General features: G+C 39.3%; 3 protein-coding genes across 4 annotated transcripts; 1 reads left to right on the top strand and 2 right to left on the bottom strand.

Moving 5' to 3' along the window:
- The first annotated feature begins 17,313 nt into the window (after window positions 1-17,313).
- Smp_010100 (lipoic acid synthetase) lies at window positions 17,314-38,536 on the top strand. The gene is made up of 8 exons (XM_018799246.1): window positions 17,314-17,446; window positions 22,311-22,659; window positions 26,938-27,031; window positions 27,832-27,912; window positions 30,903-31,098; window positions 32,892-33,039; window positions 33,527-33,773; window positions 38,113-38,536. The coding sequence occupies exons 2-8, from the start codon at window positions 22,358-22,360 to the stop codon at window positions 38,275-38,277; spliced, it is 1,233 nt and encodes a 410-aa protein (XP_018651054.1). The 5' UTR covers window positions 17,314-17,446; window positions 22,311-22,357; the 3' UTR covers window positions 38,278-38,536.
- A 2,978-nt stretch (window positions 38,537-41,514) lies between these two features.
- Window positions 41,515-46,101, bottom strand: Smp_010110.1 (hypothetical protein; the record flags this gene model as incomplete). Of its 2 annotated transcripts, XM_018799244.1 has the most annotated exons (4): window positions 41,515-41,620; window positions 42,116-42,279; window positions 43,062-43,379; window positions 45,844-46,101. In XM_018799244.1, the coding sequence occupies 4 exons, from the start codon at window positions 46,099-46,101 to the stop codon at window positions 41,515-41,517; spliced, it is 846 nt and encodes a 281-aa protein (XP_018651053.1). The 2 variants fall into 2 exon arrangements, with proteins under 2 accessions (XP_018651053.1, XP_018651052.1); XM_018799245.1 differs by lacking the exons at window positions 41,515-41,620; window positions 42,116-42,279 and having other exon boundaries at window positions 42,981-43,379.
- Window positions 46,102-69,915: 23,814 nt separating this feature from the next.
- Smp_189480 (hypothetical protein) lies at window positions 69,916-70,761 on the bottom strand (the record flags this gene model as incomplete). Its single annotated transcript, XM_018799243.1, has 1 exon — window positions 69,916-70,761. One exon carries the CDS (start codon window positions 70,759-70,761, stop codon window positions 69,916-69,918), a length of 846 nt encoding a protein of 281 aa, XP_018651051.1.
- Between the last annotated feature and the right edge of the window lie 1,328 nt (window positions 70,762-72,089).

The following is a 72,089-nucleotide window of genomic DNA, read 5'->3' as shown; positions in this document are numbered from 1 at the left end:
CCTAACTTGTCTGGACTTCTTCAGGGTACTAATCGAAATCAAAGTCATCAAAAAATGCTGCGTATTTCTTTGATGACTTTAATTTCCATTATTACCCTGAAGAGGTTCAGACAAGTTAACTGGACGAAACGTTGGAATTACTTAAGCTTCAATTGCTGAGATTATTTCAAATATAATTATCATGTATAATGACTTCTTTATATTCGGCGCTCAATTTTAGTCAATCTGTCTGCTCTAATCTTTACAAAACTTCGTATAGCCTATATATATACACAATGTCGTCATTTAATGCAGTAACAACGAAATTTTTTATATGTCATCGTTTCGTATACGAAATTATCTGTACTGTCGGTTGTTACAACACTCGTTTTTGATGCTATGGAGTTGTACTGTTCATTTATCACCAACATGGAGGTTTACAGTCTTTTTAGTCCGTTTCCTGCAACTTTTGAGTAGCTTCTAATGAGAACATTTAAAATGATAGGAACGGCCAGCTGGTTAATAACAACAGTCAGTTAACACAGTAAACTTAAAAGACATCATCAAAGTTCCCTCTAATAATTTCAAAATCTGACATTATGACTTGTACAGTTGTCCTCAGATAGCTGAAGAACAATCGAGAAATATACTTCGCACTTCCACGAACAACAAATTTTCAATCGCTTATAAACAGGCTTTGACTGACAAAGACCAGATTAGTAATTAACTGGAGTTCACTGTGCCCAATGTATTCGTAATGAAGTGAAATTTAGTTTAAACAGGAATCAATAATGTATAGAAATAATAAATATGACGAATCGCTTGGAGTGTCTTGATTTAACGAAATCATCCAGTTTTAAATAGATACTGAGTAACCAACAATGCTGTACTAACCAATTATTCTGATAAAAATTAAAATCATACATGTAATAAAAGTGTCTATGAACCTGTAAAATAACACAAGTCCCGGAAACTTTGTATGAAAGAATTTATTTGAAATCAACTTCCTAGCACAACATTATTAAGTTTTTATGAGTTTAGCTGAAAAGTTTAGACCAACAGCAAGTTGTTAGCTGTATACAAACCTGTGAAAAGAATGCAATACAATATGCAAACAATTCGCCGTTTCGATAAATTCATGATATAGACAATTTCACACTTTGACCCTTATCTGTGCATTTTGTTTCTAGAGTCATAATGAAAACGGTAATAAGCATAAATAACCGCCACATTCATGTCCCTTTTAGACATAAAAGAACTTTAAAAATGTAACATTAGTTTCCGTACCATAACATAAGCGAGGGTTGGCATAGATGGCTTATAATGATCCTGTCCCATTGATCTATGATGGCTTAATCAAGTGAGCCGTAATAAGGAGTAATCTTAGCTTACACGATGACTATAGAATTTTCATTAAATCCAGCCTGATTTCATATGACACCTATTTTTCCAAATACTAGCAACCATGACTGTATATACAGCACCAAGTGGCCAAATGCATCCTCCAAAGATTTCGTCAGTAGACACATATCTGCAGACAAACAACATTCCAACGGTTCTCAGCGTTAGCAACAGCTCTGAAGTGGTATCAATGTTATGGCCAAAATTCTAATTAAATATTAAGACTACGCAGAAAAATAAGCGTCTCTAAAACTTACATCTTTGTCAAGTGAGCGACTGTGATATGGATGGTTACGCTGGGTATATAAAAGTAGTTTTCTGAGAATTAAATAAATACTGTAAGAAATGGATACGTACCTGGTAATAAACGAGAAGTTATCAACAGGAATAAAGTAATATTGATAACAATTCACTCACAGATAATGATAAGTTACATGACGTATGCCAGGTTACAGACAAAATCAGATTGTTGTAAGTACATCAAGATAGTCGAAAGGGATAAAATCAGCCATAAAAGCGATAGAATTCAACTTCTAAAAGGTGTACATATAGTCAGAGAGCTATAATTTAAATTCTCTGACAAATATTTTCACTGCATTTGGAAACTCATCACTCCGCTTAGCCTCCTTGAATGACACCGTAGCTTCTCATCTTGACCAACATTGATGACGCAGTATTTGAGGACAGTTCGATTTATTAGGTTTAAAAATTGCTACCTCGAAGAACTTATAACTTATTTTAACACATTTCGGCACAATAATACAGCATTTTGCATTTTCACACAGACTGTGGTGCTATTCGTTCATAACCACATAATCTTTGTAACTAAACAGACAATAAAAAAGAATCATATCTGCCGTGGAAGATTTGGTGAAGGTCAGAAAAAATAAAAGCAGTGATATTTTCAGTTTTCATAAGACTTGTTCTATTTTTTACCCTGATTTATTCGCAGCAACGATAGTATTCTTAATCATTCAATTAAACTAACAAGGTTCTAAGTCGTTTATCAATTGATCAACCTACAGAAAGATTTGCTGAAATCATCTATGGTAGATAAAAGTAGCCAAAACAGAATGATTCAATGATAATGATCAGTTAGTTTACCAGCTTAGTTTATGCTAATGCCTTCATAGATCTATCCAATCATATTACGTGATTGTCAAGCCGTGACAACGACTTACGATAACACCTGCGAACCATTACGAATAACATAACTAATTCTGCTACCTTGACATGGTGATAGGGCTTGCCTATCGTGATCGGGCTATACTGACTGGAATAATCGTTCTCCAAGGTCCTAACATGCCAGGTAGATCGGTTGAAGAGTGGTAAGACTGTGAACAACAAACCTAAATTCTGAGGGCAGAGTCGTACTGATGATTGTACAGAGGTGTGACAGCAGTAAGGTGTTTCCCTCAGAAAACCAATATAACAGAGATGCTGCCTTCCTAATCACATGGTACTCAAAGCTGAATACCAGATAACTTAGAAAATTTACATTCAACATGTAAGGCGCTGGGTCTCAAGTATTTAAAACAAGGAACCACATTGGATTCATGATGACTAATTTCAGTAACATCGAATGTAGATTATTATTATATAAAAATGTGCCATACATATCCTTGAATATTACATTTTGGCTAGCAGTGGTTTCAGGAATGGTGATTAATTGAAAACTGAGGGTACTCAAAGAGACTGATCAAATTTGTTTTAGGGCATTCAGACAGTTAAGGTTACCGTGAAAATTATCAACAACTCAAGTCAGAACCTCTCTGGATCAGGTTCAATAACTCAAACTATATCTTCATCCACCGGATTATAAACGGCATTTTCCGGTCCTTGCATCCACGCTTTCGTACTACACCGTATCATCCCACAACCATATGAAACAGACTTTTGACAAGCCTCCGTCGCAGCAAAACCATAACACAGTTGAAAAGTTTGGTTACTTAATTTTTTCTGTAAGTGTTCTATATCACCCATCAAATATCGATGTGATTACTAATGATTTTTACAAGGAAATCCGGCATCTATTTATTTGGTCATAAAACAAAGCAGAACGTCTGAGGTCCTCGTATGTTCATATCTATTGTTAATATTATCGTGATTGACCCTCTGATTTATCAGATATTCCTTTCATTTCTTCCCACTCTCTTTTTCTTCCACATGTAGTTTATACTTAACCATCCAAAGTTTGTAATTAAAGACACATCTTATGCTATACTCAATTGCATTGACTTTTCATACTCACTACATCTTTATTATGTATATGTGACCCATAAAAGTGATATTTGACAATTATACCATGCAGTTAATTGAGGCTGTCATCGCATCAATATGAACTATTACTACATAGACCTTATTCTACCACCATTTCCCACATTATTTCCTATTCTCGAGACATATCGCCTAAAAATAAAGACGTTATGAAAAATATGTACGGCGATTTTAAGCTATGCAATTTCTTCATTTTTAAGCTCTTTTCAAATCATTCATTCTTTTAGTGCCACGTATTTATCAGGACTCTTGTGGTTATTTGAACTGCATCAATCAAATGGCAAGGTCAGCAGCAACACGCACGTTCAAAAATTGGTTGCGATACACCGTATTTCACCTGATAATTTTTGAATTTCATTCATTTGTTGTAATTGGCCTTTTATACGTCAAATCTACCAGCTTATCTTAATTCTTAAAATAATGTGTGATAGTTTCGTTATTTCGTTGGGTGTTTACGATGTTTACGATACTTCATAACATGTACTTATTTTCACTGAGATTAGTCATGTATATTGTTTTACATAAACATGACTCCCAAACCTGTTTTGGACATAGTCTATATTTGTTAATAAAAATAATAATATATTCTCAAACAGCTTGTGAAGAAAGATGGTAATGGCTATTCGTGGGTGTTTTTCAGAATTCTCGATGTCATAGATGTCTATTTAATGGGTCTGTGGTTAGCAGTTTCACTGCGCTATCCCGTTTTGAATCTAGGGGAGATGAGCGATGATAATCATGCAGATGAGTAGGCTATTCAGTCAGTAGAAATCCTCTACTACCGTACTTGATGAATGATGCAGGAACGCCGTCAGGTTAGACTTCATAGGACTCTTTGTAGGTAGTTGTAGCCCGGTTGATGTAGGTGGATGTCAAACCAATTGTGGATAGATGTTTGAATGTCAAGATCAAAAGCGTGTTGAAAGGGGTTCTGGATTTCGAGTCATAGCACTGCAAGAAATGATGGCTTATTTGCTCATAAACAGTGTCAGTGTGGTTCACAATGCTACCGTTAATTATGAAGTACTCAGTTGTATTCAGAGCATTCGATTTCCCGAGGCATTTCCAAAGCCAAAGTGTGGTTGAATCTGAGTTACTACCACCTGAAGCTTTATTCTCTATAGTCCGAGGACATTTGTGACGAGATAACTCATTTCTGTCAATCAGTTTAGGTATGTTCAGAAGCGCATACAAGTTATGGTGCTCATGGTAGCACTGCTTTAATTTTGGAAGTATTTCGTCCCCTATAAGTGTTATAAGTGACACAATCGGTATCTGGAGCAGTACGATTGAGCCACACATCAAATTGCGATCTACGCCAAAGAGCGCGAGTGTATTTCAGCAGATTAAAGAAAACGAGCCAAAGTACGGCGTCGAATGAACAAAAAATTGTATAAATGGAGTTGGTTTAAAAGAGATGAAAGTTCAGCATTACGTTTATTTTTAAAATTTATTAGGGAAAACGCTGTGTTTGGATACACAAATAGCTTTCTTCATCGAAAGTGTTTTAACCCATTTTTGTTGTTATAACTTTTGAGTGGTCGGTGGACTTCTATTAAGCGTAATTGTTCAGTTTTGCTCGTAACAGGATTTCTCTGTAGTGTCCGCATGGGATGCTCTCTGTATGTATTATGCCAGTGTATAGTCTTATGATCTGCATTTTACAGTACCAAAAGTGTATCCATCTATAGCATTAAGGAATTTATCCACAAGTTTATGTTCTTGAATGTCCGAAAGGCAGATAATGTTACTGCTATCCATTCCATGCCGTTTATCGGATCGAAATGCGACATCATTACCTGCATTTGAGGAGTAATAACAATAATATATTTCTGCTGGGGCAGGTACACGCCATTTTTACGAGCATGATCTACAAGTTAAAACATATACTGGTTCGCAGTATGCATCCCAGGCATGGTTGTTTAGTAAACATAATCTATAAAAGTTGATAGGGGTTCATTCGTTTATATACAGTGTGTTTCCATCAAAACATTTACGAAAGGGGTATCGCATCCACGTTACACGGCAGATCCAATCTCAGCAAAATTGTGTCGGGATTTTGGTCGTGCTAAGTGTTTATTTTATTTTTATTTATTTATTCACATATATATTGGTACAAAGGGCACCGGATACATATGCGCCACACAAAATAATGAGAATGGGAGAAGGAAGAAGATGCGTTTATATAAAAGAAGGAAAAAAAGAAGAGGAGAAGAGTAGTGATGGGGGGAACTGGAATGTACAACCAGAAGACCTCTCTCAGTTAGGATAGTTATAGCCACTCTTTATGAAGAAAGTAGAAGAAGGTTACAGCAAGTTCGCCACTGGCTTCTATTCTGAGCCATATCTGATAACGTCTCTAGCCACTGTGTTGCACCATCTCTCGGACCCCAGCCAGGGAGTCGTGAAGGACCAACAGAAGCTAGCCCTTTGCAGCTTTCTTTCATGCCACGACACCATGTCATACACTGACCTCCTCTCCGCTTTTTCCAACCAGTCCCAGAGTCGGCAAATAATGCACGACGTGGAAGTCTCTGGGACGACATTCGTAAAACATGTCCAAGCCATCGAAGTCGGTGTTTCAAGATGGTGACACCAATTGAATTATCGTCTCTGAGCCCGAACACACGATGCCGAACCTCTGCATTACTAACATGGTGTTGCCACTGTATGTCAGCAATCCTTCGGAGACAACGATGATCGAACACAGAGAGTCATCTAACATCCTCAACTCGGAGAGGCCAGGTTTCACAAGCATAGAGCAAAACTGCTCTCACCGACGCGTTGTAGATCCGACCTTTCACAGCCAGACTAACATCACGAAGGCGCCAAAGATGGCCCAGATTGGCATAAGCCGCTCTGGCTTTCCTGACAATATGCCGTCTAAATCACTGAAGTCAGACATTGAAGTAATTGCAAACATGCTTCACCTTATATTCAAGAAGATTTGGGAAGAGGAACAAGTGTCAACGGACTGGAAAGATAGCTCATCAAGATACCAAAGAAAGATCTGAGCAAATGTGAGAACTACAGGGGCATCACACTGTTATCAGTACCAATAAAAGTTTTCAATAGTGTTGCTGAACCAGATGAAAGACGAAGTAGACGCCCAACTTCGAGATCAACAGGCTGGATCCCGCAAAGATCAGTCGTGCACAGACCAGATTGCGACACTACGGGTCATCGTTGAACAATCAGTTGAGTGGGATTCGTCACTATACATCAACTTCACTGACTTTGTGAAGGCGTCGACAGTGTGGACCGGAGAACATTATGGAAACTTTTTCGATACCACGGAGTTTCTCAGAAGATTGCCAACGCTGTGCAGAACTCATACGACGGACTATAGTGCAAAGTGGTGCATGGAGGACAGCTGACAGATGCATTTCCAGTCAGGACCGGAGTCAGACAATGCTGCCCACACTCCCTCTCCTCTTTCATCTGGTGATTGAATGGATTATGGAGACTCCGACATCTGAGGGGAAACACAGAATACAATGGATATCTCAGAACCGATTTATTTATTTATTTAAACATATATATTGGTACAAAAGGGCACCAGATACATATGCGCCACACAAAATAATGAAAGTAGGAAGAGAAGGGATGAAAAGATAAGGCGGACTGAAATGTACAACCAGAAGACTCTTTCAGTTAAGAAAGTTAGAACCACTCTTTATGTAGAAAGTAAAAGAAGGTTACAGCAAGTTCGCCACTGGCTTCTATTCTGAGCCATATCTGATAACGTCTCTAGCCACTGTGTTGCACCATCTCTCGGACCCCAGCCAGGGAGTCGTGAAGGACCAACAGAAGCTAGCCCTTTGCAGCTTTCTTTCATGCCACGACACCATGTCATACACTGACCTCCTCTCCGCTTTTTCCAACCAGTCCCAGAGTCGGCAAATAATGCACGACGTGGAAGTCTCTGGGACGACATTCGTAAAACATGTCCAAGCCATCGAAGTCGGTGTTTCAAGATGGTGACACCAATTGAATTATCGTCTCTGCGCCCGAACACACGATGCCGAACCTCTGCATTACTAACATGGTGTTGCCACTGTATGTCAGCAATCCTTCGGAGACAACGATGATCGAACACAGAGAGTCATCTAACATCCTCAACTCGGAGAGGCCAGGTTTCACAAGCATAGAGCAAAACTGCTCTCACCGACGCGTTGTAGATCCGACCTTTCACAGCCAGACTAACATCACGAAGGCGCCAAAGATGGCCCAGATTGGCATAAGCCGCTCTGGCTTTCCTTATACGTGCATCGATCTCATCACTCACGCCACCACCAGCACTTATATAGCTACCTAGATACACTAACTTCTCAACTACTTCAATCTGCTCACCATCTAGGGTGAGTACAGGATGAGAATCCTGCCAGTCTTGTAGGGGTACTTTGCACTTGGAGGGTGCAAAGCACATGCCGTACCTGCGGACACTGATTGACAACTGATTAAGTGTGGATTGCATGGTTTGGGCATTATCGCACAGTAAGACAATATCATCCGCATACTCGAGGTCGAGAAGTCGTTCTCCAGGCAACATATCCACGCCGCCATTACTTACATCCATCAGAGCTGTTTCCAGGATGTCATCGATGGCAAAGTTGAAGAGGAATGGTGAGATCGGGCAACCCTGCCTAACCCCACTGCTCGAATGGAACAAGGGAGAAAGGTGGTTGTATGCCCTCACTCTGCCTGAGGTGTTCGTATACAGGGCCTTTAAGATGTTAATGAACTTCTCAGGCACACCCTTCTTCAATAGACAATCCCAGAGAACAGTCCTGTCCAACGAATCGAAGGCAACCCTGATATCAAGAAACACTACGATTGTTGGCCTGCGATAAGTATGACGGTGTTCTAACATTTGGCGGAGGGTGAAGATGTGATCAATGCATCCTCGACCAGAACGAAAACCAGCCTGCTCCTCGCGAGTCAATCGTTCTCGGCTTTTAAACAACCTACGAAGAATGACAGAAGCCAATAGTTTGGACGCAATCGGAAGTAGACTTATCCCCCGATAGTTATTACAGGAACAACGTGAACCCTTTCTAAAGATAGGGACGACTATCGACTCATTCCATGATGTTGGAACACTTTCTTGCTCCCAAACCTTTGCAAACAACACCGTCAGTTCCTTAGTCAGAAAGTCACCACCATCTTTAAAAAGAGCCGGAGATAAGTCATCTGGGCCAGGTGATTTGTAGCGCTTCAAGAGTTGGAGTTCCTTGCGGACTTCCGCCTCGTTTGGTGGATCAGTCGTCACCGGCCATGGGGGGCAGGACAAACTGGTTGATGTTGCCGGAGCAGCAGGCCAGTTGAACTGCCCTTCGAAAAATTCTGCCCATCGTCCAAGACGTCGAGAGATGTTAGTGATTGGCATCCCATCATCCTCGTAGATCGTCTCACTCACACCAGAATTCTTGCTGCCAGTGGCTCGGATGAGTTGGAAGAGCTTCCGGCAGTTACCAGATGCAGCTGCTGCTTCCATCTCATTAGCACGCTCCGACCACCAGGCTTCTCGGTCCTTACGCAAGCTTTGCCCAATTTCATTACGTAAGAGCCTTCGTTTGTGGTCAAACTCACAGTCACCCGGAGTAGACCGACCGGCTTCCATCAGTTGTAAGGAGCCAGAAGAAACCCAGTGCTTGTAAGCGGGACGTTTCGCGAAGCCGCAAACGGCTTTACTCGCCATTTTCATGACGTCGTGAAGATGCAACCAATGCTCACCTATACTTTTCGGTGGGGTGGTAGCTAGCCTAGAGGCTAGCTCCGCTCGATACTTACTTGCAACAGAAGTTGCAGCCAATTTACTAATATCAATCCGTTGGTGGTGGTCAGTCCTTCGGCCACTGAAAAGTAAGGTGAGATTGGCGCAGACCAGGGCATGATCAGACTCCAGATAGGTGCCTAGACGCCCGACCTGTGCATTCAAGTCTCCGGCTAGTACTACAATATCTGTCGAACGCGCTTTCTGGAGAAGAACTGTTAACTGATGGTAAAACTCATCCTTGATGGCACACCGGCGATGACTGTGCCGGAAGTTAGTGCTGGCCAGAAACAGGTTGTGGTCTGTGCACAGTTGCAGCAAACGGTCCCCGTTATCTGTCCTGCGACCAACAAGTCCCCATCGGCCACCTAGACGACTCTCTTCTGTGCCTAGACGCCCGACCTGTGCATTCAAGTCTCCGGTTAGTACTACAATGTCTGTCGAACGCACTTCCTGGAGAAAAATCAGTTAACTGGCGATAGAACTCATCCTTGATTGCATCCGGGCTGCTATCTGTCGTGGCAGAGGCGGAGATGACGAAAAGACACCGTTTCTCACGCCGGTTTCTTCTCAATTTGATGGAACTTTCTAATCTAACAGCACATAACCGACTGTTAATGGGGAACCAATCGATTAGTGCTGCCTCAGCCCTAGCGCTTAGTGCGACACCAACGCCAGCAAGACCAGACGAAGATGCCACAGGGTCCCCGGATAAGCGCACGTGGAACAAGCTTTTCGAGACAGATGGAGAGCGGATTTGTAGTACTTCACTAGAGTCTTGAATACGGGTCTCGGATAGACAGCAAACATCAACATTAAGACCTTCCAAAGACATAGCCAGCCCTATCTGTTGTCTGATCTGCATTAGTGTTCGAACGTTGAAGGAAGCCAGCTTGAACGGCGTACGCGGTTTCAGAAAGACTGCCTCAGTATTCATTATCGGTGGAAGCATTCACTTTCAACCAGACAGTGACTGGAGATCGTTTAGATAGGACAGATTTTCCACCATGGGCGAGCTACTGCATAAGTTGGGAAGGAAGGATACACAATTTGGGAATAAAGGGAGTGAAGTAATAATAATAATAATAATAATAATAGTAATGATAATAATAATGATAATAATAACGTAAATTGTCTTGCTTATAATATGAGCAGGAATAGTGTAGTTAGTGTAGTGCGTCATTTCATTTATTTGTGTGTGGGCTGTGATACTGCCCGGGTGCCCAAACTGAAGCAGGTGGTTTTCTTAGGGGGCCACACCCGGAGCCTTTGACCTAAAGGTCTGATCCACAAGGCAGTGGAGCATCGTGAGGAGATGCAGTCCCATGGTAGCCGGTGACCAACAGCAGGTTCATTCGCCATTCGTTCCATCAGGATCCTGGAACCCATGTGCACCATTGGTTTGGAATCAGGGTTTTCCAACTCCCCTAGGTGAACCCTCCGTGTCTACCGGCCCGGTTAAAGCGCCGGACATTCGCTTTTCGTCCTCTCAATTTCTTGAACAACACCCCCGCCACGAGAAGGCAGTGAGTAGGACTTCCCTGGCAGAGGCTATATACGCGTGGCCATGTGAGAGCATTTGGAAAGGGAGAGCGTACTCTCCTCACTCTCGGCCGTACCAGGGCATTTGCGGGCCGATTGGACGATTTGGACTTTGCAGATGACCTAGCTCTCCTATCTCATACAGACGAAGACAGCAAATGTAGTAGTAGCCTCTGCATCAGTAAGCCTCAATATGCACAAAGGTAAAAGCAAAATCCTTAAATACAGCACGATGAACACCGGCCCAATCATACTGGATGGAGAAACTCTGGAGGAGATGGAAGCATCCACGCACTTGGGAAGCGTCATTGATGAACAAGTACGATATGATGCAGATGTAAAGGCGAAGACTGGCAAAGCAAAGACCATATTTCTACAATTGAAGAATATATGGAACTCAAAGCAACTCTCGAACAACTTCAAAGTGAGAATCTTCAATATGAACGTCATGACAATCCTACTGTACGGAGCTAAAACGTGGAGAACTACTACATCCATCGTCAAGATGGTACAAGTATTTATAAACAGTTGTTTACTCAAAATACTCCGCATTCATTGGCTGGATACTATCAGCAACAGCCTTCTGTGGGAGAGGACAAACCAGCTTCCTTCTGAAGAGGAAATTAGGAAAAGGCGTTGGAAGTGGATAGGACATACAGTAAGGAAATCACCAAACTGCATTACAAGGCGATCCTTAACTTGGAATCCGGAATGAAAGCGGAAAAGAGGAAGGCCAAATAACACATTACGCCGGCAAGTAGAAGTAGATATGAAAAAATGACTAACAACTGGAAATAACTGAAGAGGACTGCCCAGGACAGGGTCGGATAAGAGAATGCTGGTGGGCGGCCTATGCTCCTCCACGAGGAGTAACAGGCGTAATTAATTAATTAAGTATAGGAGACCACGGTATGCGACAAATTGGTGAAAATAATTAGATGATCCATTTCAGATGAAATGCTCGCCTCTGATGAGGATGATTTGTCATTTTACTTGATTAGATTCGACACATAATCAGGGACGCATGTATCGCTTAATAGTATTCTCCCATTCTAAACTCTAACTGTTTCTCTTAATCGCAAGTGTCTTGGGTTTGTAAACGAAAGAGTGATGAAACATGATTGTATTTCGTTTGACGTTAGCTCGGGGTGAATATTTCAAACCCAATTTGTAATCCTGAAACATGACTCCCGTTTAACTCCCAATACCCGACCCCAACATTTTGGCATCATAACTGATGGTGGTCGTTTATGAGACCACACAGTGTCGTAATCATAACGCACAACAATAGCTCGATTCTTAATGCATGGGCCCAACCTCTTCCCCTTACTGTAATGAACGAATGAGCGTGTAAAGGATAATTTGTCATACTGACACCATTATTCCACCGTAAACTGATTGCTTTTTGTCATTTATTGTTCCGTGACTAGACAGTGTTTCCTAAGTGGTTAGCTTGCCACCCAAGGTCGTTGGTATTTCATCTATCTATCTAAACAAATAAATGTTAGTAAAAAGCAACACTACTATGTACATGATCCACATAATAAACTTAGGATGTGAAGAGATAAAGAAAAGAAGGTAAGCGTGATATAAAAAAGGAAGAAAAATCAACAGAAATTATCGTATGGAAGTAAAACACACGATTGCTTGTGTAATTGACCAGGCTTAGTACATGTCTCTCTTAACAGCGAGCCCAAATTGACTTTCGAGCAATCCGGTGATTTCTTATGTCTTCATGGGCCCGTGGAAAACGGGTTCTGAGGAACTCGTACTTCTTAGTAAATCTGAATATAATGCATTATGAAAAGCGAGGCTTACATGTCAGGTCCCCTGTTTTTTACGGGATGTTTCAAGCAGTTGCAAACATCGGCATTTCTGACTCACGACGAATAGTTTGCACAGTGAGCAATTACCTTCCTGGAAAATGCCCTCAAGACATAGGACGAACATAATATTATGTCTGCAGGACTGTGCGTAGACAGTACCGCGGAAATTTCAGTCGCTGTCGAATCTGTGACGAAGTTGCATTTATTATAAGCACCACATAGCATATCAGTTTCAGTTTCAGTTTGGAAAGGACAGGAGGCTTGGTGGCCTGTGTTAGTCCTGGCAATGATGGTCTCTCAGCCGATCCAACTTTCTTTTGAAGGAGTCGACGGATGGAGCCTCAACCACGTGCTGAGGTAATGAATTCCACTCGTTGATTATTCGATGGGAAAGTCGGTAGTCAGCTGACAAGTAATTCGTTCTGGGCTTGTGAACTTTTTTGGAGTGTCCTCGTAGATTTTCTGTTTTGGAAGACAAGAAAAATGAGGGCATATCAGGTGCAAATTTGTCATTTAGCAATTTGAAAACTATAATCAAGTCACCTCTGATTCTTCTATATGACAGCGGGAATAGGTTTAGCTTGGTCAGTCTAGTACCATACGGGAGCTTCGCTATTCCGGGAATCAGCCTAGTTGCTGTTCTCTGAACTCTTTCCAAGAGTTCACTGTCTTTTTTTAGGCAGGGGTTAGCTGCTTGTATACAGTACTCAAGTTTAGGGCGTACGAACACTGTATACAAAGTCAGAAACGTTTTAGCGTCAAGATGCCTAAAAGCCCTGCGTATGGACCATAAAGTCCTAAAACCTTTGGCGGCTATTGCACGGCAGTGTGCAGTAGTCTTTAAGTCTTGACTAACGATGACGCCTAAGTCATTGTGTGCCTGAACAATAGGTAACTCAGTGTTATTCATCGTGTATGTATCTGTACCCTGATGGCCAATATGCATCACAATACACTTGGAAGTGTTTATCGGCAATTGCCAGGTTTGGGACCATTCAGATAATCTCTCCAGGTCATTTTGAAGTTCTAAGCTATCGCTCTTGCTTTGTATCGCTCTCCATATCTTGACATCATCAGCATAGAGTAAGACCGATGACGATAGTAGACGAGGGAGATCATTTACGTACAGGAGGAATAACACTGGCCCCAAAACTGTACCCTGGGGGACTCCACTAAGCACAGTTTCCCAGCTAGACAACTTGGAGTTCACCCTTACTCTTTGTTGACGCCCAACTAGGAAGTCTTTTATCCACATCAATAGATTGCCTCCAATCCCGACATTCCTTAGCTTATATAACAGCCGGTTATGCGGAACTTTGTCGAAGGCTTTGCTGAAATCGATGTAAGCTACGTCTATAGGTAATTTTTGGTCCTTAAGAGCGCACCAGCTTTCACGAGCGACTAATAAGTTTGTGAGACAAGAGTAACCTGTTCTAAAACCATGCTGCTTTTCGGAGAGGATCCGGTTTTCATCGAGATACTTTAACAGTTCCTTCCGAATAATCTTTTCTAAGATTTTAACAACCACACTAGTTAGGCTAATTGGTCGGTAATTCTCAGGCTTATGTTTTGTACCTGTTTTGAAGACTGGACTTACTATGGCGTTCTTCCAGTCTTTTGGTAGACGACCCTGGGTTACGGATAGATTAAAACATATACTTAAAGGGTTCGCAACAAAGTTAGCTAATTCCTTTAGTAACCTAGGATGCAGTTCATCGGGTCCAGTGGATTTACCTATGTCAAGCTTAACTAGCAGACCAAAAACATCGAGTTCTTCAATGGTTACGCTGTCCAGTGCTTGTGTGGGTGGATTTTCATGGACTGGTGAGAAGGGTGTTTCTATGGTGTATACATCGCTAAAGTATTTAGAGAATACTTGAGCTTTGCCAAAGTCATCCTCCACTAGTGATGTGGCAGTACTGTCTCCCCATAATGAAGGAACATTTCTTCTTCTTTTTGTCCTTTGGTTTATATACGAATACAAGCGTTTAGGGCATTCTATGGATTCCCTTACGATTTTCTCTTCGTACAGCTTTCTGGCCTTACGGAGGGTCGAGGCACAGGTATTTCGAGCCTTTTGATACTGAGATTTCGCCTCGTCAGTCCCCAGTAACCTAAATCTGTCCCACATTTTCCTTCTTTTACGGAGAAGGATGCGAACCTCCCTACTGAACCACGGTGGGGAGTTTCTCGGTCTCTTAGGTGTAGTCCAAGGGATGTGGGGGGCGGTAACTTTTAAGTATAAATTCCGAAATACGTCCCAAGCCGTTTCGATTGATGACTCTGGATCTAATTTCCAATCTACTAATGATGCTGATTTCATGATGTCTGCTATGTTTGCTTTCCAGACGTTAGGTCTGGATTGAGCTGAAGCGTACTCGTGATCGACAGTTATATGGAAGTCAAAGCTTAAAACTGCATGATCACTTTTGCCTAGGGGTGGCATGTAATCCAGGTTTGCAACATCATCCTCATAATGAGTCAATATAAGATCTAGTAAGGATGATGCAGAACCCGGGTCGTACCTAGTTGCTTCCTTCACGTGTTGCACTAGAGCACAAGTGATTATCGCATCAACTAGTTCCTGTTCGAAGGAGTTTGCTGACGATTCAGTCCGAAGATTTCCCCAGTCCACCATGGGTGCATTGAAGTCCCCTAAGATTAGACATCGATCGCTTCGTGATAAAGTGTTGAGACTGCTTAGCAGGACCTCGTTTGCCTCACAGCTTGGACTGCGATAGATCAAACTAAGTAGTAACTCTTGTCCCCTGCATTTCAGGCGGCAGCAAACTAATTCATACGTCCCACTCTCATGGGATACACTGTCGATAATGGTGAATGGAATAGCATTCCTAATGAATAGAGCTACTCCCCCTCCTTTACGCGTTTGTATTCTATCGGCCCTTACCAATGTAAAACCCTCGAAATCAAGTTCACTACTATCTATAGACGGCGTCAGCCATGTTTCTGTGACTGCGATTATGTCTGGCCTAGTTGAGTCAATCTGTACACCTAGTTCCGGTAGCTTATTTAGTAAGCTCCGGGCGTTGGTATAACAGATCCGAAGCCTATTTAGGTGGCCTCGTGCTTCACCCAGAGTGGCTTCAGCATCATCCTCTGTCGAAGCCTCACAACCCGAAAATTTACAATTTTCAGGTCTTTTTCGCCAGCGTCTAATCTGAGCTGTAGTTCCTTTTCGGCTTCCCGTCTTTTAACACGGTCCGCCAACGGTAAGTCCTTACGGAGAAAAACTCCTGAACCCTTTAATTTGTGTCCATTTTCTAAGATTAAGTCGCGTTCGTTTGAGGATTTGAAAACGACTTTGAGTAGTCTAGACTGATTTGGTTTCAGATGCGCTAGATTTCCTAATCTATACACCTTTAGCAAGGTGACTCCGGGGATGTTTTTGGGCATAACTTGGTTGAGTAGTTGTTTTATCAACACAATGTCATGCTCAAAACGAGCTTTCGGTTCTAAGTTGTCACTCTCCTTGACTCTATGGAGAATGACTGATCTGTCGCTGTGATCAGACCTCGGCTTGTCGACCCTTTTGGTGGGGGTATGACTTCCTTTTACGTCATTTTGGCGTTTTTTTCTTACGACCCGTACCCAATCGCCAACGTTCTTTGGAGTGGTAACCACATTCGCGTCAGGCGTACTGTGGGATTCCGGAAGAGTCAGGACGACTTGGGAGATCGGGTTATCTTTCGCGCTGGAAACCGATCGAGCCTTGCGGTTTCGGCTTCCTGAAGTTCCCTTCTGGGTACCATTTTTGATACGAGGGACAGAAGAGACTTTTTTGCGCGAGTTTCTGGTTGTAACAGTCCTCTTTGGAGGATGTTCTTCCTCCTTAGTAGGGTGTGGGTCGGCAGTTTTTGGACTCACTTGGGCCTGCCTTGTGTCAATCTGCGTGTCGACAGATTGAGTTCTGACTGATGTATCCCGACCGCGCTTGCCGAGACACTTTTTTGCGGCATTTACTATTGAAATGGCCTCGGTTAGCAGGCTATTTGCATCCAAACAGCACTGTTGACATAGCCATACACATCCATTTTTACTAAACCGCTTGAAAGCTGCAGGTGTTAGATTCGTGCAAACATCGTGGTACCAACCTTTGCACTCATCGCACTGCATGCCGCTATCAACAGGATATCGACATCCTGGGCGGTGGCAAATGCTATTGTTGCATCTTCCAGTCATTTTAAGATGCGAAAGTGAGTGTTGACTATAAGTAGAAAAAAAAACTATAAACAGTTAGGACCAAAGTACTAACAGACACAATGGAAAAAAAAGGTACTCTGGAGTACCGACGATAAAACTATTTAGGATACCAAAGATGATACTCTAATAGAATACTTTAACTGAAAGAAATTCAATCAAAGTATAAAAACAGTAGTCTTGATACGTTAATAACGATCAAAACAATAGAATTTACTCAACGAGGAAAAATACCACTGTCCTTTTTAAATAGCGCGCAGATTTGAGTTGAGTATTTGAGTTGTCTCACGTTTTCGTATCGTTCTTACCTGCGAAGAACACATAACGGTGTGCCTTGACCCGAAAATATCAGTAACATCTAGCCGGAACAATGGGAAACTTCAAGACAAATTTGTTGTCCGTTGCTTAACGACTGTATATACGAAGGTATCTAAGGGAAAATAATTTGGAGTTGGGTAATCTTTGTAGTTTTTATATACTGATAAGACATAGTTAGCGAGCGTATACTCTACAAAGAATCATCAATCACAGAAGTCCTGTTACTTTATGTGCTTTTGTCAGGCAGGTCTTAGAATTATCACTTTCGTTACTTAGAGGGTGGACATTATCAGACATGGTGTGGCTGAACTCAGATTTAGAACCGCTTCCGTAAAACCTTGCGAATTTTGCGAATGACGCGTCAATCGTTTTACATTAATTTGACCTTCGAGTGCACATTAGCCACCATCAATCGACGATAATAGTGGATCGTTGGCCATTTGGCGTTATAGCTTATGCCATTCCCTGAAAAAATTTAAATCTAACCTCTCACCCTAGCATACATCTGTAAATCCTAATAACTATTCTGTACACTAATTTGTAACCAAGTAAGTAAGCGGGGATTCTCAAAGTAGCGTCGTTTAAAGGTCGTCCGTAAGTCAAGGGGCAACTTTTTTTTCTGGAGCACCGAAGGACTATAAAGACTTTTTAATTGTCAAAGTTTGGCAGTGGTCTCACGTAGTCCTTGTTTTCCCCATCAAAACGTAAACACTGAAAGAGAAATACACAATTCTTTGCATAATATATTATATAAAACCACTGATATCTAGGAATATATTCCTAGATTTTCAGTTGGAACGAACTTCACAAGACTAAACATCGTTTGGGAGTAGGATAAAATTGACAAAGTAAACATAAAGAACGTCCATATACAGTAAGATTAATGAGATATTCAAGCTTTGTAAAGCTTTCATCGATAAACAGTCGTCGGATATTTAGGGTAAAAGTCGGAAATTCGCCCAATATTTAGGGTAAAAATCGGTAATTCGTCGGATATTTAGGGTGAAAGTCGGAAATTCGTCGGATATTTAGGGGAAAAGTCGGATATTTAGGGGAAAAGTTGGAAATTTAGCGACATTTGAAAAACAGAGCGACATAAAGGGGAAATTCCGATTTATTTCCCCCGGACGGGCGAAAAAGCAGACATTTTGGCGCATTTCCCCTTTATTTACGACTTATTTTCCAATGCATTTTTCGCTTTATTTCCCCTTTGTTCGCCTTTATTTCCCCTTTATTGGTTGTTTGGGAGCCAGTGGCTGATGACATCACAACACAGGTTAAAAGTGTCCGCTTGGCTTTTGGCAACTTGGGGCATTTATGGCATATGCCATAAATGCCATCTGCCAACTATTGGAAGAATATACTGCTCAGCAGTTTCCTCTCCTTGTAAATACAGAGAGTGGCTTTTAAATGGTGAGGATACTCGTTTGTTACTAATATTTGGTCATTGAGTTCTTCGAAGTACTGCTCATGTATGTTAAGACTACCAAGTGAGCAGTGTTCATATTACTTGCAAGATAGTAGGAGAATATAGATCGCTTTTATTTTTATTATTACTCATTATTAACGGCCTTATTCATGAACTTTGATCAACTGAAGTGCATGTGGCGTGTTATGTATGCCTTATTTGAACCCAGTCAGTAGTTACAGTCTTCCGAAACTTTTGTATATTTCTGGTCATTGTAGGAACGAATGGGGAAAAACATGGTTAAGGATGATCGCGTCAAAATATGACATAAACTTATATTGCTACTGCTTGGTTGTTTGAATCTCTAAGTAGCTTCGAGTTTTTTTAGTTAACCCTTAATAGACTACCTTAATTTTAGATTATTTGGCTGATAATCAATTACCGAAGTTCTTAAGATCTCTATTTGTACAACGCATCTACTTTTATTGCTTAGTAGTCTTCGGACTATTCACCCGAGTAGCCGCCAAATCAGAACGTGATTGATCAGGAACGAAATTATATTCCAAATAAATAAAGTTGAGTGGGAATAACAATCATATAGCGAAAGCTGTGAGTTTATGATGTATACACAAGAATATTCTAGACTTCCTCATCTACTTGTGCCGACAAGTTAAAATGAGCCTGCCAGTATGTCCCAACATCATCCTGCATGAAACATGCGTTAATCCAATCTGTAACCTGGAAACACCTCCCCTTCGAGGAAATTCGTAGGACCTAGTCTTATGCTCCACTCGCATCTGCGTGACTACCATGTTCCTCCAATCTGTTGACATAGGCGATAAAGAAGTGGTATCACTTTATCTGCACAGAAACTGCCCCATCCGTCTCTGGAGGTTTGATTTCAAAGGTATCTAGTAGGATATCAAGAGGTTTTCTATGTCGACTCTTGTTGCTTTAAACTTGATTAGCATGACGTACCAAAACTTTCGAGCCAATTTACACTTCATAAACCACATTTCCTTTCCTTTGTACCATTAAACCAGCTATCGATGTAGGATATTTGCCACGGTAGTCTATAGCAAATACTTTTTGACCCACAGTAAATACTAGTCTTTATACTCCATGATGTCGATTGAATTACTTCTCCATCGATCTGTTTTGTCGAGGTTTAAGGACTGGCACTAGACAGATGGGATCAAAATGGCTACGTACTTTTCTGCCTAGTAAAGTTCCGCCCGGAGAAACCCCGTTAGTTTTTTGAGGGTTCAGTATAGAGCAGTAGATGAGCACGAACCTTTCTAAAATCTCTTCGGTGATCGCCTCCCCCTTTGATTTCTGTAGAGAGTTTTTAAATGTGTTAATTAAAGCGTCCGACAGAATTCTGGGAAGATAGCAGATGTAAACTGTCCTATTGTCGCTAACTATTAACCCTGAAAGTACTGAATAGTTGACGTAGTTTCCTGACTGTGCAACTTGCAGTTGCACGTTCCATGAGAAAAATTTCTGGCCTCTTCCTGTACGCATCAACTACCAAAAGGTGAGTTTGTTCATGGAGTGGACTAGTGAAGCCCAAGTACATACGCTGCCACGGTGACAGGTGTTAGCCATGATTGCAGCTCCGCCTTCCGTGGTGCTTTCGTTACTGATGTGCATTCGGTGAACGGATTGGATAGTTGCTCCAGTTCTGGTGTCTAAGTGCGGAAATATGCACAACTTCATACTAGCGCTTCCATGCGATATGTTCCTAGATGTCCTGCATGCAACTGTCCGAGCACTGCTGGTTGCAGCTTCTTTGGGGTTATAACACTTTCGGCAAACAGAAGGCAGTCATCATTGTTTGGAAGAGATAGTCTGCGCTGGCAAAACTACTGAAGCTCCGTGGATCTGATCTTCGAGGGCTACCCTTCTAGGTGGAACTTTCTAACTTTTTGTAGAACTGAGTCTCGAAGAGTTTCTACTTCATCTGGTGAATCTGGTAGATGTGTTTTCACAATGGTGCAGTGACCAAGGTTAACCTCAAAAAACTGGAGGAAATTTTCCCCTCCCACTTGCCATTAGTGCAGATATTGGGGTGTCCAATGATAAATACGACATATTACACACACTGTTGAAAGGTTTATCAAATATTCCACGCTTTTTCAACATGTCTAGACCAAGAAGATGAAGGTTCGGTCGTTCTGTTAGATAGCAAATTCCCTTAGAGTTAATTACGTTAAAGGAAAATTTCACTGTAGATCGCTAACAGGTTTTAACGCTGAGGATCCTCACTCACTTTACTCTCCATGCTCCCCTAATACACAGTAACTTCTGGCTAGACACAAACCCCCACACATATATGCTTCTTAAACGGCTAGGATCTTACATAATCTCAATCACTGCATAACCAACAAACAGTCGTTGATTTGTTATGGATTGTTTCTAATGCTCTTGGCTTATGAGGTTTGAACCTAGTCATACTACCATAGGTCAAATTGAGATTTACCTGTTTGATTGATTCGTCATGTCTGATGTTTCTCAGACTTGTACACTCATTTGTCAGTGACTTGAGTGTGACATTTGGATCTTAATTTAGTCGAGTCATGGAACTAGTTCTAATCTCAACATCTTCAGAGCTTTGATGAATAATAAGCACTTAAATTGATCCTCCGTCAATTAGCGTAACTCAAGCTGTTCACACCAATTGCTAATATCTGCTTGAGTATCATAATCAACGGCCTCACGCCTCACCAAATTAAGACACTGATATCGAATACTAAACAGTAAAGAGGACTCATCGAATACCTCTGGAAGTTGGGTTACCCTCTCTTCGGAACTGAGATCTCGAGGTAATCTTGGCAATATGTGGTCAACTTCATATGCATGTTCAGTGCTTTCCAACTTGCACATCAACAATCGTGCCTTTCACGCGCCATCTTGTTTGCAGAACTGTATTTTAAATGTGTCTTCTCAACTCTTGAATTACGTGGAGGAGGTTCTTCAGCTTTCAGGGTTATAACTGAATTTTAAGAATGCCGCTAGCAAAAGCATCATAAAATGTAGTTGATATAGCTTATGAGCCTAAGCACTAAATGTTAAGCTGTTGTATCAGAGTTCCCAAAAGAAGCAGAGTCTAAGATCTTTATCTTCTTAACGCTGAGTAGTGTACTATTTCGTACTTTGTATTTCCAGTTTCTTATGCCTGATTACTATTAGTTATCAGTATCATTTATTTCATCCTATCGTTAATTATTCTAGTGACTTATTACCGATAGTCCAGTGTAAAGTTTTGGAAATTGTATCACAATGCAACTAGTCGGTATCTGTTCATCATGTTTTCCCAGTGTTTTTCTTGTTTTATCTATCCGTGCTTTTATATTGTATAATATGATAAATCCATTTGCATTGTGTGATGTTTCATGTTATTATACCTATCTATCAAAGTTAGAATTTAGAATATTAACGAAGTAACTGATTTCTGTCGTGTTTGGTGAACTAACTGACTCCCTATACTACTAATGTTATTGTGAAACTCTAATTTTGTTTGGGATATATGTTTTAATAAAATATAACTATTTTTATTCATCAGTTATAGGGTTAATGCGCAAAAGCAGTACGTACGTTTCCTACTGATAAATGGGTTTGTTGTTACCAAGAGGTTCGTATGTGTTTCCGGTATTGGCAAGTGTATCGGCAGCTACCAAACGTCGAGCTGAATGGTCATATATCAAAATAAATATTACACATTCATATTCATCAAATGACAAGTCATCTGAATTTGAAGAGGATAATCCAACTCAGAAACTCTCACCTGAATTCCAGAAAGCTATTGCCCATGGCCCAAGTCTTTCTGAATTTATCAAACTAAGCAATAACAATCAGTCAACTAAGGAAGATTTCTTCAGTTCCCCGAGTTCAGTTAATAAATCGGGAAAAAGGTAATTTAATCGTAGTAATTCATAGTGCATTCCCTTGGTGAACCAGTAGGCTTTTTAGTTTGATCATAGCATATATTTTGAATATTTAATTGACAAAGTGACAACTTTTTCCAACAGGTCCTGACCGTTGTTGCTACATTAACGTGGTGGTCAGGCTTGCCTATCGTAATGAATCAATCAGGTTATACTGACTGGAATAATTGTTCTTCAAGGTCCTAACATACCAGGTAGGTCGGTTGAAGAGTGGTAAGACTAAGAGTGGCAAACCCGAAGTTTGAGGGCAAAGTCGTACTGTTGATTGTATAGAGGTGTGACAGCAGTAAGGTGTTTCCCTCAGAAAACCAACATAACAGGGGTTCTGCCTTCCCACAAATGAAGGGTGGGTTTATAAAAAATCGACCCTAAAAATGCACACCCCGCCTTATCCCGCGGATATCCGTCTCCGGCGGTAAGGTCTCAACAAGTACTGAGCTAACACGAAAATTACGTACAAAATGGTCGCGTGTGACCGACCTCAATCAGTTGTCCCTTGATCACTGCGGTCACGCTCTAACGGCACTCAAGACTACTGTATTCGTAATCAATTTCCCTCTTCAATACTCATTAATCCTCCTACCTCGACTGTCAACCCTTTTCTTTCTCCCCAAGTGTCACCATGACCAGTGCGTGAAACACTCCTGGGTCTACTGAAACCTTGCTCCAAACTACACATTGGAGCCTTCAACGTACGTATCCCACGTCAAACCGGCCAGCAGGTCTCCTTGGCTAAGATCCTCGAATTTCGTACGATTGATGTCTTCTGTGTCTCCGGAACACGTATACAGGATCCCAGTATGGTCATTCATTTGACCTCACCTAGCCAAAATGAACAGCCAACGAAATATACCCTCCGTGTATCTGGCGACCCGATGGATAGTTCTCGTGGACTTGCAGGTGTAGGCATAACACTTAGTACGAGAGCAGAACAAGCACTATTAGAATGGATCCTCTCTAACAGTCGCCTGTGTGCTGTCCGGCTAAATGGCTACGTAAGAAGTTGGAAGGGTAGGGACACATGTCGTTGCCTTTTCGTCGTTTCTGCCTACGCTCCCACTGACTGCAGCCCGGATGAAGTGAAAGATGACTTTTACAGAAATCTCTCTGAACTTCTTCAAAAAGCTAAGCGCTCAGACATAGTACTTGTAGTAGGCGACTTTATTCCTCATTTATGTAGCTTAAACTAAACAGAAAGACATTTAAGTGGGTATTTTAGTATTCCGGCTCAGTGAACAGATAGTGGTGACTGTCTGCTGCAATTGTTCTCATACAATCGTTTATTTTTAGGAAGCACTAATTTTAAGCATAAGGAGAGACATCGTCTAACATGGCGATCTCCTGCACCAAACCAACGATGGACTCAAATAGACCATATTGCCATCATTCATCATTGGAGAGGCTTGATAGGAGACTGTCACTCGTTCTGGAATACCTGTTTGGACTTTGATCATACTCTAATACGGGCACGCATTTGTTTGCCCCTCACTGGAAGCAGAAAAGCTGCATCAAGAAGACCCATTAGAGTTGAACTCAATGACAAGAAAGGCAAAAGTAGATTCCCGGAAGAACTGAGATCATTTTTGGGCGATTCTGAAAACGAGGCTGATCCAGATGTTGCTTAGAAAGATATACAAACAGCTGTGAAAACAGCGGTGACGTCGATTAGTGATCTGAACCGAAGAGTTACGAAAAACCAGTGGATTTCTACTAAGTCTGTTGCATTGATGGATTCTCATAAACTCATCCCATCAGGCTCCAAACACGATGAAGAGCGGAAGCAAATCAGATCTAAACTAACCAAAAGTGTACGAAACAGTCGTGAGAAGTGGTGAGCAACGAAAGTAAAAGAAATGGAAAAGGCAGCGGCTGTAAGTAACATAATACAGCTTTTCAGACTAGTGAAAAAAGCCGGAATTATTAATTCAAGTGTGAGACAATCTCGGAAAGTGACGACACTCTTATCTGCTTATGGCAAATTATAATCCAATTTTGCAACCTCAGGTGGTATCCGGCAAGGCTATCCGCTATCTCCATTTCTGTTTAATTTCATCATGGACCTACTGCTGGAAATAACATTCTCTTCGACTGAATTTTCAGGAATTCATCTCCTACTAGGAGGTGGTGCTCTTCTCGACTCAGAATACGCAGATGACTTAGTTCTATCTGGTGAAGACGCTGATAAAATGCAGAGTTTTGGTAGGATTGAGCAACAATGCCAGGATGTTTGAGGTACGTTTCGATTTAGAATGTGCAGATGATAAAATGTAGAGTCTTCTATTAGCACTGAGTACCAATACAAGGATATTTGGAATGGGTTTCTCCCCCTCTAAATGTAAATTATTACTTTACGACTGGCCTGCGTCAACACCTAAACTAAGGACAGGAAGTGAAGTAGTCGAACACGTCGACAACTTCACTTATCTTGAAAGTCTGATCAGCCCTAATGGGTTGGTGTCTGACGAAATCTCAGCACGGATTCAGAAAGCTCGTTTGGCTTTTGCCAACTTACGTAACCTATGGCGAAGACGAGATATCCGTTTATTAATTATGGGATGAGTATACTGTGCAGCAGTTCGTTCTGTTTTACTTTATGGCTGCAAAACGTAGCCATGAAGGGTAGAAATATTTGTTCTCACTACCATTAAAGTAACTGCTCCTGTGAATTTGGTGTTGATCTTGTTGTGCTAAGTATTTATGGCAACTCGCACTGATGTATGTATATGCCTGATCGTACGTCGTAGCCAACTGAATTTTCTAAAAGGTGAGCTATTCACACTCAATGCTTATTGAGTACACAGCTTAAAATGGCAGTTAGTGTACCTGTAATTGTTTGAAACTCGTTAGTCGTGTTCAAAAACAGTCAGAATGGATCAAACCGAGAAACTTCAAATCTAATAATGAGAAAATACAGTTCATCTATTGAGTTTCGGATATGTAGTGCACATTTTTCAGCTTCAGGTATTTCACTAAATTAATATTCTAACACGATAGCTCGGTGGTTTTATGTCCATCACTTTAGTTGAATTTCTCTTTCCCTGCCCAGTAGAGTTGGTGGTGGATGTGTGAGGAATCCTAAACTATTATGAAACAGTGGTCTAGTGTTCCTAAGTTTTCAATATTCATTCATTGGATTTTACATTATTGTCAAATCGACCACCAAATTATATGAAACGTTCATAAAACCGCTGTATAAATGATACCTAGTGTACTGACTTGTAGTTTAAATTCTTAGCCTAAAACCATCACATGATCTCCTGCTTTTTATTTCTTCTAGTGACATCCAACCACTTTTTGACACAAAAATCATAAACCTGCTATCTTTGTGATGACTGCAATCTATTCTAAAAATTAATTTCTAATGTAGAAAATTCACTTCAAGAGTTACTTATCCAAAAATAGCGTTCGTGGTGTTTTAAATGAATTCTGTGATTTGAATTTTTTCATAATTGACTGGATACGTGAAAAGTCCTTTGTATTACTTTTTATTTTCCACTTGAATATCATGAAGGACTAAATACTCATCATGAAAGGTGTGTACGAGTATTTATTTATTTATTTATTTAAACACATAAATATTGGTACAAGGAAGCACCAGATACATATGCGCCGCACAAATCTCATTCGATTTGTGTGAGGGCTGTAATACTGCCCAGGTGCCCAAACTGAAGCAGGTGGTTTTCTTAGGGGGCCACACCCGGAGCCTTTGACCGAAAGATCTGATCCACAAGGCAGTGGAGCATCGTGAGGAGATGCAGTCCCATGGTAGCCGGTGACCAACAGCAGGTTCATTCGCCATTCGTTCCATCAGGATCCTGGAGCCCATGTGCACCATTGGTTTGGAATCAGGGTTTTCCAACTCCCCTAGGTGGACTTTCCATGTTCACCAACCCGGTTAAAGCGCCGGACATTCGCTTTTCGTCCTCTCAATTTCGTAAACAACACCCCCGCCACGAGAAGGCAGTGAGTAGGACTTCCCTGGCAGAGGCTATATACGCGTGGCCATGTGGGAGCATTTGGAAAGGGAGAGCGTACTCTCCTCACTCTCGGCCGTACCAGGGCATTTGGAGGCTCGTGTACGAGTATATTATAACGGTATTTGTCTTTCTTGTAAACCTCCATTGATCATATTCTTATGTGCATCCCAAAGTAATGTGTATCCTTAAGTATTACATAACTAATTATATGTTTCTTTGGTTGATATGACGCTGGATATATCATTTCTATTTACTTTATAAACTTTAGCCTCCGTCTTCCAGAATGGTTAAAGACTGAGATACCGTGTGGCGGTAGTGTGGCGCGTTTGCAAAAACAGTTACGTTCCCTCAATTTGCATACCGTAAGTTATACACTTTTTTGTTTTTTCCCTTTGTTTTCCTCGTACTTCCTGTTTTAATCGATTTTTATATGGTTCACTTCACAAATTTTCAAGTCTCCAGTCTATCGTCTATTTTGAGCCAAACATAAATAATTCGTTAACACTATGAGTAAACCGCATTTTCGAAGGAAATGGTGGTTGGAAAATTCTAATGATATCTTTTTTTATGAACAATACTTAGTCTCGGTTTCTATATTTAATCAACTTGAGGTTTTAACTGCATTTTTGTTTTGCTGGGAAATTGGTCTAGTCAAAGTATGTATGTTCACATTTTAGGAATAGATAATGAATTCATTCATCTATGTAGGTCAACTAACTGTTGCTGATATTTTGTTGCCTCTTTCGCTGTGCTTATTAGCCTAAATTCCGAACCATAAATTTCTCAAAATATTGGGCACTCCCAGTATTCATGCCATTCCCTGTAATGAGTCATATGGAACACTAAATATGATTCATCTCCTTCATTTTCTCCTCACATAAGCTGATATCGAAATTGGTAATAGTTTGTTTACTGGTAATCAACAAAGGAATGTAATATTAAATGCTATTTTTAGACCATCCATATGTACGGACTATAATGAGTGATTTTGCGTTTACCATATATGCAACATATAAACAAATCAAAATAATGAATTTCGCTACGTTTATTTTGGAAAATGTTTAAGCATGGCTCTCTAAAGGTTTCATAAATTGATGTTCGTCTCCGACATTGTAAGAATCAAAGGAAATTAAAGTCTTCATAGTTTCTTTGTTTATTATAGGTTTGTGAAGAAGCTCGATGTCCTAATATTAGTGAATGTTGGACTGCGGGAAAGTCTACAGCCGCTACGGCTACAATTATGGTAAGTGTGTCTATGAAAGCGAAAAGGCATACGAAATAATGAAGTTTGATGTATTTATATGACGAACAATAAATAACATGATACATTTTCTGCTTTATTCGGAACTACTTGGTTTTGTTCTACATTTATTGTAGTGAATATCTCCTTCCTCACTTTTACTAGAATTCAACGTCTATCGACCTAAATGGCAGATTTTAATTCAGTAGGTCACTGATCTGCCAATTGTATCTTTTAAAGCGTTTATTATTTTCTGGATAGGCTTGTTTTTCCTCAATTTTCTGTCTCTCGTAGATACCGAGAATAATTCGGAAACGTGTTATCAAATGTAATAAACGCATAATATTTCCCGGGCTTCGCCATTTTGAGTGTGATTTATATCAGTTTCTGAAAATAAATTAAAGTTATATGTCAGCAAGGAGAATAACACTATTTTCTTATGTATTAACTAACTTATAGCCAAGATCATCATGTTACTTAATAGGGATATTGGTAGTCAAAATCAATCTAGTAGGATATTTGACTCAGAGATAAAAGCTATTCTGTTCATGAGTTTGTAGGTATCAATACGAAGGTTGGACTTGGTGTTTTTAAATAACTTGAGGATTGAGTAGATAGTTAATGATAAATATATTTTTTGTGATATCACAATGAGTAGAAAATTGTGTTTCTGACATTTCGCGACTTTGTGTGAGCTACTTCAGAATAAATAAAGATTCTTATCTACTCTGAAGAAGTAGCTCACACAAAGTCACAACACGTCAAAAACACAATCTTCTACTGATTGGTATATCATAAAAAGTACATTACTATACTATGTAGTTTGGTAAAACATGTTAGGTGTTAACGTAAGAAATGTGTTTCATATTTACACAATTGGATCAGGTAATTGCCAGCTATTAATCTTTTTCTTTCTGTTTATTAAATTTCGTGAAATGTAAATGCTAAGGATGTGAGGCCATTTAACCTAAAATCTATGGAAAATTCGTCAACTTATTTATTTTTCCGTTTACTTCTTTAAGTTGTGTAATGAGACACCAAAAACTGACCCACTTGAAATCTCATGATATTTGTAAAGAATTGATAAAGAAATAATATAGTGCCAATAATAATAATAATAATAATAATAATAATAATAATAATAATAGCAATAATAATAATAATAATCATTGAAGGTAATTGTTCAAGAAGAACAACAACACAGATATCTTTCACTAATTAAAATTTTATGAACCCATAACACGATAATAACAGGATCGTCACTCCGGCTTCGAGATATGTTTTATGAGGTCTAGGAATACTGAGTATATTATTATTGGAACGTAATCCGACTGTGTTATAACAGTCCGTTTTCTTTTTTACACGAAGGTGACGTTAATTTACCTTCGACGAATATCTAGACTAGATTCCCTCCCAGTGTCTACTCTACAGGACTTCAATACAACTCAGACCAAGAACACGTGATTAGCCTGACTAGAACGTAAATATATTTCCACACCGAAACCGACACAATCCAACAACAAATAGACAATCAATCAATAATAATAAATAATAAGGCTAGGGGAATATATAACTCATCTGACACATGTCAGATTATCTACATGTCTGACTAAGCAGACAACCAATCATTACCATTCTCGCCCACACATCAGACTGGCATCCTCTAAGACCAACACATTCCACTTTTTGTTATTTCACAGCCGGCTACTCTGTTTTCAAGCAGTCCATTAATGAACAAATAACACTTGACACAGAACCTGCAGAGATGTGTAAAAATCTAAACTACTAATTTGGGCATCAATCACAAAGGACACTTTGTGATTGATGAGTTTATATTTTCAAACATTAACACTACACGGTGTCCTAATTATTTCTAGCAATTTTGTAGAGATCACGATTACAGGATAAGGCTCAGTAAGGCCAGTTTTCACAAATGTAAATCAGAGCTACGGAGTTGTACCTCCGACATCTTAAAATTAGGTCACAATTGCTAAATCCCTAAATGAAAGTAAATTGCTGTCTTTCGTCACATAGGTTAATTTGTCCGCCACATCAATATCTACACAACTACCCAGATTCGTGAGATTGTTAAATATTTTCATCCGCGTCTGCCAATGCCATGAAAGATGCTTCCAGTACTGTAGTATAAAAATCATAGCATAATGACAAACGTTTACGAGTTAAGGAAATGTAATTTATCACTGAATATAGACCTATTATAAGTGGGATTGAAACATGTAAAATAACTAGTTACAAATAGTAATGAAATTTCATGTCATATTTATAATTTTTCTACATATCACTTTGTGACACCGTGAATGCTTAAAATTTTCTTGTTCATACTTATAAAAGCATGAAACCACTGGAATAATCTAAGGAATTCTGCTCACATGTACAGTGGTTTTTAAAAAGGATGTAGATGACTACATTGATGTAAAGGGTTCAAAAATCTTTTGTGCCGAAATCCGATAAAATTCATATCAGAACTTCACGTAATCTAATTGGTAAACACGTTTACCAGCGTTGTCTTTTTATATGTCGATTGTCAGAGACCGATTCAATTTAACAGCCATATAGTTACTATAAACATGTACAAATAATAAGAAAGATAAGTGCACTACATGTTTTTCAATGATAATTGAACAATCCTTGGAAAAATGCACTTATATAATCTTGGTGGTTATATAAAAGCTGATGGATTATCTTATAATCTAAATAATTCAGCACGTCATCATATTTCTTTACAAAAATTGAGAAATAACTAAAAATGATTAGTAATAAACAGAACGAATTAGATTAAATTAGTACTATGTGGTTAACATTTAGAGAATGAATAAATGTAGTTGTTCTTCTATTATGAAATATCCTCTCCAAATATTTACTTGATGCATTAAGCAGCAAATAATATATTTCATAAATCTTAAAACTGTATTTTAAACATATTGGGTTTATTTATTATTTAGGATATTAGTGTTTTAAATATTCTTTTTTAGATAATGGGTGATACATGTACTAGAGGTTGTCGGTTTTGTTCTGTTAAAACTTCACCGAATCCACCACCTCTTGATCCAGACGAACCAGTGAATACTGCAGAAGCCATAAGCAAATGGGATGTAGACTATATTGTCATAACATCAGTTGATCGTGATGACTTGGGAGATGGAGGGGCTCGACACATAGCTAAAACAAGTAATATATATGTTAAATTTTCTGTTCGTTCTATTTTTTATCTGGTAATCCAAGTATTTTGTTAATCAAGACAATAGTCGCTGTTAGATGTCAATGACTTATTACAAAATCCATCTTCAAATCCAAAAAAAATTTTAGTTAGCGTTTTTAGTATGTAATACAAAATATCCTTTTTCATTCTCACCTTGGACTTAAGGTAGCTATCGACTCTTATAGTCACGTAGTTTTGTAATAGTGTCTGACATCGAAGGGCATACCAAGAAAGTACATAACCTTATACATGGTCTGTACTAGTTGAGTCAGAGCTTATGGCGAATCGATTACTTCAAGGGGTGTTCGTCATGGTTTTCTGCTTTCCCCGCTATTATTTAACTTTGTCGCAGACATGCATTTGGAGATAATGCTCTCACCGTCTGACTTTTCAGTAGTTAATCTTCTACCAGAAGATTCACCCATTGACTTAGAATGTGCAGATGAGATAGTTCTGTTAGGCTATAAGACGCTTACAAAATATAGAGTTATCTGACCACTCTAAGTAACAATGAAACCATGTTTGGTATGTGGTTCTCTCCCTCCAAATGTAAAATGTTACTTCATAATTGACTTGCGTCATCTCTTGAATCAGTAATACGCAGTGAAGTAATTGAGGGAATCGACCGGTTCATTTATCTTGCGAGTTTCAACAATCCTGATGGGTTGACGTTTAACGAAACCTCACGTATTCAGGTTTGATTGGCTTTTTCCAATTTTCATAGTTGAAATCATGGGTCAATTGAAGCTAGACCACCATCGAAAACCTGGAAGCACTGGACGGCCGTTTCGTCCTATTATGGGACTCCTCGGCAGTGCGCATCCACGATCCCGCACTCGCGAGATTCGAATCCAGGACCTACCAGTCTCGAGCCGGAGCCCTTAACCGATAGACCACTGAGGCGGCATCCAATGGTGTTAATGTCTAACTTCAACCAATCCACGATTTTGAGCGACCGTTCACCAATTGTCCAATTTTCCAGTTTGTGTCACCTGTGACGTAGGCGAGATGTCCATTTGGCAATCAAAGAACGAGTCTATTGCTCAGTAGTGCGCCTCGTTCTACTCTGTGAGTGTGAAATATGACTATCAAGAAGAGTACCATTATTTGTATATCGTACTCTGCCCTAATCAAGTAGAGTACGTAACAAATACTTCTACTACTCTGCAGTTCGCCCTAGCAACTTCATCTTGCTTTGCTAGTAGAGTATGACAACTTTAACTGTTGTACACTCATCACGTACTACGTTTTATTTGACTAATTAATTCTCAATCTGACTGGTCAAACCGATGAGTTTTTACTATTTTTTACAGAATTTTGTCCTTAGTTATTCTAACAACTTTGGTTCGTTTGCGTAGAATAACTTCGAAGTGAAGCTTTAGTTATATAACTGGATCTTTACTTATTCGTACTTAAAGCATAATTTAATGCTGTACGTCTAGAAATCTTTTAGGATCAACAGTATCATAAATCCTCTAAATTCACTCGTGACAATTACACGCCTTCCTAACCACAAAACATATATGTACTCTCTGTTTTTGATACAAGCTGAAAATTCAATCGTATGCAAAGTCTGATTATTTGTATAGGATTGTGTGTAGGCAATTACTATAAGCATAAGCCCTAAATACGATAATGTATTGATATTTCACTTCCGACTTGCTGTAGGTGTTTCAGATGAGTTGTAACTATTAAAATACATTTCATTTTCCCCCATACGCACAAATTGCGAATAAATGTTTTGCAATTTTTTATTTTCTAGTTCGCCAAATAAAAGTACGTAAACCATCAATTATAGTTGAATGCTTAGTACCAGATTTTCGAGGGTGTACAGACTCCATTCATACAGTTGTTCGTGCTAGTCCCGAAGTATATGCGCATAATATTGAAACTGTGGAGTCACTACAACGGTGAGTGTCTTTAATCAAAAATATGATTACTCACATACACCAGCTATATATATATATATATATATATATATATATAAAGATGACCTACAAGCGGCTCTTATAAACAATCGTTTACTGTCGACCATTCTTCCGGTTCTGGACTATTCGTTATTTAATTAATGAATTGTCACTACAGGATTATTATGCAAAGCAGTTAAGTTTAATACTGCCTTTTTTGGGACTAAACTGCTTTCCAAAATATATCGCATGTTACTATGGGATCGTATTTTTGAAGATTGAAGAAATGTGTAACTATAATAGCTTAATCGTTAATGCAATATAAGGAGTTTTTCAGTTAAACTGCTAGTCTAACTGATATCTTAGCATCAAAACTAAATAAAAGGAATAATCAATCCAACGTTATCTGTTTGTATAATGTATTCAGTTTTCTTTATGATTATTGAGTGTTTTATATAATTTTATTCCAAGAACTTTTAAATTCTTTTAGCGTTGTGAGGGATCACCGAGCTGGTTATATTCAGTCACTTCGAAGCCTAGAGACTGCAAAAGAACGTAGTAATAGGCTTGTGTCATCCGGAGATGCCGACTTTTTAGTCGTCACAAAATCCAGTATTATGTTGGGTCTTGGTGAGAAAGAAAAAGAAGTAATGATAGCTCTTAAAGACTTACGTCAGGCTGGAGTTGACTGTGTAACAATTGGACAATATGTACAACCGACTAAGCGTCATCTAAAAGTGAGCTATTGTCAGCTTTTAATTTATTTTAGTTTTACTAAAATAAATAACTTTTTGGACTTATGAATAATTAGCACTAGAGCAGAATTCATGATACTGCTATTCCGTTAAGTTAGTTTCTACAACTAATAGACTGGTTTAATAAAAAAATTCTTTTCCTGATTTCAGATATAAAGAAAAACACTCGTACTTTAATAATGAGCTATTGCGTTGTATAAAATATGATAACCCCATTGACAGCTCGTGCAACAGGAACGATTCATCTCGACCCTTGATAAATTAAATCAAAAATTTTGTAAATCACTATAATAAAGTATGGTAAATTGGTGCAACCTTTTACCTAGTCGAGTTTTCAATGAATAGATATTTTTTTAAATGATCCATTTCTTCGTACAAACGAAATGGGATGTTGGATTTTTGTACTTTAGGAAGGTAATACACAAAAGGCAGTCCGTGATTCTTTCTCCTTCAGATTGTTATGAGTTGAGTTATCAATTCCTTAAGAAGTTTGTTGACTCTGTTTACGATTGTTCCTCCATTCGACCTACAATGGGATGCATCTAAATCTTTTGAAAAAACACTACTGAAATAGTACATGAAGAATTCCTCGAACCTCTGGTAACATATATTCATTATTTGTCAAATATAAAACTAAACAAAAGTGCAAGTTTTAATTGATATCACGAACCGATCAATGTTAGACCACCATACCTATACTGATTATCATCATATGCTAACTAGTGACTAGCCTCCAGAAGTAATTCTCGGAGTTTTAATGAGAAGCCGTGACCACTGTGAAGCAGTAACGAACTGAGCACAATGGATTGGTTGAAGCTAGACATTAACACCGGTTCACAGTTTTCAATGTTGGTCTAACATTGGTCGGTCCATGGTCTCAATTAAAACTTAACAATCTCCACAACCCTATACTAATAAAACTAAAAGTGTAGTTCTCTCCCAAAAGATTAATAAAATCTGATAAAAGTTCCCATGTTGTAAGAATATATTGAAGAGACCCTGTCTGTAAAATGTTTTGAATTCTCAACGATACATCGAAATTCCAGATTGACAAATCTAAGAAAGATTCCATCTGTAACAATCGGAAACATAATCGATAAATATTTTAAGGAAACTCATTATTAACTCAATGCACAGCAATCTGAAGGGAAAAGGATGACAGACTGCCTTTCGTGCATCATCTTAAAGTACACAAATCCAACATCCAATTTGGACCTATAATGTCTATGTTAAACTCATCATGTCATAAGTTGACTTAATTCTTATTTGGATAAGTGGGACCAGTTCTTGGGAAAATGATGCCCTATAGTCTAAACGACGTAATTCATTTTTCCGAAGAAATGGATCACTCAAATATATCAGATAAATGCGTAATTTTTAATGTTGCATGAACACTAATAATTAAACAGTACCGTAATATCGTTGGCTGTAGTAGTTATTAAGCCTAACTGCTTTCGTAAGTCATAGAATCTTGATATAGAAGACTTGTACTTATAAACCCTTTCATTTTATTAAAGTTTAGGCTTCTAGTCAATTCTTCTCCTCTGAGAAAAATTTATCTGGACATCGAAATCTATCACCTGCTAAGCAAAATATTTTCTGTGTTAGATAAATTAGGTAACTCAACACTACGTGTTAAGTGATTAAATCGTTAAAACTGGTTTCTCTGTTGATCAAAATTATCGACTAGTTCTTATCCTCACTTAATGATTGTTTGTAGTGGTTGGGTGCTCCTGAACTAACTGTAGCGCTACGTTTTAGTAGAGATATTTCCTATCAGAAATTTTCAAAGTTGGGTCCCACTGAAGCAAAAGAGAAATCTGATCCATTCTCTCTGTATGAGCGTTAGATGTTTCTGTTTCGAAGATACAATCGATATCTAAATTGATAAACTACGGCACATACTGACCAATAATGGATATCCGCCTAGATTCACTGGGAAAGATAGAAAGTCGAAACAACAACGCAGAAGTTCCCACAATACCAGAGAAGACTTTCTTCATGGACATGCATTCTAAATATACTGCAGCAGAAAAATTTTGGAAAACAGGCTATCAAGATCCCTGAAAAAACATCCTAGTTGGCCTATGATTCCAAACCATATGAAGGATAAGCTCTCGCTTTTGGCCGAATCAATGCTGATCTGTTAGTTTACTCGCTCATGTGGAGCAGGTTATGTTGGCCAGATCTGAGAAAGCTATATCGCATGCAGCTATATCGTTAACTACAGCAGAACGTAACTACAGTCAGGTCGAGAAGAAAGCATTGTCGATTATCTTCGGCGTAAAGAAGTTTCATAAGATGATAGTTGAACGCCAGTTCACTCTACTAACTGACCATTGTTAGCCATTTTTGGGTCGAAGAAAAGTACCCCGGTATACACAGCAAACAGATTGCAACGGTAGGGAACTACACTCTCGGGTTATGACTTCAAGATCAAGTACCAGCCTACTACTGATTTTGGACAAGCTGACGCTTTGTCTAGACTGATTGTTTGACGAGTAAAACAAGAAGATACCTTGGTGACAGCAATTGAGATGGAAGCAGAAGTACATCGAGTGTTGGAAGACGCAGTCGATGGTTTACCAGTTACTTTCAAACTATCAAAGAAGCCACGGAAAATGACAAGACATTAAGAGAAGTTAGTGGTTATCTCCTCATCAAGTGGTCAAACCGTCATTTTCGAGGAGAGATGTTACAATATTTTCGCCGGCGAGACTCACTCATGATGGTCGATTCATGTATTATGTTTGGTGACAGAATTATTGTTCCAAAAACATTACGCCACAGTGTTCTGAAACAATTCCACAGCGGCCATCCTGGTGTAAGATGAAAGCGTTGGCTCGAAGCTGAATTTCATTGGTCGGTTGTCATTTTTAATGTACTATTTTGTGACGTTTTCCAAAGACATTTTTATGCTGTATACATACGCTTGAGTTGTATGCTTGTTATTGTCCGTGCTTCTGGCTGCTTGTGGAATATACCGTCCCTCATCTGAATATAGATTTCTCCCTCTAGTTGGTGGGACTGAGACGCACTGGACTAGTTTAGATGTCTTGTCGTTATGTCACTGGTCCTTCGTCCCTTTCGCCGATTTAGGGTGACCTCGTAATCTCTTCAAACAGCAATTTGGCAATGAGGATGGTGCAAGCATGGACCCTTCAAAAGTGAAATTATTGTTAGAACAGCAACTGAAAGTGATGCAAATGTTAGCAGGAACGAAAAATTGTTCCTACCGCACAACCGAGCACATCTAATTCTACTACTGCACCGTTAGTTGATGACATCGCAAGCAGTATCTCTGGATTTCATCGCGATCCCGATACCAATGTTACTTTTAATATGTGGTTACGGCGCTATGAGGACTTATTTAAATTTTATTCTGCTAACCGAGATGAGACTTGAAAGCCGGGTCCTTATGATTTAATTTGATTTCGCCTCTGAACCCACATCACTACTCACTCTTCGACATCGTCCAGTCATTGAGCTAACAGTCTGGACATAACTCCTCACTGTTCAACGCGCGTTATTGATGTTTGAAGCTGGTTATGAACAAAGACGCTGATTTCATTACGTATGTGAGCATCGTCAAGCGTGAATGCTTCTGGCTGAAGTCACTGACTGAAGATTACTTTAAAGCCCTCATCTTCATCTAGTCTCTAATCACAAAAGTTCATTGATATTAGAAAAAGTTACCATGCCGATTGGATCAAGATCCCAAACTGACTCTTACAGATATTGCAAATGAATATCAACATTTAATTAATCTGCAACGCGACACTACAATGGTTCGGTGTGGTGGTCCCGATCGTTCGGAATTTCATGTAGTCTAACACAAATGAATCTGCCTTCTTGGTGCTCTTTTCAATAACACTGTCACAAGACTTGCTAAACAAGAATCCTTACAAATAATTCTACGTACGTTTTAAGTATTAACGAAAATGATGACCTGAATTTCCTAGAATTGATTGTGTTTCAGAATATTAGTGATGTAATAGACATTGCGTATTTTCGGAATAACTTTTAAAATTCCATTTTACATAAATAATACTTCAATGTTTAAAAGATTTCTGAAACGAAATAAATTTCCAGTAATTAAATTCTCTATATTCAATTCTGTTGATTACTAATCTATAATCACCCAGTTCCCACTTATTTTGGATAATAACATCTTCCAGATTATTCAATAATTTAGTTTTATGATGGTTTGTAGTAACAGTTTTTGTAATGTAAAACTTGTTAGACATGTTTATGTTATTTTTATGTTGTAGCATTAAATAATACAATTGGACTTTTCTTTAAAAAAAATTTTTTTTTCAAGGTTAAAGAATATATTCATCCAGATAAATTTGATTATTGGGCGAAAATTGGCAATGATTTGGGATTTTTATATACAGCTAGTGGACCATTAGTTCGATCATCATATCGAGCAGGTGAATATTATATAAAACACATTATAGATCAACGTAAACGGAAAAACATATGATACGAGATTGAACAACTGAGCACACAAATACAGTTCATATGATGAGAACTTTGGAAATAATAAACCTTAGAGTATAGAAGTAAAGTGTATATAGTCAGTCAGGTTGACTTTTCTATTCAAATTACTTTTTAAACGTTCATTTCACAAGATCTTTTTAGTTATTTTATGAATGATATATATATATATATATATATATATATATATATTGTTACTGAATATTTAGTTGAAGTAATTACAGTAGATTTTCTTATGAAACAAGAAATTTCATTCTCTAACTTCGAATGGTGAGAATATTTTTCATCCTCTATTATTGAGTGTACTACAGCGTAAGTTTGTTTAACCCTGATAAAATTAGCAATATTTCGCCATTTCTATATTGATGTGAAATTAATGCTAGAATTCAACATTAATGGATAAAAAGTAAAAATAGATCTATGCATCGGTATTGACCTCAACGCTGAGCGTCTCATCTTCATGTCTTTCCGATTTGGTACAGATACTCATTGTGTTCAACAGGTTTTTTGCCAAGTATTTCAGGTTGTATTACCTTCAAAATTTTGTCCCATATCTTTAGTTTAGCACTCGGTCGCACGTCGAAAACAACCTATATCTATTAAAATGAAAAATCTTCAGCTAAATTGCTATAGTTTTCCTAATATGCTATGTGTAAAAGCCTACATGCAATCACACTTATATGTATCTTACATTTCCTTCGATTTTTTATCTTCTGTTAAATCAAACTAGCACTAATTAGCTCAGCAGTTTTCGTTATATAAAAGAGAAAAACGCAATGATAGTTTGTGGTGTTACGTATTTTGAGAAGTTTCCACTCATTTATTGGTTAAACTAGGAACGTAGCTTCGTTTAAAGCGGATTAATTCAAATAGTTTAGTTTTTTGCATACGCTAACTTAATACTACATCTCTATAGGGTGCTACTTCAGTCTCGTAGAATGCAATTCTAAAACAGTAAGCTACGATTATCAATTGTTATTAACTATGTTATCTGTTGAGATTTATCACGTCATTTTTTCTTAAAGATATCCCTGAGGATTAAGTTGGTCATACTTTCGAAGTATGTCTGGATCTAATATTTTATTAATTGAAACAATAAGAAACGTGTTATAATACACCAGTTTCCAGCAAAACAAAGTCACTAACACTGATTTTAATGAACACCAACAACTCTCAACCAGAAATGACCATACAAATAGGATAAAAAAAGAATACTTTGTTGGAATTAAGTGAAATCCAAGGGAATCTTCACGTTATCACTTGGACTAATTAATTTTTACTGTTGATTGATAGGACCACATTTACCAGCTTGAATGGGTATACAGTTGTTTAATAAATAGTTTCGTGCATCAGAATTCATTCTGAGAGTATTTGGTGATAGATTAAGTTTACCGAAAATTGTTATAAATCGCTTGAGCGTTTTAACATATTAACACTAACAGCAGCCAGCAATCCTAACATTCACGCGGTCAGTCAGCTACAACGTAGGATCAGGCACACATATGAATTGGTCCAAGTTGCCATGCCTCGCTAGCACAACAACATGAACATCTGATTCATAGAAATAGTAAATTTAGTGGTGGTAGTATATAAAAGATAGGTTGTATATAAGGATATAGTATAGGAAGGAAGAACGTTATGAAGCAATTTTAATCTTAAGGTTTAAGGGAAGATAAAGAGTGTATACACCTACGCCATTGTGATCGATTTTGAACCATGTCACCTAGAGTCTCCAACCATTGGTTACGATAGTCACGCGGGCCCCAACCAAGTAGTCTCCATCTACCAACATGACTCAGACTAGAAGTTATTGACTTCAAGCTCTAATGCCACATTTCGGTTTGGCCATCCCTAACTTTCTTCCAACCATCCGCTACATTAGTCAGCATAGAGCGTCTTGGTAATTGCTGTGTCTAACCTCACTATTACTTAACCGGTGATCCCAGCAGATGCAAGCAATATTTCTAAGACATCTATGATCAAATACTAGTAGCTTACGAGTATCTTCTACACTTAATGGCCATGTTTCACAGCCGTACAGTAAAACAGAACGAACTGCTGCACAGTATACTCATCCCATAATTAATAAACGGATATCTCGTCTTCGCCATAGGTTACGTAAGTTGGCAAAAGCCAAACGAGCTTTCTGAATCCGTGCTGAGATTTCGTCAGACACCAACCCATTAGGGCTGATCAGACTTTCAAGATAAATGAAGTTGTCGACGTGTTCGACTACTTCACTTCCTGTCCTTAGTTTAGGTGTTGACGCAGGCCAGTCGTAAAGTAATAATTTACATTTAGAGGGGGAGAAACCCATTCCAAATATCCTTGTATTGGTACTCAGTGCTAATAGAAGACTCTACATTTTATCATCTGCACATTCTAAATCGAAACGTACCTCAAACATCCTGGCATTGTTGCTCAATCCTACCAAAACTCTGCATTTTATCAGCGTCTTCACCAGATAGAACTAAGTCATCTGCGTATTCTGAGTCGAGAAGAGCACCACCTCCTAGTGGGAGGTCAATTCCTGAAAATTCAGTTGACGAGAGTGTTATTTACAGCAATAGGTCTATAGTGAAGTTAAACAAAAATGGGCATAGTGGACAGCCTTGCCGCACACCACTTGAGGTTGTAAAACCAGATGACAGTTCGCCACAAGCTCTCACTTGACTGGTAGTGTTCGAGTAAAGAGCCTTCACAAGGTTTATGTACTTCTGAGGCACACCTCTCAATGACAGACACTGCCACAGAGCCTCTCGTCTACAGAGTGAAACGCTGCTTTCAAGTCAAGAAAAACTATCCTTACATTAGACCTTGGTTGCTTCAGTATACGAACATTGGGAAAAGAATCCTAGGTAGGGAGAAGACGCGATAAAAGAATTACATGTTTGATAATCATTAAAAAGAGGAACTAAAATTTTAAAGTTTTAACGGCAGTGGATGTATTAGGTTCATTGCGAAGTCCAATCAAATAATAGGACAGCTGATCAGCGAATATTCATCATAATTGTTAGATAACACACTTAAATATCGTCCTCAAACTTCGAATAAATATAGAATAATACGACAGAAACGTATATACAGTTTATCACTCAATTTTTTATAAAGTAAAGAATCAACCTCAAAACTATCACGCTTATATATTTGTTCTGTACAATTAATACATAAATAGAATGATTCTAATATCGCTGTGATTACAAAAGTGAAATCTCGATATTACTTATTCATCGTAATCTTTTACTTGTCTATAACATATACGGATATATTGCAACTCTCGATAATATATGGTCAGGAGCCCTTTCACTCCAAGATACGTCAATCCACCCTAGAAAATAAGATTGGAGAAATAAACCAATTAAATTGTTTGATCGAATATGCATGATGAACCAATGAATTTTTGAATGGTAACTGAAACAGCATAGTTTCCAAACTACTACTGATATTAGATACAATTAACTATCTAGAATTAATATTGCATTGTTTAATTAACACAACAACTAAGATGCACAAACTTATTATTTCAAACGAGTGACATCTGAATCTATGTGGAAGTACGAATTTGTACCACGTTTATAAACGTACTTTACAATTCGATGCTAGAAAGTACAGCAGTTGATCAAATGAATTTTGAATAGCCTGTTTTCTACTCCACAGCAGAATAATGACATTTGTATAATTTAGTTTGGAAATCTTTTTTAAATAACAGAACACAAACTGTTTGGATTCTTTTAATCACAGTTCAGTAGTTTAAAGAATCTCTACAATCGTCACTATGGATATCAACCAACCTAATAAAACACGTGAAGAGAAATTATCTTACCAGGAGAACTCTGTGTGTAGCAGACTGCACCCGTTTAAATAACAAGTGTCCGAGAACGGTTGATATTGTTGGAAGAGCTAATGCACTACAAAATAAACGAGGTATATCAGAGAGTTCTGGGCGTAGTTCTATATCAACATCATTAACAGGCCAGGTTGGGAGATCTTTAAAGTAAAAAATAAAATAACACAGTGTACTAACCGAGATTTAACATTCAGTGGATAAAAACACTTTCTAAATAATCTTGAAATAACATATCACAGTTCACTAGACTATACTAAGACGATAGGGATGTTAAAGCTAAAAGTTTCATTCTTTATCACAAACCCTCTCGATATTTTAGTGATACTTCTTCGTAAGACTTTCTTGTTCCATCTATCTGCTCTAACTCATTACCTCAATCGACTCACCATCTCAACTATTAAAATTACTATAACATCGATAAATAAATGGTACGTCTGCCAGTGATACTGATATAACGGATGGTTTACAATATTTTACTCGGGTACGCGTATATTACGATAATACGGTAATAAGACTAATCACGTTATATCAGGACCAGGATTTGTGACCCAAGACAGAACCAGATTAACACTAGAGAATACTTTACTCAGTACAACTACAAGCAGTCATAACACAGTGATTCCAGACTAGAAATCAATGATAAGATGGGAAATCACATATTCAATAGTCCGGAGGTTGTGGCTGTTTGTCCACGCTCAACGACCACTCATACTTTACTTTCACTATCACACATTAAATACTATATGAAAGCCACTGTAATGCAAATACAAAGTTGTTCAGCATTTTGAATATCTAAGTTCCGAAATTCTATACAATGATAAGCATCTTAGAAATAATTTTTTTTATTGAATAAAAACAGGTATATACTGAACTAAATATCTACAAATTGTGGTAAAGTATAAATTATTCAGATAATACCTACCTTTGCGTCTGAACAGCTGAATAAATGGTAAACGACTTATATGGTTTCTCCATAAGATAAGCAGTCTGCTTTCCCATTGAACTGCTTTAGCCAAAACAAGACACAAAGGAATAGTCGGGAGACCTAGCAGTAGAAGAGGAGGATCTGTTAGCCGCATAGCCTGTAAACCTTGACGATGTCCATAAACCTGCATTACTGTAACAGCTCCGTACGTTACAGCAGACCAGTAAAATGAGCCGAAAATTATTCCACCAGTAAGAACAAATGATAAAGAGCGAGTAATTTGGTCAACAGACTGAAGAAAATTATAGAAAAATCCTAAAATATAAAAATATCGTGGGGAGATTTAGTAGTTTAGAAGTATTCTATTCGATAACAGACACAAAAAGTAGAAGTCACAACTACATCTGCATCGTAAATTAGAAAACATATCAGAGTGATTGCCAGGTAAATTAACCATCTGTGAATGAGCCCGTTTTCCTCAGTGGAACTTTCTCTATGAAATGGTTGCATTATGTCTGGTGGAAGATACTGTTCGCCTGTGGAAAACCTACTACCGACTAGAATACAAACCCCTAGTGGAACATAGGCCGCTCACCAACATTTTCCAACCAACTCTGTCCTGATCTCTTTTTCAGTTGTTATCCACTCTTTTGATGTCTGTTTGCAATTCTCGGCGTAGTAAGTTCTTCAGTCTTCCTCCTTCCCGTTTTCATTCGGGAATTCAAGTTAGCGCTCCCCTCGTGATGCAGTTTGATGATTTCCGCGATGTATGCCCTATCCACTTTCAGCGTCTTTTCCTGATTCCCCCTACATTTGGGAGCTGGTTTGTTCTCTCCCACAGTAGGCTGTTGCTGATGGTATCTGGCCAATGGATATTGAATATCTCGGGTAAATAACTGTTTATGAATACCAGTACCTTTTTGACAGTAGTTCTACAAGTTTCAGCTCCGTACAATAGAACTATCTTGATGTTCGTTTTGAGGATTCTGAATTTAATGTTGGCTGACAGATTTCTTGAGTTCTATATGTTCTTCAGTTGTATGAATGCTGCCCTGGCTTTGCCAATCTTTGCCTTGACATCTGCATCAGATTCTTCTTTTTATTGATAATGCTGACCAGGTACGTGAAAGTTACCAAATCTTCCAGAGCTTCGTCAAGAGTACAAACAGGTACTGATAGAAATATAGGAACTGGTACACTAGTACTTTAAAAGCTTTATTCAAAATATCTAGAGTAAACTGAAGACATACAACCACCTTTCCCTTTTGTCCCAATATGACAGACAGTAAGGCAAGGTTGCTCAACTTCACTGTTCTTCTTTAATTCTGCTATCGATGAAATTCTGGAAGCACTCGTTAAGGAGGAGGATATATATTTGTTATCTTGAGAAATACGCTGTGACCACGAGTATTCAGATCACAATATCTTAATGTGGTAAGATATGCTTTGAATTCTTATTGTTGAACTTACACCGAGGTACACCTGTTCTATTTTAAAAGCTCTGTCTTCTATTGCATCATCATTGCCTTTTTCTCACTTAAAATTGATATCTCCTTTTTCTTCATGATTTAATTATATTATTCTAAGCCTCCACTTTCTATTGTATTTGATCTGTATTGAGTGGCTACTTCCTTCCTACAAATGACCTAGACAGCCGTGATACTTAGTTCCTTGTATCCTGACTGTACTGAGCTTCCAAATTTTTCGAAAATTTCCTAATAGGAAGCACTATAATCAAAATACATTTTATAACCTATAGAACATTTGTGGTATACGGAATGCCCTTTTTAGGTTTGTATAGAATAAATATCGACAACTTATATCAGCGTTCTAAACACCAACACTTTAATAGTATTTCCCGAATATTACTGAACGTACTTAACAATCACTTAGTAATTAATGCCTGTCAATACGTCATGTGCTTTCTACGTTCGAAATGCAAAGGACCTATATCTGTATTCACTCTGTTGTGAAAAAACCAAGGAACCCGTGTATTTATATCAAAGTATCGACTAGGTTATCCTGGAGGATTCTTTACAGAATATTATTTTCGGACGCTAGGACTGGATGGGAAAAGTGGTCAGTATATGCCATAATTTCATAGTACGAAAGATAACTGCGTAGGAATAGTGCATGTACGCTTATAACTACGCATTAGTTGAGGTACTAAAGATGAAGCGACTCAGTTGATAGATGTTGTGATACACGGGTCATAAGTCAATGGAGATTCTGTTGTAATTTTTTCAGTATATCTCTCACAGAAGTGAGGTGGACATTTTTTATTTAAACTTTGTTCCTGATTAGTAATGTTATTTTATCAACTGAACTTTACTCATTTTATTCCTATCAGCGTTTACTCATTATGTAATCACTTGTTTCTGGCCGTTTGAACTGTTGTCACAATCAACGTTGCAGGGTTTTCTTTTACATAAGGTATATATTTACAATATTCAGTCTATTAAATTTATTTACAACCTTGCTATACTATACGAATACGTCTTCAACATAACTTCCAACTAAACACTTTCATGTAGGTAATTTAAACCCATTTTATAATTATGACTTTAAATATCACGGGTTGTAAGCAAATGACGAGAACCAACGAAATAAAATGAATCCATGTTGTTCTGATAGAATCTTTGCTCTTGCTCTTTTCAAAATGAAGATGTTATTACAAAATAATTAACAAACTACTTAAAAACAGGTTAGTTGCAGTTTAGCTTAGATGAAAAGAATTTCAGTACTATTTAGTTCTCCAATATCATGAAACAGAACTTACCGCAATCGGGATAAACTATTATGTATGGTGTATTACATATCTGACATGAAATAGAATTCGATTCTCCTCTGCTATGTTGTTGTTCACTAATCCACCTTTGAAGACACGTTTGATGAACCCATTTCAGTGCGCCACGACAGCGACAGGGTCTGCTCCATAAGTTGGCTGAGTTACCGTCTACTTCAGAACTCAAACAAATCCAGCAGGTTTTGTCTTCTTTTGGAATAAAAGGTGAGACATTGACACTTTGTTCCAACATATCTCAGAGAACTTTGTTTTCCCTTTATTTCAATAGTTACAATTGGAATTTACTTCCAGATTCTAAAACAAGGAAACAAGTAAACTGGTGAGTAACCAAGTAACGAAAGATGCGATATTATAAAGGATGACAGTTCTGACCTGCTTGTTACGTTACATACTTGAAGAAATTCAATTAATACAAGCTTTAATAAGCTGGAGGTACATTACAAACCTAGAAGTACTATATCTCTGCATCGTCATAAGTTGGTATTTTTCACCAGCGATTATCCACAAAAAATGCACAATACCACCCAGTGATCTTTTGAATCAACTTATCAACCCAGTGCAGATTTAAATTATACCTCGAGTATATGGACTTATGAAACTACCTGGCTGGCGAAACTGAAACAGATGGAACAAGATTTAAATCTATGACACAATAATTTAGGTAAATAATTGATTGACTGATTAGTTCTGTCCGAATGTGTTCGGGCTGCACATTGTTTAAACTCAGATATAGACTATTTTTAGTATGTCCATCTACACCTGGAAAAGTACAATGAACATGTGGTTGGAAAATCTAAGTATGTGACTTGAGATTAAGATGAGACTGAACTGATTACCCTATTGGAACGAAAATAAAACATTTGTAGACGAAAGTATCGGACGATGTATCGATCGACACATCATTTGGCACCACCTAGTGACTGAGTCTCTTGTAGGTTATGGTTTCTCAAAAGAAGTTATCACGTGTAGAGACTCGACGTTTCCTACTATTAGGCCTAATAACATAGTTATAGCAAATGAAAGTCCTGGCTTGATCACGCAAACTAAAGTGGGGAGAGAACATAATTAGGTTTTGACCTTTCTGATTTCCAGGCCGGGTTGTTTGCTCGCAGTAGAGCAGACAACTTAAATGTTCAGTAGTTAGCCACGAGTGTATGTAGATTACTTGAACATACGTAATTTTTAAGTGTATTTTAACTCCAACTCTACGATATTACTATCCACATCCCACATACGTTTTCCTAAATTGGAAGACATCACGTTTTGAAGGCGTTTATTATGTGATATACTTTAGTGCGATCCCGACCGTAGCTACTATTTTGACGTGGTGGTTGGGCCTACCAATCGTGATAACACAACCGAGCTATACTGGTTGGAAAGCATTTTCCTTCAGGTTGTACTTGCCATGTAGGTTGGTGGAAGAGCGTCAAGACTAAAAGCAGTAACACAAGGCCCAAGGCTGAAGTCATACTGTTGAGTGTACAGCAGCGTTTCCCATGGACAACCCGCATCTGCAGCAATGCTCGCCTCTCACAACGGAAGGAGTTGAAAACGCCTGATCCTAGGAATGTCACACCTTACACCACGGATTTCCGTCTCCCGCCATAAGGCCTTTAAAGTACGGAGCCAACAGATCAGAAATTTTCCACAAAAAAGTCTTTCGCGACCGGCCTCAAGCAGTTCTTCTGTGGGCTCTGAGGTTACGCTCTCAGGTAGCTAATACTACCACTAATTCAGCTTTTTCAGGCTCCTCAAGAAAAAAACTACCCTTCCACGGTGTGGTCGACGGAGAAGTGACGATCATCCTCAAACCTGTCAGCACCTGAGATTATTTTGCTGATAATCGAATCACTCCGTCACCTCTTAATAATTCTCCCATTTCTAAGGCTAACCTTTCTCATTTATCTTTATCACCACGCGGTACCAATGTTAATGATTGAAGTTCACAAAACCTTATTCATGGTCTCCTGAAACCACGTTGTAAACTAAATGTTGGAGCTTTTAATGTTCGAACCTTGTGTCAGGTAGGAAAATAGGCTTTTCTATCAGGAGCTCTAGAATCTCGCGCCATCGACGGATGCAGCGTCACGGAAACGCACATACTGGATCCAGGTACGGTCATTGATTTGACCTGACCTTGTTACCATATAAAATCGGCACGATTTAAAAAAAGTCACAGAAAGAAAACCCTTCAGAGTTCAGCTTAATAGTGAAAAAGTTAAGATTATATTACAAGAACAACTAGGGAAGGAACAAGCCGACCATGAAAGTGATATCCACCACGAGTTAGATTGGTATATTATCCAAAAAAGCTGTAGAAACAGTAGTGATATCTACTAGCAACCTAAACCAAAAGGTTAAGAAAAATCAGTGGATTTCAGCGGTGTCCATGAAATTGATAGATGATCGGAAACTTATCTCGTTCAGCTTCGAACACGATGAAGAGCGGAGGCAGCTTAAATATAGGCTGACAAAAAGCCCATGCAGCGATCGTGAGCAATAGTGGGTAACAAAAGCCGAAAAAGGCAGAGGAGGTAGTTAACAGTAGACAACCGTTAAGACTTATCAAGGAAACTGGTATTAAAAATTCGGCTATTAGTGAAACCATCTCAGAAAAAAACGGGACTAATATTCCCTCTCAATGCGGAAGATTAGATCGATGGGCAGAAGACAGTTCAACTGACCTACAGCCACATTTTAGTGACCCACTATTTACAAACAACCTGAATGGAGAAGTGATGTAGGTTCTCCAACTCTTAGTGAGGTTGGAAAGGCTACAAATAATCTAAAGAGAGCAGCAGCGCCTGGTCGACTCATCCCTGAAATCATTAAGAGTGGTGGTCCAGTCTGAGAAGTCAGAATAACTGAAATCTAAGGTAAAATCTGAGAACTAGATGTAATCTAATCTAATTGGTCTCGACCGCTGATCGTTCGAGTCTATAGGAAGGGACAAAAGTCCTCCTTAACATGAGTGCATAGACCACATATTCACTCTTTGGCAGACTCTCCCCACCCTCGCCCGTACCAGAGCATTGGGGGGGGCAACATTTTGAGATTGTATAACGCCACGACATTGAATTTTAATATCAATCCAAAGTCGTCGTCAACGATAAGAGGAAGTAAATACTGATGAGCCCCAGCAACTGGCTACTGAACAAGCAACTTTTTGTCTATAGAGAAAATGTTAGATTTAAAGACGTTATGGATTGTGTTGATCTGGACGATGGGTGCTTGTTGAGAACATGAACTGTAGTGCATTATTGCAGTGAGTTGTGAATACATAAAATATCTTCCTTTAAGACAACTTATAGGTAACTGACGGATTAATGGTGACATTTACAGAAGTCCTCGGTTACAATGCTGTTTACACATACCCAGATGACACGCTATGTCAGTCTGGAAATCCTAAAAGGTAAATTGATAATCCCGTGTAAATAAAAGGTTGTCATAGTGTCAAGAAAACACAATGACTACTTGTACACCTTGGAAGGATTATAGGCTGCTAAAATAAATGCTGGATGCATTTCCGTTGGGTCTCTGGTCGTCAGTATCTTAACCGGTAACTTCTCGTCGATAACTAAGTATATATTAAGTGCATGTTTACAAACCACTCTTTACAAAACAGTGGTGCTTACCCCCACCTTTCCTATCTAAATTTCACATTGTTAACAAATAATTCTTAGTAATTAACTTTACGACAATAGGTCCCATACTTGTGATACCCGATTTTCACTACTTGTTAAGGCAGCCAGTGACCTGTCGAATCAGATCAGCAAAATAAAAGCGTACACTCGACGCCTATCCACCGCTGTCAAAGTCAAAACTACTTGCATCATAGGTTCTGATAACTTGGAATTTTTACTGAAAGCACACAAAGGACTTAGCATTTGGAAGCTGCATTACAGGAACAAAACTTCCTTCATCAGTCCGTAAGTTACGACAATTGTTTACAAAGATTGAGACAGTGACCTTCGTAATCCAATGAAGGCGATATTAGCTTATGTGCCAACGTCTACTTATGCCTTACGTGGAACTAAAAGCAAAATGGGCATAAGTAATTACAGATTCTACAAAATAATTAGCAGTAGTTCAAGAGAAACAAACATTTTTGGTTTTGTATACACAGCTCAAAAGTGCTATCTGTCCTGCAAAAGACAACAAAAGCAGTGGGTGTTAAGAGCCAGGCTTTCTTGCACAACGCGAGAGATAAACCACATGTGTATGATAATCCAAGAAAAATGTAAGCATAATGCAATTGCCCCCAAATGCCCTGGTACGGCCGAGAGTGGGGAGAGTCCACTCTCCCTCTCGAAATGCTCTCACATGGCCAGCGAATATATAGCCTCTGCCAGGGAAGTCCTACTCACTGCCTTCTCGTGGCCTTATTGTTGTTTACGAAAGTGAGAGGACGAAAAGCGAATGTCCGGCGCTTTAACCGGGTTGGTGGACATGGAAAGTCCACCTAGGGGAGTTGGAAAACCCTGATTCCAAACCAATGGTGCACATGGGCTCCAGGATCCTGATGGAACGAATGGCGAATGAACCTGCTGTTGGTCACCGGCTACCATGGGACTGCATCTCCTCACGATGCTCCACTGCCTTGTGGATCAGACCTTTAGGTCAAAGGCTCCGGGTGTGGCCCCCTAAGAAAACCACCTGCTTCAGTTTGGGCACCCGGGCAGTATCACAGCCCACACACAAATAAATGAAATGATGAATTCTATTGACGATACTATTCTCGCTCATATTAGAAGCAAGACAATTTACACTATTATTATTATTACCATTATTATCATTATTATTACTATTATTTACTACGTCGCTTTTTCACTCCCTTTATTCCCAAATTGTGTATCCTTCCTTTCCAACTTATGCAGTAGCTCGCCCATGGTGGAAAGTCTGTCCTATCTAAACGATCTCCAGTCACTGTCTGGTTGAAAGTGAATGCTTCCACCGATTACGAATACTGAAGCAGTCTTTCTGAAACCACGTACGCCGTTCAAGCTGGCTTCCTTCAACGTTCGCACACTAATGCAGATCGGACAACAGATAGGGCTGGCTGTCTTTAGAAAGTCTTAATGTTGATATTTGCTGTCTATCCGAGACCCGTATTCAAGACTCTAGTGAAGTACTACAAATTCGTTCTCCATCTGTCGCTTCGAAAAGCTTGTTTCACGTGCGCTTATCCGGGGATCCTGTGGCATCTTCGTCCGGTCTTGCAGGCGTTGGTGTTGCACTAAGCGCTAGAGCTGAGGCAGCACTAATCGATTGGATCCCCATTAACAGTCGGTTATGTGCTGTTAGATTAGAAAGTTCCATCAAAGTGAGAAGAAACCGGCGTGAGAAACGGTGTCTTTTCGTCATCTCCGCCTATGCCCCGACAGATTGCAGCCCGGATGCAATCAAGGATGAGTTTTACCACCAGTTAACAGTTCTTCTCCAGAAAGCGCGTTCGACAGATATTGTAGTATTAGCCGGAGACTTGAATGCTCAGGTCGGGCGTCTAGGCACAGAAGAGAGTCGTTTAGGTGGCCGATGGGGACTTGTTGGTCGCAGGACAGATAACGGGGACCGTTTGCTGCAACTGTGCACAGACCACAACCTGTTTCTGGCCAGCACTAACTTCCGGCACAGTCATCGCCGGTGTGCCACCTGGCGTCCTCCCTCTGCATCCCAAGCCTGGACTCAGATTGATCACATCGCGATCAGCTACCGCTGGCGTGGTTGTGTACAAGACTGCCGCCCCTTTTGGAGTACCTATCTGGAGTCTGATCATGCCCTGGTCTGCGCCAATCTCACCTTACTTTTCAGTGGCCGAAGGATTGACCACCACCAACGGATCGATGTTAGTAAACTGGCTGCAACTTCTGTTGCAAGTAAGTATCGAGCGGAGCTAGCCTCTAGTCTAGCTACCATCCCATCGAAAAGTATAGATGAGCATTGGTCGCATCTTCACGACGCCATGAAAATGGCGAGTAAAGCCGCTTGCGGCTTCGCGAAACGTCCCGCTTACAAGCACTGGGTTTCTTCTGGCTCCTTACAACTGATGGAAGCCCGTCGGTCTACTCCGGGTGACCGTGAGTTTGACCACAAACGAAGGCTCTTACGTAATGAAATTGGGCAAAGCTTGCGTAAGGACCGAGAAGCCTGGTGGTCGGAGCGTGCTAATGAGATGGAAGCAGCAGCTGCATCTGGTAACTGCCGGAAGCTCTTCCAACTCATCCGAGCCACTGGCAGCAAGAATTCTGGTGTGAGTGAGACGATCTACGAGGATGATGGGATGCCAATCACTAACATCTCTCGACGTCTTGGACGATGGGCAGAATTTTTCGAAGGGCAGTTCAACTGGCCTGCTGCTCCGGCAACATCAACCAGTTTGTCCTGCCCCCCATGGCCGGTGACGACTGATCCACCAAACGAGGCGGAAGTCCGCAAGGAACTCCAACTCTTGAAGCGCTACAAATCACCTGGCCCAGATGACTTATCTCCGGCTCTTTTTAAAGATGGTGGTGACTTTCTGACTAAGGAACTGACGGTGTTGTTTGCAAAGGTTTGGGAGCAAGAAAGTGTTCCAACATCATGGAATGAGTCGATAGTCGTCCCTATCTTTAGAAAGGGTTCACGTTGTTCCTGTAATAACTATCGGGGGATAAGTCTACTTCCGATTGCGTCCAAACTATTGGCTTCTGTCATTCTTCGTAGGTTGTTTAAAAGCCGAGAACGATTGACTCGCGAGGAGCAGGCTGGTTTTCGTTCTGGTCGAGGATGCATTGATCACATCTTCACCCTCCGCCAAATGTTAGAACACCGTCATACTTATCGCAGGCCAACAATCGTAGTGTTTCTTGATATCAGGGTTGCCTTCGATTCGTTGGACAGGACTGTTCTCTGGGATTGTCTATTGAAGAAGGGTGTGCCTGAGAAGTTCATTAACATCTTAAAGGCCCTGTATACGAACACCTCAGGCAGAGTGAGGGCATACAACCACCTTTCTCCCTTGTTCCATTCGAGCAGTGGGGTTAGGCAGGGTTGCCCGATCTCACCATTCCTCTTCAACTTTGCCATCGATGACATCCTGGAAACAGCTCTGATGGATGTAAGTAATGGCGGCGTGGATATGTTGCCTGGAGAACGACTTCTCGACCTCGAGTATGCGGATGATATTGTCTTACTGTGCGATAATGCCCAAACCATGCAATCCACACTTAATCAGTTGTCAATCAGTGTCCGCAGGTACGGCATGTGCTTTGCACCCTCCAAGTGCAAAGTACTCCTACAAGACTGGCAGGATTCTCATCCTGTACTCACCCTAGATGGTGAGCAGATTGAAGTAGTTGAGAAGTTAGTGTATCTAGGTAGCTATATAAGTGCTGGTGGTGGCGTGAGTGATGAGATCGATGCACGTATAAGGAAAGCCAGAGCGGCTTATGCCAATCTGGGCCATCTTTGGCGCCTTCGTGATGTTAGTCTGGCTGTGAAAGGTCGGATCTACAACGCGTCGGTGAGAGCAGTTTTGCTCTATGCTTGTGAAACCTGGCCTCTCCGAGTTGAGGATGTTAGATGACTCTCTGTGTTCGATCATCGTTGTCTCCGAAGGATTGCTGACATACAGTGGCAACACCATGTTAGTAATGCAGAGGTTCGGCATCGTGTGTTCGGGCGCAGAGACGATAATTCAATTGGTGTCACCATCTTGAAACACCGACTTCGATGGCTTGGACATGTTTTACGAATGTCGTCCCAGAGACTTCCACGTCGTGCATTATTTGCCGACTCTGGGACTGGTTGGAAAAAGCGGAGAGGAGGTCAGTGTATGACATGGTGTCGTGGCATGAAAGAAAGCTGCAAAGGGCTAGCTTCTGTTGGTCCTTCATGACTCTCTGGCTGGGGTCCGAGAGATGGTGCAACACAGTGGCTAGAGACGTTATCAGATATGGCTCAGAATAGAAGCCAGTGGCGAACTTGCTGCAACCTTCTTTTACTTTCTACATAAAGAGTGGTTCTAACTTTCTTAACTGAAAGAGTCTTCTGGTTGTACATTTCAGTCCGCCTTATCTTTTCATCCCTTCTCTTCCTACTTTCATTATTTTGTGTGGCGCATATGTATCTGGTGCCCTTTTGTACCAATATATGTGTTTAAATAAATAAATAAAATTAAAATGTACTGTTGCTTGTGTGTATGCGTTCATAGACTTATGTAGAAACTGATAATAACTGCATATTTTCATCTTTTAGCTGGCTTCAGAATTACTCACTGACGTCACTGTAAACTATTAATTACATACACATTGTGTCATAATTATCCTTACACTTCATATGTTTCCATAGTCACTTGCTAGCGGCATTCTGTCGAAAACGCGTGATATTCAGGTTTCGTGAATGCCATTACATCAGACATTTCTTCATGTTATCAGAACAGTACTTATACTACTTCTGTACTGATTACGACTAACGTTTCAATATTTGCAGAATACTACGGACAACAATTGGAATGGAACAGGAAATCCACAAATATCTCCAAGTGTAAACAAAATGAAGAAAGCATTTATCCCAGAAATTTGTATAAATCCTTATTTTAAATTAACATACAATACTATTTCTAACACATCAGCCATGTAACTGTGGCGATGCATAAATATAGCGGAAGATATTACAAGTGCTGACAAGATAGAACTAATTTGATAACGTGAATAAACTGTGAATGTGGCCCCGTAGATTTTTTATAAGAATCGTTCACTTGATTGTTTATTGTAGAATATGGCAAGTCACATATTTTATTGGTTCTATGTATAAAGGTGGGTCATTGAACATGTTAATGTGGTAAATAATAAACAACCAGTTTTTGAATGATGTGAAATAGATGAAACGCGATTCCAACTGTAAGCAAAGGAAAGTGAAGATTCTGCGGATTGCTAAACAAGCCTTAAAGGGTTCCCAAAAATTTGGGGAGATTCGAGGTTCTTATAGGTTCCGAAGATTTCCCAACGAGGTTCAATAGGTTTACTCAAAGCATGCGCATGTCAAAAAGAATGCATAACTAGAGGAAATTTCAGTTTTTAGTGGCATTATCCTGAAAACTCAAGTATGGCTTCTCAAAAATTAAACAAATTGTCCAAAAAGTCTGGGAATCGGGGATAGGAACGAAGTACATCATAAATCTACTGGACACTTTTGCTCTAGGTACCATACATTTAATATACTCAGGTGCTACTAAGTTGATCATTCATGAGTAGATTTATCACACAAGACTTACAAGTATGGCAAAGACCTGACTAACAACCATTAATGAATAGATTTTGAATTGTGTTGAAACATATGTTTTCATTGATCAACTTTGTCTTAAAGTCGGGAGCTTGGGGCCTCTGCCTCCCATCAAAAACGTCGTACATTAAATATTTTTGTATACAAAGGAACAGCATCCACTATTTCCCCTGTATTCAGGACCAGCAATACTAAAAATTGCCCTAATTCTCATGATTTAGTTGGTCTTAGGGAAAGTGGATATTTATGAGGACAGGGTGTCAATCTTGAGAAATTTCGCCTCACTGGAGAATCCCTGGAAAGAGTTGTATAACAAACTAGGTAAGAGAAAAGGACTATAGTTTTTAGGCATTTACCACTATATGTGCACTAACTTCACATAAAGAAAAGCCATAGAATATCACGTGAGAACATAATTTGTGGACGAACTAATCAGATATAAGATAACGAGTCTTGGATTCTGGGGCGAAATTTATCCATACATTTGGCTATATATAATTTTGGCATTATAGCCGATGTCAGTTCATGATGAAAACCATATATCTAATCTCTAGCCAAAACCGTGAACTGTAAATCCCAATTCGGCGAGACTATAAATTATAGCCTCGCCCCTACTTCTAGTTTCTCACCCTGATTCACAACCCTCATTCCATCCTAGTTAGTATGTGGACATTTTCAAGGTCACTCTAGCGTCGCTCAAAGGTCGTTGGTAAATTATGGTCTCACCGAATAACGCTTTCATTTACCTCTAATGTTTGCTAGTCTTCACTGAAAAAAGTAAGGTAACCAGGCCCGTAAATAAAGTTTTATGATAAGCCAATAATCAGAAATTCGATCTCCGGGTTAAAAATATATACGAGACGTGCAGCATTCGGCATTCGACGGGTTTGGTTCCAGCCTGAAGGGAGCCAATCTACCTATTCTGGAGAAATCTCTGGGTTTCCTCTAACAATTTGTTCTTTACCTCAGACTATGTATCATCCTTTGGATTTCAGGGGCTTAAGCAAAAGTAGAGCTTGAAGAGTTGAAGAAACGGCGAATCAAAAACTGGATTAGCACATAGTAATAACTTACATTAAGTAATAAAAAAGATGTACAACAATTACGAACAAGACAAGCACAAAAGTAAGACGACCCGACAGTCAGAGCTAATAGCTGGAAGCGCACATCTCGAATGAGTTGCAATTATCAATGACCAATCTTTTGTAACAGTAAAACCCAGCAAAGATCTGTGTTCCAGCGTTTTGATATTCAGTCTTCAGTAATAAGGATGGGAGATCTATTGACCTGTATCAATCCTTGCAGTTTGTAACATTGTCAAGGTCAAATCTCCTTTTGAATATATTACTTGAAAGTCCTGATATTTTGTGTTCTGGTAGAGAATTCCAGTAACTCACCAATCAGTGCGAGAAACAATACTCCAGACGTAGACCATTTTATCTCCGTTTTCGAAACTTCTTTGAATGTCCTCTCAAATGATCAGTCCTAGACAGAAGGAAAAGATAAGACATTACTTCCAAGGTCATTGTTCAGGAAACGATAAGCCAATATTAGATCACCCCGTATTCTACTGTGAGATGACCGAAATAAGTTGAGGCGTCGCAGTCTCTCTTCATGAGATAGGCCAGAAAGACCTTTTACCATTTTAGTCCCTAGGCGTTGGATTCGTTCCAACGTATCCGCCTCATATTTGGAACAAGGACTCGCTGCTTGAATCCCATATTCCACATATGGTCGCATGAAAGTCGGGTATAATAATCTAAACATTTCCTCATCTAAATACTGAAAAGATCTACTAATAGACCATAAGGCCCTATAGCCTTTTGTAGCAGCAGCCTTACAGTGACTGGTAGTTTTGAGATCATTTCTTAGTATGACTCCTAAGTCTCTATTATTTCTTACTTTGGATAACACGAATACACAGGTTGTTTAGTAATACAAATCATCACGGTTATTTAATTTCATCACCACACTCTTTTCATATTTCACTTCTGGTGAGCACTCGTCCATCCATGGCATCAATGAGTTGACATCATTCTGTAATACTATTTTATCCTACATGCTGTATATGGGTCTTCAAACTCTTATGTCATCGGCGGAGAATAGAACGGATAACTTAGCTACAGTTGACAATTCATTGGCATGAATTAAAAAGAGAAGAGGACCAAGGATTGTGTTTGATGGACTCCACTTTTTACAGGTTCCCAGGATGAGGAAGCTCTATCTACCATTACCCTCGGTATCCTGTCATAGAGACATATCAAGCAGTATTACTAAAGGTTCAGAAATAACATTTGACAGGGCTTTCATAATCCTGGGATGAACATCATCAGGACCACTAGACTTATCCGGTTTGAGATGCTGAAGTAGTCTTACGACAGTACCTTCCTCAATAAATACAGGGTCTATCAACATGCCGCCACAATCACAGTGAATCGTTGATCGTTCCTCATTACTGATATAAAATACTTTACTGAAATATTCCGATAAAACTTTAGCTTTTTCGGTATCATTTCTTGCCAATATTAACGGGTTTCCCTGTACCAAATGTGATGGAATTCCATCACTTCTCTGAGTTCGCGTTTTTATATACGAGTATAACCGTTTCGGACCATAGTTACAATCCCTAACCAATCGTTTTTCATATGACCGTCTAGTCTTACAAATTAACGCCTTAAAAGTATTCCCAATCTTACAAAAACTGGATTGGTGCTGTTCTAAGCCACTAGAGATGAACATATTCCAGTGCTTTTTCCTACGTCAAAGAAGTTTCTTGACTTGTTTGGTTATCCATGGTGGACTATTATTCGGTCTACGTGGTACCAGGTATGGTATGAACGAGGATGTGGTTGAACTAAACTCGCCTTTCAATGTAGGCCATGCTTCTTCAGCTAATGAGCTAGTATCTACTGGCCAATCTGTCTTAGCATCTCACTCCCAAATGGCTGATACGTTGGCCCTCCATACATTTGGGAGGGGCTTGGCCTAATAGTACATCATATCACTAGCTCTAAGCGTGCATAACAAAACAACATGATCGCTATTCACTAATGGTGGGAGAGCATATAGGTTGACAACATCTTCAGTTGCATGAGTAATTGCCAAGTCCAACAGAGAAGAACCTTGGTTTACACCAAAAGGTGTGGGTTTGGATACATGCTGTACTAATGCATGCTCCATTACTGTTACCAGGAACCTACTATCAAAGGAGTTTACAGATCCTTTCGTGGTCATCTCAGCTCAACTAATGCCAAATACATTGAAGTCTCACAATATCAAGAATCTGTTATTTGCACTCCATAGCTGAATGTGCTCTAAAGCGAAGTCATCAGCTAAGCAGACTGGGCTGCGATAGATGACATGGAGTACAAATGTACATCATCCGATAGAGAGCTCACGGCTAATGACTTCACAAGTTCCACTATCACGGGATTCGCAAACAGGGGAGCAGATATTTATATGACTGGCTATGTATAAAAGGACGCCAACTCCTTCCTTGCATCTATGTCCATCACTTCTCAAGAATTGGTATCCGGATAATTCTGGAGTAATGTTGAAGTCATGGACTAAGCAAGTTTCCGTCACAGCTAAAATGAGTGGCCTTAATTTGTCCACTAATGCTCCTATTTCATAGAATTTATGTCTTAAACTACGAGTGTTGGCATATAAAACTCCTAGGGAGAACGATCTTTCCAAACAGGTCTTGAGGGATTGTCGTGAATCTTTCAAATCACCCCGTCAATTAGGTCTCTGAAGGTGAAGAGAAGATACGCCTATATTTATGTCCTTTCAATAACACTGGTCTGCCGTCAAACGAAAGCTGTGTGGTGGAAAGTTCATGAAAGAAATTGTACGATTGTCCCAGCAGTTTTATCTAAAGTTATACATTACGTGCTTTCCATAGAGGATCTCTACAGTAAGTTGTGTTTCAGTTGAACCGGTATGTACGCCTACCTGCTCGTGACCAGTTAAATTCATTCTTCTTTTGCACTTAATTTAGTCTGGAAGGCTTCGTAAATCCTTATCATCGTTCCCCATGAGCGAATTGAGTACAAATATAAGACGACTTGGTGAACGTTTAGTTCCTGTAGTCCCGGTAAAACCTAACTCAGCTCTATTCATATCTAAAACATCCCTATGTTACATAATAAGTGAATAGTTGGACAGTCTGTCGAACGTCTTCAGGGTCACGAATGACCAATGTGGATAAAAATGCATGTCATGGAGAGGCTAATGCTGTAGTGGTACCACTCTGTTTCCTCAACCCTTTCTTAACAATACGTTTCTTCCATAACATCTTTTTTTGCCGTCATCGAGATAACAACAGATCCTGGGTGGCGTGAAGGACTTATCCACGTTCGGCACTAGTCGCGAAGAGCAACTTCGACGTAAGCTAAATCATGCCGTTCCTGTCTAATTAGATAAGACCACGTCCATTCACAAAGATCATCTCCATCTTTCACCTCTGTCATTTATTGTTGGGAATATATACAATTTGTTTAATCAGTTTATGGAATAAGAGGAATTCTTTTTGAGGGTCAAGTCACTAAAACCTCATGTCTTCTTTTATCTCGAGCAAATTTCATGGTTCTTAGGAGGACAATGTAGTGGTAGACGACTTTTCTTGAACTCATTTCTGGAAATAATTTCAAGGGATCAGTGGTAAGAAATTGCCTCATATCCTTTAGTGATTTTGATATTTAGTCGTGATTCTCCTCTTTTAAACTCCAGCTGGACCCAACTGGAAATCTTAAAAACACCATAGTACTCAAATTTTCCACACGTAAGGACCATCCAGTCTGGCCAATACAACTGTTATAGTCTTCAGTGTGTTCCACCACTTAAGCGTAAATCACTAAAACTATTGAAGTGGAGGTTAGAACATTTGCATTGATAACATTCAGTAAGGGGAGCAATAAAGCTTATGAAGATACCACCATTATTGTAGTTTGACAAATCTTTACCAGTAACACCTATAATCAAATCGCTTCCACCCAGTTAAAATCAGAAGTCAGAAGCGAGGATGTTGGAGGACATATTTGATGGGTTATCAATATATCGAGAAGTGACTGATGTAATCTGACTAATGATCGTAGGAAATGTTTCTCACGTTGTTCTGTAACGTGATCTGGGACGGATGCATGACTGAGCGCCTTCAGCTAAACGAGTCCACTAAAACTAATGTCGTCAGCGTTCAATGTCGAGCATTCGCAGAGCTATTGATTTCGAGGAATTATTTACCGCTACACGTATTTCTGTGACCTACACATAGATCCAAAGTAGTTACGCCAATCTGATATCAGATCAGAGTGATGAGTGTTTAATAAGTAACACTGGGAGATTAATTTACCAATGACACATAAAAGACCTGAAAATGTGTAATCAGGATTCGGTCGGTAAAATGTCAGACTTATTTACTTCCTAGTAGGTCTTAACCAGTATGTTTAGTTGTATGACGATATCATCGTACAGAAGATCGTCATTGAAGTCACAGCTGTGCACCTTTTTAAATGTGCAGATCTTATTATAAATGCCAATACAACCCTTACAAATAAATCAACGTTTTAAGTAAACCTTGAACTGCAGCCCATCTTTCTTGGCATCCTCAGACTCAGAATTTTCCTCCTACTTTTCTTCATTATATCCTTCTATTTTCCCATCACTGGAGTATCTATGATTTTATCCAGTGGAAGACTTACTTGTATATCTACCTTGTTCACTGTACTTTTTTGTGGATTCGGTTAATGTGTTTGATCCACGTCCCAAACGTCACACGCAATTTGTACAGAACGTTTTGCACTGTCTTTTCAATCAGTCCTGGAAAAACGTTTACAGGTAGTAACCATAACACTATCATATGTAGCATCAGTATAAAAACCACAACTGGTAAACGTAAAACTGTAACACTTCGTATAAACTATTGCAAGGTTGATTGGAACGTTTTCTACTGCAAACAATACCGACACACAACATCAGGAGTATCGTCAACAAAATCGCGCCTTTAGAATACTGGGGACCTAAGTTCTCTAATGATATGTATATAACGGTCGGCACACGAAGATGTCTTCAAAGATATTGTACTCGATTACACAACTTAAGTGACTTTTCTACTTTAGTAACGATGACAGAAATACTTGTCCGAACAGAGGCAATACGTACACAAAAAACAGTTGAACGGGAAAAACGTGCTGTCAAACTTAATAATAACTCCTCTTCACTCATCACACTCTTTCAAAATAAACGTTATAAATTGAGGGGGAACATATTTATTAAAGACAGACAAGCATACCAAGAGCCTAAAATTGTTACGAAACTATGTAGTGATCACTTTTATTTCTCATTAACTAACGAAAAACCACTAAGTGATTCAGAACTGATCCCAGTACCTTCCTGTGAAATCACTAATGTAGACTTTACTGTACAGAATATTTCCAAAGCAATTAGCACACTGAAATAATCCAACACGGATGGACCACATGTTATTCTGGCTAGCATGCTAAAACGTGGAGGTGATGATGTGTTTTTTAGTTCACAAAGTATTCCCGATATCACTCTTTACAGTGTGTTACCTCACTGCCTGGAAAACTACACATATCATTAACAAAATTAAAACAGGACCTGAATCAAACGTTGAAAATTACCGACTCATAAACATAACACCAGTGGTTTTTAGAGTAATGGAAAAAGTAGTTAAGGTGGCGGTAGTCCAACATCTGATTACTAATAATCGCATCTCGGTCTCCCAGAATGGATTTCCTAGACCCAGATCATGTAATACATGCCTGGTAGACTAGCTGAATTACATAACTCTGAAACGAGACAATGAGCTCTGTGTATCAGTCCTATTTTTAGACTTCAAGAAAGCTTTTGATAAGGTCGCACAAAAAAGGCTTCTGGTCAAACTACGGTTCTTCGGAATCAACAACCCACTCTGTTCATGGTTTGTTTCACTCTTAACGGAACGTAAACAAACGGTGAATTACCATCACTGTCTCTCATCATCTAGATCAATAATTAGTGGAGTCGTCCAGGAAAGTGTATTATATCCACTTTTGTTTCTTATGTATATAAACGATATATGCAACATCATAAAATTTGAGAAATCATGCTTATATACAGATGATCTCAAAATATTATTCAGCTATAAGCCTGAGGCTCTAAGTGAAGTTTATCCCTGGTTCAAAATGACCTCAATAACCTAACTATCTGGAGCGAAAAGTGGCCATTACCGTGTGACCTCAACAAGTGCGGGATCATGCATTTTGGAAAAACATCTATATGAACTAAAACTTTACTTAAATAAAAGTAGAATCCAGACACTTAATTCAGCACACGATCTAAAAATCAATTACACAGGAAGCCTTAACTTTGAAGAACGTGCCCCCTCTATTATCTATTAAGCTAGACGGCTAATTGGTTTCATAACGAAAAATTCCTTCACAACAGAGGCTAAGCTTACCCTTTACAAAATATGTGTACGACCATCCCTTGAATACTGAACTTTTATCTTCTCTAATATGAATACCACAGACAAAATAAGAGTAGAAGGAGTTCAAAGACGCTTCTCGCGCCAACTGCTAGGAAGTGACTACACGCTAGACTACACAGATAGATGTAAGCACCTCATTTTAGAACCTTGGTAGTACCGTAGGCTAAAAAACAATCTGATATTTCTCTACAAAGCAATAAATGGACTTCCATACCTAACCTCCTGCCAAACTATGATACATGACGCAGTCCATAGACTAAGAAACAACGCATTTACACTATTTACCGCAGAACACCAAAGACAAATGCGTTGTTTTACAGTGCGGTATAGTTTATTGTGGGACAGGTTGCCAATACCTATCCGTAACTGTGATACTTTTAGCAAACTCAAAAGGCTAATAACCTTGTTACTGGACTCTTAAGAGCTTCATCAACTATTCCTTGAACTCCCGCCCACCAATGAGGCACCCTGTAATATGACATCCATAATTTGCTCGAAGACGGAGGATGCCGTCCTCACTCCAAAGGGTAGTCGGTAATATAGTGAAGATACGACTAGTATTCTGATTTTACAACCTGCTACCAGTAGCACCTTCTATATACGAAGCTTCCCCCAACCGAATGAAACCAGAAGTCAGATGCAAAGATGTAGGAAGGATATATTTGATACGTTGTCAATATATCGCGAAGCGTTTGATCTAATCTGGATAGTGAACGTAGGAGCAGTGTCCCACGCAGGTTCGAAACGTGATCTGATACGGATGCATGACCGAAAGCCTTCAGTTAGGCAAGTCTACTTAAACAACGTGGTCAGCATCAAATGTCGAACACTTAATGAGCTATTGAGTTTGGGGATTTATTTACAGCTACAATAGGAACAAACCCTTGTGTGTATTGATCGAGTGATCTATAATTTCACTAGTTACAGGAATTTTTAAACAGACATCTGATAAATCCAGTTTTGTAAAGTACTTGCCGCCGTCCAACTTTGCAAAAAGATCTGCAGGTAAAGGTAAGAGACACTTGTGTGACTCTAGAGCTTCATGTAGTCAGTTGGGGTACTCTGTACATAAGCGAAAGCCGCCGTCAGATTTCTAGACCACCACGATTGATGCAGCCCGATATAAAAAATTCACAGGTTTAAAAATACGCATTTTCTGGGGCCGCTACAGTCCCTGTTCAACCACTGTAAGGACAGCAATAAGGCATAGGTCATTTGGGACGATAGACGGTGTATTTCCAGATCTGAAGGTTTGAAACGCCTTAGGTTTTGTGCATTTTAGCAATCTTTCTGCAAACACGTGGTGATGTTTTTGTAAAACTGCGTTCATCTGGTTTTCTTCCAAGGGGTTATGGGTTCTGACTCGGCTGCAGGTGTTTTTAACCGAATGGTCTGTCCATTTTGGTGTTTCTATTAGATATAACCTCAATAAATCGGGTTCCGAATTCTTCTTAAAGTATGCTGTTGCACACACTGTTGCATTACCTTTAGAAGCAGTGCAGAATACCTTTCCAACAATATTTAACTTTCGCCTAGAGGCTTTGTGTGCAAGTTGCGTCTTTAGGTGAAGTGGAGGTGTTTCAAACTTCTGAGCTCGTAAGAGTAACATCAGATGCTGTCTAAAATTGAAGACGATACGGTGTATATCAATGTTCATAGTTAAATATCTTGTTTGGCGAAAAATTCCTTATCGGCCATGAGACAACAATAATTCGTTATTTGTTGCAACAAATCGGTATTTTTCGAGATACGGTTTCGGTAAATGACGATGAGGGGTTCTTTTTCTACAGCTGGTTTCTTTATGTCCCTTAGGGTGAAATTTGGTGCAACGATGATCTTTATATGAACAAAACTTTCGGTAATGCCAACGTGCACATGACCAGCATAGAGATGAGGGTTGGTTGTCTGTGCAAGATGGTTTTCATGAGCGTTAATCATGTTTCTAGCATACAACATACACCTATGGCCTCCTAATATAGTGTTTAAAGTTTACCAATCTCTAACATTTCGTGGTTACTTCTTGTAGTGTTCTGTTCAGACACCTGGAGTTTACTCAAAGTTCTGCTTCTGGTGTCTGCGTCTTCAGCAGATTGGAAACTGCATACAATCACACAACACTCAAATGATCTGTCATTGTTGATATTTTAAACAACTTACATTCGCGATTTACTAAACCCACATATTGCACTTAGTCATCATCACCAGGTTTTCTTATTATGGGTAACTGATAACGGATATGAAGCATAGATGACTGGTTAGCAAAGATTTAAGATGGGATGTCAATTGTTGTACTGAATAAATACTATTTTTGATTTTTTGAAAGGGGAGGCGTAATGTAAAGTTTGCGTCTAACCGTGCCAAGTTCTCCAAAGAGTATTCAGACATTGATGGAGTCGCAAACTTTGTTGAAGACGACCCCAAATAAATCTTCATATTTTTGGAACCAGAATATGAAAATGATACCAACCAAACAGTCGAAACAAAGTCGATGAATATAATTAAAGATGGAATCTATATCAGGGTTAGATGAATCACTTGTTTGTTTCAGAATTCCAGGATATGAAGTTTGAACTGTTCATATCGAACATGCCACGGGTATTCAAAGTTTGACAACGCCTTAACCAGTAACACCTTCCTTCATAAATCGTACCCACCTAGCAAAACCAAAAGTAAGAATCGAGGAGGTTCCAAGATATATTTGATAGACCATCAATATATCGAGAATCGGCTGATCTAATCTGGCGAGTGATTGCAGGGGATGTTGAGCATGGTGTTCCCACTCGTGATCTGGTGCGGATGCATGACCTAGCGCCTTCAGTTAGGTGAGTTCATTAAAACTAACGTAGTTGGCATCCAATGTCGAACACTTACAGAGTTATTGATTTTAGGGATTTATTTACCTCTACAATACCGTTTTTCTGACGTTCAAACTAAGACTTTACATGGTCAACAGTAACTGGCGTTGCCACTAGTACACCTCGTTACCAGTATTACGTTCTGTACTTGATTATAACAGAATACGATGCACAACTAACGGTGCTAGAAAGTGAATAACTCCACATCCGCAAATCAGAAGAAGCAGGGGAAGTAATTGTTGGGTAAGAACCATAAATGGACAGAAGTACATGGGTATTTACAGATATTAGCGTTGACTATAACATCGTTATAATACAGCCAATCTTCAAGGAGGTAAGTTATACTATTGTCCAATCGTAGCATGCAACGTTGATATTCTAGAGGGCTCCATCCAGTTCCGATTGGATGGGGCGTCCCTTCAGCCTGAAGTTGGAGTGAACTAAGAGCTCAAACAATTCCTATCCAACTTGAAAATGTCCCCGACCATACACACAGATCGCCTGTAATGGCGATATACACTTCGTTTCAGACTGGTATATTTAGACCGGCGTATCTTGAGCTTAAAGTGTATCACAATTAGTTAAGAGAAGATTAAAGAAGCCTATAAATAATATTTTCATCTTATCTTCACTTTATGGCACCTTTACGTGAGAAAGGATGATGAAATGGACCCTTCAAAACCCTATCTATCGTAATCTCACAAGCAACCACAAAAAATGCATTATGCTGGCACGCTTGAGTTGACTGACGAGGTGTAAGATAGATTATGACATATTTTCGCGTGAAATCCAAAGCACGCAATCTTGTATGGGATTTTGTGAGCTTGCTGAACCACCAGTTCATCTTTCTCTCTCTTATCCTTTACTTTCTTATATCCTCGCTAATCTGCACAGTACCAAGTACTTGAGGTACCTTTACGTTGACTGCAAACAACTAGAATGTTAGGCAGCTTTTACTTCGTGAGCAGCTGGTTAGATGTTCTGCCATGCTTGATTCTTTATATGTTTGAAATTCGTATGAATTTTTATTAATCTCAAGCATAGAAGACCACGCTATGTGACGGATTGGTGAAAATAATTAGATGATCCATTTCAGATGAATTGCCCGCCTCTGATGAGGATGATTTGTCATTTCACTTTGTTAGATTTGACACATAATCAGGGACGCATGTATCGCCTAATAGTATTCTCCCATTCTAAACTCTAACTGTTTCTCTTAATCGCAAGTGTCTTGGGTTTGTAAACGAAAGAGTGATGAAACATTATTTTTACGTAGATGCAGGGTCTGATTAGCTACGTGGTTAGATTTATCCTGCAGCCGAAACTGTCAACATCCTTGACTGACTAATCGGATGTGCCCAGCGAACCGTTTTAGTCATTTGTAAAGATTTATCATCTTTACATTTCGATTCCGTAATGGATTTGTCAGTTAAACGATCTAACAACACGTATGGTGGTTCATGATCTAGATAAGCCGGCTTTAGCCTATCAATACTTACTGTGTCGATGTTTCCATGTTTTTCCATCACGAAATATTTAGATTTTCTTGAGACGACTTTGAAAGGACCTTCAAATGGAGGACTGAGTGGTGCTTTTATTTTGTCACATCTTATCCAGACGTGCGTGCAATTGCTTAGGTCTTTAGGTATATATACGGCGCGCGATTGTTCACGAGTATTAATCGGCTTAAGTTTAGACATGTGGTCCCGTAGTTGATCTACATAATTTTCTAAATTAAGTTTTTGACTGTTAGTATTAGGGTTAATAAATTCACCTGGTAGTCTCAGAGTTGTTCCGAAAACCAGTTCCGCAGCTGAACACTGTGCGTCAGTTTTGACAGATGTTCGTATTCCCAACATAACTAACGGTAGGAATTCTGTCCACTGATTGGGGTTTGAGTGAGATATAAGAGCGGTTTTTAGCTGACGGTGAAAACGTTCTACCATCCCATTAGCCTGAGGATGATATGCAGTGCAGCGTATCCTATTGGAGCCTAGAAGTTTAGCCAAGTTATTAAATAGTTCGGATTCGAATTGCGCTCCTCTATCCGTCGTTATTGTTATAGGTGTACCAAAAATGGTTACCCAGTTCTGCATGAAAACTTTGGCTACTGTTTCCGCTGTGATGTCCGCTATCGGGATGGCTATAGGGAATCTGGTAAATCGATCTATGCATGTAAAAAGATAATTAAAACCGTTTGAACGTGGTAAAGGACCTACCAAGTCGATATGCACATGGGCAAAACGTGCATCTGGTTGCGAGAAAACACCTATGGGTGAATTTGTGTGACGATTTATCTTTGATTGTTGACATGCTGAACACTCTCCAACCCATTTGTGTACATTCTTCTGTAAATTCGGCCATATATATCTGGCATTGATTAGTTTTGTTGAAGCTTTTGCGCCAGGATGAGACAAAGAATGAAAGTTATTATATATCAACGTTCGCATACTTTTGGGAACGAAAGGTTGCGGCATTGCCTTGGTCGTGTCACAGTAGATTAGAATACCATCGACAGGTGATGGGAACTATTTTAAATTAAGACTTGAATTGTTTGTTTTAAGCAGGTTTTGTAATTCTAAATCCTGCTCCTGTTCGTTTCTCAACGTCTCGAAGTTTACTGTAGACTGCTGTAGCACGTTTATTTCTAGCCTAGATAAAGCATCTGCCGCCTGATTGTCCTGACCTTTGACATGTCGGATATCGCTTGTGAACTGTGATATATAGTCAAGGTGTCGGACTTCTCGAGGTGAGTATTTATCAGCTCTCGCTTTTAGTGCATTCGTTAGTGGTTTGTGATCCATAAAGACCATAAATTCCCTGCCTTCTAACATGTGTCGGAAGTGTTTAATGGTTAGGTAGATTGCAAGAAGTTCTCGCCCAAAGGTAGAATACCTTGTCTCTGCTGGAGCGAGTCTTTTTGAGAAGAAAGCAATTGGTTTCCAGGCGTTTTTAACCAGTTGGTTAAGGGTACCGCCTACTGCTTTATCAGAAGCATCCACCATCAAAGCAAGTGGGGAAAGAGAATTCGGATACATCAACGTAGTTGCTTGAGCTAGTTTATCTTTAAGCTGTTTAATAGCTTCGACAGCGTCAGAAGACAGTTTGAATTCTTTTGGTTTTCCTTTTAGTGAATCTGTCAAAGGTTGCATTAATTGTGCACAACCTGGTATGAATCTGCGATAAAGGTTAATTAGACCTAGAAAACTTCTCAGTTGTGTTAGAGAACTAGGTATGGGATATTGTTTAATGGTGTCTACTTCTTTTTTGATCGGTTTAATCCCTTCTGAGCTTATTGTGTGACCGAGAAATTCTAAAGTTTGAACACCGAAAACACACTTACTTTGATGTATGTTTATTCCATGTTCATCCAGTCTTTTTAACACTGTTTTTACATGCTGTTCGTGTGATTGCAAATCGGGGCTGGCAATTAACAAGTCGTCTATATACCCCTGCGCAAATGGCATATCTCGAAGTAGATTGTCTATGAATCTTTGAAATGTCTGTGCCGCATTTTTCAGGCCGAATGGCATGCGTACAAACTCGAATAAGCCAAAGGGTGTTGTAATAGCTGTCTTGAGGATATCTTCATCAGCCACTGGAATATTGTGATATGCCCTGACTAAGTCAATTTTAGTGAATATGTTCATACCCTGTAAACCGTTTGTGAAATCTTGGATATGCGGTATTGGGTACCTATCTGGTACGGTTTGACGGTTGAGGGCTCTGTAATCCCCGCACGGTCGCCAGTCACCTTCATTTTTCTTTGGGACCATATGCAAAGGGGATGCCCATTGACTATCGGAGGGACGGATAATACCCAGTTGTAGCATATAATCAAACTCGGCCCTAGCGATTTTGAGCTTATCTGGTGCTAGTCTCCTGGGTTTTGCAAAAACCGGTGCACCTTCGGTTTTGATAGTGTGACTTACTTTTAGTTTGTCTTTAGAAGGCTGTGGGTTTGGTTTAGTTAAGTTTGGAAATTCCGCGAGTATATCTTGGAATTTCGCTGTTGTTACTGGAGGAGTTTGAATCAAGTTAAGAGAGCTGATGTGACTTTCTTTGCCTTTTGTGTAATACGAAGTTTCTTTTAGTGTTAATCGCCGTTTCTTGGTGTCAACTAGAAATTCGTATCTCTCTAGAAAGTCCATCCCCAGTATTGCCAGATCTAAGTCGGCTACCGTGAAAACCCAAGGGAATTGCCTCCTGAACCCCAAATCTAGGGTTAAGTTTTTCTGCCCAAATGTCGCAATTTTAGTTTTATTTGCAGCTTGAAGTGTAATTGATGATGTTTCTCGACTAATCTCAGTTTTATTTTGAGGGATGATGCTAAGAGCAGCGCCAGTATCCACCAAGAAATTCAAGCCAGAGTTTCTGTCTCTAACATAAAACAAGCGACTGTTTTGGCGCCCCTCCTCAGTCGTCGCGACCTGGGGAGGGGTTACTCGTTTCCCGCTGTCTTAGAATTATGCTTAGGCCAGGCGCATGGTTGCATGCACTTGGTTGAGTTGACACCAAACTTCCAGTGGTACCAACAAAACTGCCCAGGTTGTCTGGACATTTGTGACCTGTTTTGTGACTTGGATCGTGGTCGTTGTGGTGACCTGCTCCTGTTTCTATGACCCATTTGCATTCTGGTGACAGCCTCAGTGAGACTCTTAACACTCGCAATGAGTCCTTCTGTGACGGGGTCTTTTGCTGATTCTACTTTTTGTGTGTGATTTATTGTGCCTGGTCCAGTTGGAGGACCTCTCTCCATGATTCTATCGGCTATACGCGCTAAATGAGATAGTGAGGTTTCAGGATCTTGTGCATCCAAACAGTGTTGGACGTAGCATGGGAGAGCTTGTATCCATCCTTGTTTTAGGACTGCTTCACCCACCGTGTTATCACCCATTAACACTTGGAGGTGACGCAAAAACTGTGACGGCGAACGATCACCTAGTGTTTCACCTTGAAAAAGTCTTTGGATTCTTTGACTATCTGATAATGATAAACGGTTTATTATCTCTCGTCTTAAGATGGTGTATGGTTGTGGTGATGGTGGATCTAAAATCAAGTCACGGACTTCTTTGGCAACTGAAGGAGGAAGGATAGAACACAAGTCTCTATAGCGAATTCCTTCAGATTTGGTATTGTGTCTTGTGAAATAATGCTCTAGTTGAGCAAACCACAACTCAGGATCACTACGATCAAATTCTGGAAGTCGGGATTTCGTAGTCATAACAGTGTCTATCTCCACTGGTGACAAATCCTCCAGATTATGGGTTTCTATTGAGTCTGACATGAGGTATGTGACAAATATAGCAATAAAGTTAGCACGAAAAATGGTTACTATAACACGAATAACTTAAGATAATACGGAATAAACTAGTTATATACTCAACTTAGTTTACGGATAATCCGGTCTACTTTTACGATTAAGTAAAAAAAAAAGATTAATAACAGAAATGAGGTTAAATTGTGTTCAAAAAGGGCTCACCACTTTCGTGCCTATAGGTAACCCTCGTGCTATTGATAGAAGAAACCAGAGAAGTAGTGAATAGGTCTTTATTTCGATCTTCGCGCAGTCACGGTGGAGCGTGGGATTATCTGTTCAGACAAACAAAGGCTCTCAACATTCCATATAAGATAGTAGGGAATATAACGCTTACAAAAGGTAAGGAAGTGAATGAATACTTGAACAATACTGTTTTAGCATATGCTTGGTTGTTTGGGGTCAACTCTTAACCAACCAACCTGAGCTGTTACAAGCAACAGAATGGAACGAAAAGTTATCAGATTATACAGAACAAATATTGATGCAGAATAGTATGAATTCATTATATTTCGTGGTTTCTCATCAGCTGCTTACAACCAAATATGCATCAGAGTTTTAGCATTGGGGTGATAAATAGGATTGAACGACTGACATAAGTGAATGTAAAGGATTAGAATAACAAAAGGTCATCAATGATAACTATACATATATATGTGTGCAAGGGAAGGTCAGAGGCTATTAGGTATTAGAACGAAGGGTGGCGTAAAAGTTGAGTGGAGAACAATTTGTTCTTACCCTTAACCTACCCTGGTAATGCTTATTTATTATCCAGAGTAGTCATCACATTGCTTTTGTGTACTTTATTTATTTTCTTACCTTAACCTGTCTAGTTGACCTCTTAATTTCCATATAAAAATGTCTTAACAAGTATATGTGTGGTCAGATTGTTCGAAATGTATTGCGCTAATATATCACATAATTCTGATAAACTTCGTCTTCTCATTGCATTATCGAAATTTATCAAAGGGACTAATTGTTTTAAATACATGTAGATTTATTTAACAGTATACAGAGTGTAGCCGGGTATTAGTATAAACATTAGTTTAATAATAATTTAGAATGATGCTATCATAGTCACAATTAATTGCAAAGGATAATCAAATATAAATTTCTGTGTGTTATATATATGTTGTGGAGATAAAAAGAATCTGAGAATTTAATTCGTTTAAGTGTAACATAGGGTTTTTCTCCTTTTAGTTATAGACTTTGGATATTTAGGAATAAAATATGTTTAGAAGGACAAGAGGAGATGAAAAGAATATCTAATGTATCGAGGGACTAATAATGATATTATT

This window comes from Schistosoma mansoni, chromosome 3, assembly GCF_000237925.1.
Source record: "Schistosoma mansoni strain Puerto Rico chromosome 3, complete genome".
Classification (NCBI taxonomy): domain Eukaryota; kingdom Metazoa; phylum Platyhelminthes; class Trematoda; order Strigeidida; family Schistosomatidae; genus Schistosoma; species Schistosoma mansoni.
This window is presented reverse-complemented; position numbering and strand designations above follow the sequence as displayed.

What these genes read in the sequence shown, in the direction of transcription:
- Smp_010100 (XM_018799246.1), top strand. Translation starts at nt 22,358, where the DNA reads ATGGGTTTGTTGTTACCAAGAGGTTCGTATGTGTTTCCGGTATTGGCA. An exon ending in GTTCCCTCAATTTGCATACC is followed by an intron (nt 27,032 to 27,831) that starts GTAAGTTATACA and finishes TGTTTATTATAG; the next exon opens with GTTTGTGAAGAAGCTCGATG. An exon ending in ACTGTGGAGTCACTACAACG is followed by an intron (nt 33,040 to 33,526) that starts GTGAGTGTCTTT and finishes AAATTCTTTTAG; the next exon opens with CGTTGTGAGGGATCACCGAG.